Source organism: Castanea sativa, chromosome 11, assembly GCF_040712315.1.
Source record: "Castanea sativa cultivar Marrone di Chiusa Pesio chromosome 11, ASM4071231v1".
Lineage (NCBI taxonomy): Eukaryota > Viridiplantae > Streptophyta > Magnoliopsida > Fagales > Fagaceae > Castanea > Castanea sativa.
Window position 1 is genome coordinate 13,323,699 of NC_134023.1, and position 72,089 is coordinate 13,395,787.

The 72,089-nt window shown below is 34.0% G+C and overlaps 4 protein-coding genes across 5 annotated transcripts; all 4 read left to right on the forward strand.

The window, feature by feature from the left end:
• The first annotated feature begins 2,074 nt into the window (after window positions 1-2,074).
• LOC142617156 (uncharacterized) lies at window positions 2,075-13,402 on the forward strand. The gene is made up of 7 exons (XM_075789877.1): window positions 2,075-2,215; window positions 3,584-3,678; window positions 10,569-10,830; window positions 10,929-11,125; window positions 11,961-12,148; window positions 12,624-12,924; window positions 13,001-13,402. The coding sequence occupies exons 1-6, from the start codon at window positions 2,213-2,215 to the stop codon at window positions 12,908-12,910; spliced, it is 1,032 nt and encodes a 343-aa protein (XP_075645992.1). The 5' UTR covers window positions 2,075-2,212; the 3' UTR covers window positions 12,911-12,924; window positions 13,001-13,402.
• Window positions 13,403-22,987: 9,585 nt separating this feature from the next.
• Window positions 22,988-27,658, forward strand: LOC142618031 (elongation factor 2). Of its 2 annotated transcripts, none has more exons than XM_075791008.1 (4): window positions 22,988-23,128; window positions 24,207-24,264; window positions 24,354-24,441; window positions 24,917-27,658. In XM_075791008.1, exons 2-4 carry the CDS (start codon window positions 24,262-24,264, stop codon window positions 27,355-27,357), a joined length of 2,532 nt encoding a protein of 843 aa, XP_075647123.1. In that variant the 5' UTR covers window positions 22,988-23,128; window positions 24,207-24,261; the 3' UTR covers window positions 27,358-27,658. The 2 variants fall into 2 exon arrangements, with proteins under 2 accessions (XP_075647123.1, XP_075647124.1); XM_075791009.1 differs by having other exon boundaries at window positions 23,007-23,122; window positions 24,204-24,264.
• Window positions 27,659-40,072: 12,414 nt separating this feature from the next.
• LOC142616095 (uncharacterized) lies at window positions 40,073-40,483 on the forward strand. The gene has a single exon (XM_075788981.1). The coding sequence runs from the start codon at window positions 40,073-40,075 to the stop codon at window positions 40,481-40,483; it is 411 nt and encodes a 136-aa protein (XP_075645096.1).
• Window positions 40,484-67,507: 27,024 nt separating this feature from the next.
• LOC142614797 (elongation factor 2-like) lies at window positions 67,508-72,071 on the forward strand. Its single transcript, XM_075787431.1, has 4 exons — window positions 67,508-67,565; window positions 68,845-68,919; window positions 69,029-69,116; window positions 69,369-72,071. Exons 2-4 carry the CDS (start codon window positions 68,917-68,919, stop codon window positions 71,807-71,809), a joined length of 2,532 nt encoding a protein of 843 aa, XP_075643546.1. The 5' UTR covers window positions 67,508-67,565; window positions 68,845-68,916; the 3' UTR covers window positions 71,810-72,071.
• Window positions 72,072-72,089: the final 18 nt, after the last annotated feature.

Sequence of the window (72,089 nt, forward strand, 5' to 3'; positions counted from 1 at the left end):
TCTTGGGCCTTAGTTAAACGGATCGGTAGTAATTTCTTGGGCTCGAGCCCCCCATAGAAAGGATTTTGTGTTTAGCTCTGTGATTGGAGATGCTCTAAAATTGCATTTTAAGCATAGTTTTTATCTTCCAAGCTGAATCTTGCTACTAATATTCCTTTGAAGGATAGCATCCACATTGGTGGAACTATTTTTTTAGCTATTTGGTACCACAAAAAGCTACTTTATCACTTTTACCTTCCCACTTTACAAAACATCCAACATCAGTGGTTTTATTTTAGTTTTTAATACAATAAAATAATATAAATACTACAATAAAAATAATATTTCATCCAATAGCTAAAACACAACTACAACCACCATCAAAGCCATGAAACCACCACACAACCACAACCCCACCATTATAACCAATACCCATAAAAAACTAGCAAAGAAGAACCAAAAAAAAGAGAGTAGGAAAACCAGGAAAAAAAACAAGTAGAGCTATCAGCAAAACCCTAGAATAGAAAAACCAGAAAAAAAAACCCATAGATTAACAACAACCAGCAAAAATCCAACCTGGAACACAAATTGAGAGGTTGAAAACCCATGCCCGAAACACACGAAAGAGGCTGAAACCCATGCCCAATACACCAACCCAAACCAAAACCCATGCCCGAAACACAAACACAACCTAAAACCTAGCTCGAAATCCACGTAGAAACTCATACCAAAAAAACACAAACACAAACACTGAAAATGGGTCAGCAATAGAGACTTGGGGCTTGCATTGGCGACGAGTTGAGGAAGAATGACGATTGAGCTAGGCAGGGATAGAGGAAAAGAGAATCAAAGAGATTGGGGGAAACGAAGAGTCTGTAACGGGAAGGAAAAAAAAAACAAAAAGGGAAAGAGACATTATTTTAATGAGAGGTTTAATATAATATAATATATATATATATATATATATATATATATATATATATATATATATATATATATTAGCTTCTTGTTATAGTGCACAACTATAAATAGCTGTGCACTGTAGATAAGGAGCTAAAATTTTTTAATTTAGCTTCACTATTACAGTTTACTTTTTAGAATTGGTTATACTAAAAAGTCATATTACTATTTCTAAAATTGGTGGTGCTAAAAATAACAATATGGTTTTTTAGCACCACCAATAATAATTCTAATCTCTTTTGCTACACAACATCATGTTTCTATCACGTAATCTACAGCTTCACAATTTCCTTAAACACTGTTATCTCATAATCAACCTGTGATATTATAATATTGGTCAATCTTATAGGCTGACGTAATTAACATTTTCCATTTTTCTCCGGCCACATAATCTTCTTTAGATATTTGGATTGCTAAAGATTAGAATCTTCCTCATTGCTACCATTGAAAATAGAGATTTTAAATTTAAAAAAAAAAACATAATTTTGAATTCGTCAATGATGAAAATGGATTATTCCATCAACTTTTAAGAGTAATATATATAAATTCAATAAAAAAAAAAGAAGGAATTTATTTGATTACATTTCAATTGGTTCAATTTCATTCTTTTCCCCTCTTTCAAACAAGTGAGGATATGTGTTTTTCAAAAAAAAAAAAAAAAAAAAAAAGGTGAGGATATGTGAGTTATAGTTAACGCTCTGTTTGTTTCAGCAATGATATTTTTTAGAAAATGAGTTATTTTCTAAAAAGCATTTTCTATAAAACTATCTCATTTTCTAATGTTTGGTAGCAACTTTAAATGAGTTGAAAAACAACTTCATAACTTCTCTTATTTAGCTTGCTGTGAGATAGAGTTGTTTTCCAAAAAAATTTAATGGAAAACAATCTCAAAAAATAAGTCATACTTTTTATGTTGACCAAAGATAGTTTTCCTTTGACTCATCTTTTTTTATGCTACCAAACACTGAAAAACAAGGAAAACTATCTTTACACAAAGTTTCCCATTGAAACAAACGGAGCGTAAATGGGTTATGTACTCTCCCACTTCTCTCATCAGTTAGGTATCAAACCAAAGAAAAGAAGAGAGATTTAAAATTTAAAAAAAAAAAAAAAAAAAACTTTGGTAGTTGGTTATTTCTACTCTCCAACCGAGGCCTCAGGCCCAATTCATCTCTCTCTCTCTCTCTCTCTCTCTCTTTCTCTCTCCGCCATTTCTGTTTAATTCTTGTGAAATCTGAAGGCTCCATCGGCCAATTTTTCCCTTCCAAGCAAAATGGTAAAACACTCTTCTCTCTCTCTCTCTCTCACATTCGGTCTTTCACTTGTGTAAATCTTTGATCTTTTTGAAGCTGCATTTATGTTAGTCAACAATGAAAATCTTTATTTGACTTTTCCTTTAGAAAGTACAGGCAAATATAAAACTCTCTAAGCTTTGAGTTTCAAAGTGCATCATTGATGCTGTTCTTTACATCTTGTTGATGTTGACTAGCTTTCTTCATCTATTGGTCAGATTATTACTATTCTGGGTTTTTTTTTTTTTAGAACGGTTGATTGTTTCTTGGATGACCCAGTTTTGTGCTTCATGTTTAATTTTCATATGAATCTTTATTTGGTCTTGAAGTAAGGCCAGGACCATAGGATCTTATTAGTTATCAACTGGGAAAGGAGAACTGTATCTGTATATGTGTCATTGTTCTTGAATTCTTGTGATGATGATAAGTGAAAGTAAGCACAAAGATTCGATGTAGATACAATAAATATGTAAGTAGGAACTTGCAATTTAAGCTGCTATTGAAGTTCTTGTTCTACCTTATAAAGGTGTCTCTTTGTTCCGTCTATGAGCTTTGGTCATTTGATTTCTTTGAATAGATATGGGGCATATTGCTTGTCCTGTGGATAGCAATAAAACAGTTAATCTTTTACAAGGAAAATTAAATAAATTCAAGCATGTAATTCATTGGTCAAAAACAACCACATAGTTTGATTTAATTGGGGATCCTAAGATACAATGCCTAAAGACTTGTACCTTAGTTTTACCGTGTTTTATATGATGTTTAGTTACCTAAATTTGAGATTCAGCACCATTGAACAGTGATGATTTTGATTTAACTGTCGAAGTATTTAATCGTTATTTATGATGCCCTCTAAGGTAAGTGGTTATGAAAGTTTTAAGGGGAGCTGTTAAGACTGTAAAGGGTGATAATAACAGGAGGATGATGATTGGAAAAGATGATGTAGTATCTTCTTTAAAGAATATCTACTATACAGATTGAGGAACATTTAGGTTTTAATTGATGGATATGTTAATAGGGTAAATGTTTCTTCGAAGTTGGTGTTTTGAGGGCTGTGTACGGAATATGTTGGATCTGAAGTTGATGTTTCTTCGAACCTTATTTGAATGGATGGTTGCGCCCAGATTGTTTTTTTTTTTCCCCTAATCTTTTTTGATTTGGTTGATCATTGCAATTTTAGAATTTAATTGTGGATGAACCTATAGTGTACTCCCTGTTGTTTTCCAGCAGTAGAAGCTAAAGTGTTTGTTTTGATGAAATGAATGATACTATTATGTTCCAATATAAAATTCTGTATCATCTTTTGGTAGACCTAATTCTAACTTTTAGTTTTTGAGTCATTTTTTGATCAGATGATCACTCGCTATTGGATTGCTTTCATTGTGGTGCTTTCATGTCTTCTCGGAGTTTTAGATGCCAGCGCAGGTGATGCCGATCCACGTTATAGGTAATTTTGCTTCCATTTTCTCCTAAAACTTGTTTGAAGGTATAATGGTGCTCGCTGAGCTCCATTGTAAGAGTTCCCCCCTTACATGCAACTGTGCCCTTGTTTTTGTGCATTTTGTCCATGCCTATGTCCTTAACCGTGTTATTCTCTAGATTTTATCAAAATAACAGGCTTGATATTCTCACAAACTTGTTTAGGAAATTGCTAAAAACTCAAGTATTGGTTGGCTTGATTGCCAACGAAATAGAGCATGGGGAGACCAAGCATCTTTTATGGAATAAATTTACTCTTACATTTGACATTTTTTTAATAATTAGAGGAGAAAATAATTATTAATCTATATATTCCCTATGATAAAAGACATGTTTGAATCATTTCATGAAACCTTTATTTAGTGGTAGAAATGTTGCTTAACCCATGAGTTTTGAACTGTAGCTCTTTTATTTAGATTTATGTATGGACAAAATATATAACATTGGCTTCCAACATATAATTACATGTTTGCAATTGGGTTCAATTAAAAACCTATCTGATACCTTAAAGTCGCAGCTGGACCTTTCACCTAAAGCATGGTCTTCACTAATTATACTAGTAAGCGTGAAACAATTTCATGACTGCAAGATTGACCAAAAAGCTAGGTCCTGTGTAAGGTATTTTGTTTAATTATAAAAAAAGAAAAATTGTTAATGGATTTTCAATCAAACCATGTCTTTTGAGCATTTATTTTTTAAGGTTTTATTTGCTCACCAGATTGAATAATTTTGTCATACGAACCATGTGGTAAAACAACAGGTGACTGGCCTCTAGTAATGGAAGGATGCAAGAAAACTATCCCAGACACTTAAATATTCCATTTTTGCTTAATTACAAAGATTAGCTCTTCCTCTATTTCATGAAAGGTAGTGACATTAATCGAATTGTTAGCCACATTAAATGATTGACCTTATTGAGTGAAGAACAAAAAGATGCATTGGGATTTGATCAAAGTGTATCCACTTCTTTCTTTCTTTCTTTTTTTTTGGGGGGCCGGGTGGGAGGAGAGGATGTAATATGCATCCATGATTGCTAATCTTGGAACTGGTTTCAAGTTTCAATTATACTTCTTTCTCAAAAAAAAAAAAAAAAAAGTTTCAATTATACTTATTTGAAGAATATTTTTTCCATTGATAATTTACTTATTTGAAGAATCGTGCAAACCATTTACTAAGGCTAAACAAACTTTAAGTGGAGTGATGCGTTTACTTTTTAGTTTTAACTGTCTTATTATAGGCATCCACGATTACTAATCTTGCAACTGGTTTCAAGTTTCAATTATAATTATATTTGAAGAATCATGCAAACCATTTACTGAGGCTAAGCAAACTTTAAGTGGAGTGATGCATTTACTTTTTAGTTTTAAATGTCTTATTTGTCATTGCAAGACAGGTGGTGTGGGGGGGGGGGGGCAGGGGTTGGAGGTTGATTGGCTCAAACAATTTCAATGGTTACTTGTGCATGGTTGCATTTTAGTTTGTGCAGATACAGTTAGGAGAAGCTAGATTGTTCAGATGATGTGTCCTCTGCCTTTTGTGTTTCAATATCTATCAATTTTTAAGTGATTTTCTTTTATACATAGAATGCTCAAGGAATATACACTATCTCCGTAGTTTCTGATAATTTAAGAAAAATAATAATTAGAGGAATAGGAGAATGCATTTTGTCTGTACTGACTAGAAACATATAAATCTGATCCCCTGATTGCTTCCCCTGTTCACTCTCCGGCTATTGCCAATCCTTGATGAATAGTTTAGCTTTAGTGCTTGGTTAAAATCCTTGAAAATGTTGGCAAACTATTTCCTGTGCTTTCTTTGAAGAATTTTGTTGGTTTCTTGTTCAAAGCATTTGTAGTAGAAGGTGGGACAATTGATTTCTCTTTAATGTTGTGGACATTTTATTTTCTTTATTTGTTCCACTCTTTCTTGTTTTGTTTTCTAATCCTCATTTGAAGATGGACTTTGCTGTTCTCTTTGAGGACAAATGAAATCTTCTGAAGTGACTTGAATCATATAACTTACAAAAATTATGTGCTAGTAATAAGTTGTGTGGTTCTCTTGGAAGACTGCCAAGTTGCCAGTTAGGTACTTAGATTTCGTATGACAGTTTAGAACTGCTCATTGGACTGGATGAAGTGAATATGAAGAAAGAGTGAGTACTCTATTGATGTTTGAAAAAAGAAACAGATGCTGCTAGTAAAATTCTTTTTTGATAAGTCCCGAAAGATGGTTATTGGTTAATGATATCATCATTGGTGAGATGCTGCTAGTAAAATTCTGGAACCTGTTTTCTTGAAGAATAACCCTTCTTTGCCTTGTCTCCATTAGTCTACACCACCAACCTCAACCTCAACCTCAACCTCAACTATGAAGTTGACCCTTCAATGTGAGTTTGTCAAGCATTGAAATAACCGCATATTGGAATCCCCTTCCTGCAGCCATTGCAGCCTAGACTTCTATCACCAATTGATTTCCTCTAAACGTGCCACCCTTGCTAGTTTAGATTTTAAATTCTGCATGTTCATTCTGCTCTCCATTGATAGCATTTTACTCTTTTCCTTCCTATCCAGTGGTCTTAGTTCTTCCAAAAAAAAAAAAAATTTCCACATTTTCGAGGGCTTCTCCATTCCACACTAGAAGATCATCCTTAAAAGCCCATAAATTTTTAGTTAGCACAAAGGTGGGTAAGCTTTGAAACTTGTAACACTCCCACTATGTTCGAACTGAATCTAAAAGAATTTCCATCTTTCAGCCACATGTTCTTAAAGTGGAAGGGCCCCTTTCCCCTGAGAAGACCACTACAATCCTGTTAGAATTGTGGTTTATTCACTTAACCATATTTCTAACAAATTCAACAGCAAAGGGCTATGACCCAAGGTAGCTTTTGGTAACAATCTTTGAAAATCATCACTAAATGTTCTTTCCACTCAATTGAGATCAAGAATCTATCAGTACAAGGAACAGATGGTCTTTCCTGGTTATGGGACCAACTATGTATGCCTCCTTTTAAAGATAAATCCACTATATTCATCTCACCAATAAAACCTGAAAATTCCAGCATAGCAGTTGTACATCTATCAGCTCCATTCCTCTCACTAGGAAATTGTAAAATGTGAAAATCTCCAGCTAAGCAACAAGGGGCACCAACATTATATGCTACCTCTTTCAGCTTGAACCAAGATTGCCACCTCTCCCTATTATTGTTGGGACCATATTCTCTTTTTTTGTTTGTGTGTGTGTGTGTGTGTGTTTTTTAAGTATCGTTGGGACCATGAACTCCAGTAAACAACCAATCAAAGCCATCTTCTACATTATAAAAGAGACAAAAGATAGAATAAGGTCCCTGCCAGGAGCCTTGTTTCCCAAAACTCGTCTTTCCCATAACACAAGGATCCCTCCTGCAGTTCCATTGTCCCCCAGTTCCTCCCACTCTACAAAAGGGCCTCCCCAAATACTCCTCACCAAACCACCTGACACACTATCAAACACGGTTTCCTGCAAGCAAATGATATCACCCTTCCAATCTCGCAAACAGTTTCTCTCTTTTGAGGGTTATTCAACCCCTAACATTCTAACTGATGATCGTCATCTTCATTAATGAAACTGTATTAGCCCTGCTCATCTTTTGCTTTCTGATATCTTACTGGTTCCACTTCTAGCATCGTAGTATACTGATGATAATAGGATCCTAAGCTCCCTCAAGCCTTTTGTGGAAGAACCTGAGATTTTTCACCTTTCCTTTTTTTTTTTTTTGATAGGTCACGAAAAATTTTATTAAGAAAAAAGAGCCAGCCCAAGTACATTAGGGATGTACTATGGAGGCAAAAATCAAGAACCAAAATTACAATGATCAAGGAAACCAGGAAGGGAAAAACAAGAAGAATGTGATGGAGTCATACTTCATATGAGTAGGGTGTGAAAGAAAAAAGATTTAATCTCTAACAAGAACTGTTCGCGTCCCTCAAAGAATCTAGCATTTCTTTCACTCCAAATACACCACATCAAGTAATGAGGCACAAGTCTCCAAAAATCTATATTGCGATGTCGCCTGAATTTACCTTGCCTAGACTCAAACAGCTAAATTACCTTATGTGGCATAACCCAGTGAAGTCCAAACAAACATAACACCAAAGACCACAGCTCAAAAGCTACGAGGCAATGAAGCAGAAGATGATCCACCGACTTGCCACACCTCTTACACATGTAACACCAATCGAGAACAATAATATGCCTTTTACAAAGGTTATCAGTAGTAAGAATCTTATCTAAAGAAGCTAACCATGAAAAGAAAGCCACCCTTAGGGGAACCTTTGATTGCCACCACCAACCTCCAAGGAAAAGAGAGAGTATGAGGGTAGAAAAAAAAGATAAAAACCTCCAATCCCAAAACCTCCGCCCTTTGTTGGCTTTCAACAAACCTTATCAAGATCACAACCCCCTGCACTTTTGAAGAATAAACAGTGTCCATAAATCGATCAAAACACTCTTCCTCCCAATCTTGCGTGGACGACGAAAATGAAAATTCCAATAAATCCTCCGACTAGCCCAACACGTAACCTTTGCCACTGAAGAGTCCTTTGTCCTACTAAAACAACAAAGTTCTAGAAAAGTCTCTTTGAGAGTACAATCCCCACACCACACATGCTTCCAAAACTTCACTCTATTACCATCACCCACATCATACTGTAGGAGTTTAGAGAAGTTCAACCAGCCACTTCTAATAAACCTCCAAGAGGCTAACACCATACGCACTTGTCACCTTTTTTGCGCCCTAACCACCCCAAACATTCCCATATTTTGCCTCTATAACTCTCCATAGCGCATATGTCTCTAAACCATACCTTCACAACCACTTGCCCAACTAGGCAGAGTTAAAACTTCTCAATCGTCTTATACCTAACCCCCCCAACCTGTATTGGCTTACAAACCTTAGCCCATTTCACCAGATGTAATTTAGAACCACCACTAATACCACTCCAAAGAAAATCTCTTCGTAATTTCTCAATGTGATTGGCAACCTTTCCAGGTATAGGAAGAATGGAAATGAAATATGTAGGAAAGGAGGGGAGGGTACTTTTAATAAGAGTCAACTTACCCCTCTTAGATAAATAAAGTCTCTTCCATCCTGATAGTCTTCACTCCATCTTCTCTAATATAGGTTCCAAATTGACAACTCCTTAAATTTAACGCCCAAAGGAATTCCCAAATATTTCAAAGGAAGGGAAGAATGCTTACAACTCAACAACCCCACCAACACATCCAAATTATGTACCTCCCCAATTGTTACCAATTCTAATTTCCCCAAATTAATTCTTAAACCTGTCTGTAATTCCCTTTTGGCTCTCTATCAAAGCTATCCATCAATTGGCACCCCAAGATACTCACTGAACGATCAGTTTTTCTCAATACCCATTCTGAAACCTCTAATTTTCCAGGACCTCCCATGCCCTACAAGTAGCACCCCACATCAGTAATTGGGTCCAAACATGGTAACCATTCACACATGCAAGAATTAACTGCAGAAAATTCTGACTGAAGCATCATCCCTCATATATTACCACCAGATTTCTTCCTTGACTCTTAACATTTATCTAGAAAGCATTAATTGCAATCCTCAATGAGAAATATCATTTTTTTTTTCTTTTAATCACATGTGCACACAGTGGGTTTGGAATCCATAAGCTCACCCTGGCCATTTTTATTGGCTAGAAATATCAACTTCCATGTGATATTAAGAATGGTTTTTTAACAAAAAAAAAAAATCAAATTCTGATTGCGAGGTGCTAATACCATTTTAGGATTCTTGAGCAATGCAAACCGGAATGTGTTTACAGTGTGCTACAGTTTTATAGAAAAAACAATTTCATACATTTTTTTTATGACTGTCTGAGTTCGATACTTGTTAGTCAGCATTCAGACACAAGGTCAGATCAGTTTAGGGAAAATGGCTGTGCAGATTTAGCAAAGTTCTTTTCCTCCCCACGCTTGAGCATGGCATCAAACTGATAGATGGTGTTCCTCGCATATCATGAGCATCTGAGCTTTTCATTTACCAATTTTTTTTTCTAACATTAAGACTAATTATTGTTTCTGTCCTTTTTTCAATCTATGCTTTATAGAACTCTTTTGTTAGCTCTATCCTTGTTTTTAAAAACATAAAACTTTTTTTTTTAAGTCTGTTAGAATTATGTGGTTAAATGATTAAATTTACACTTATAAAAAAAATGATTAAATATATCATTTCCTAATAGCTTAAACTTTTGGGATAATTGGTAATTTAACATTATATCAGAGCATGAGATCGTGAAGACAATTGTTAAGTTTTTGGGATATGGTAAATTTAATCATTTAACAACATAATTCTAACAAAGTGCAATGTAAAAAAACCATTTGTTACCTGTTGTGCAGAAGCTTGCTAGATGGTAATTGATGTCCTAGTTATTTTTAGCAGATTTCCTTCTTATCTTGCATTATTGTTCCAATGGCCATGTGTTGTAAATAGCTTCTTTCAATAAATATTGAGAGCCAGTTCACATATTTCAAAACAGACTATTTACTAGCCTTTATTTCTGGATTATTTCAAATGTTTATTATTGTTAATACTTAATACTACTTCTGATCAGCAATATAAATGAGGTGCTGAAGCATTGAAGTGTTTCTATGGTTTTTTTTCTTCCACTCTTTAGATGTTTATAATTTTTCATTGCTCTACAGTTAAGTTGTACAACTGCCTTGAGTATGAGTTATTATAAAGATGACTGGCTCTTTACATTATGATTTTTATATTATAGACAAATTTTCTCTTTTCTACCTATACAACTGATATATAATTTTTTTTTTTTTTAATTTGATATTTAGAGCTTGTGTGAAAAAATGTGAAGAAACTGGATGTATTGGGCAAAAATGCTTTCCACAATGCAAGTTCTCTTCAGAAGGTGTCTCCATTGAGGGTCCATGGTACATGCAAGAACCCTTGTACTTGAGGTGGAAACGATGGGATTGCCAGAGTGATTGCCGGTACTATTGTATGCTTGACAGAGAGGAAGAACGAGAAGAATCTGGTAATGGCCCTGTCAAGTATCATGGTAAATGGCCATTCAAGCGTGTATATGGGATTCAGGTTTGCTTTCAGAGTACTTATTTAATTAAAATATCTTCTATGGGTTTGGTTTTAGACATTATTCTAGTTGTATGTTGACATGTTACACAATCAATTAGGAGCCTCTTTCTGTAGCTTTCTCCGCACTCAACCTTGCAATGCATTTTCATGGCTGGCTATCCTTTTTCATCCTTCTGTACTATAAGTTGCCTCTGAAACAAGATAAGAAGGCATACTATGAATACGCCAGTTTGTGGCATATCTATGGGCTTTTGTCACTGAACTCCTGGTTTTGGAGTGCTGTTTTCCATAGTCGGTAAGCACTTTCAGTCTTCATTTTCTTTTCTCTCTTCTTTTTGTTTATTTTTTATATATTCCTAAAATAAATACATTCCTGCATGTGTTTTGCTTGTCTGTTCAATCACACTGGGAAGGATTTTCTGGCTTAGCCACCCTAGAAGTAGGATGGTGAATTCTTAGCTACCTGGATAATCTGTCTAGATATTTTTACTTTATTGAGGCCCTTAGTAGTCAATGCAGAAATAAAACTTGGTTGAGTTGGGATGACCACTATAACTGTTATAACATCAAAGTGACATGTATTAAAGACATCACTGTCAGTCCTACATAAATCTGATGTGCCTACCTTGTCAAAGCTTCTAGAATAGGACTGTAGGAGTTCGCTCATTAAATTGCCATAAATTCATGATGGTAATGCAATAAAGATGGATGCAGTATATAATATTGTCAGGGTAATAACTTATATATGGGGTTTTTTATTTTTTGCGTAGAGATGTTTTTGCTTTTTTTTTTTTTGCTGGTCTCACGGCACTATTCATGGACTAGCCAACACTTGAAAAACGCGTGAACAGTGTTTTTCCTTTTAAAAAATATTTTGCTACAGTATTTTCAGCAAAATAAGCCGTATCCAAACAGACCCTTAATATTAAATGTTTGATCACTCATAAGAGAAGAGGAACGTATAAGAAACTTCTAATTCCCCCATTCACCTACCATAGACAAAATGGCAGCCAGGCTTTACATCAACAACATGCAGTGGTGTAGGTTTTCTGGTTTTTTGCTTTGCTTTCTCTCTTTTTCTTTTTCCATGTAATCACGGATTATTATTTAGGTTTTCTGTTTAACTGCAGGGATGTGGATTTGACAGAGAAACTGGACTACTCATCTGCAGTGGCATTACTTGGGTACTCCCTCATTCTGGCCATCCTAAGAAGTTTCAATGTGAGAAATGAAGCTGCCAGAGTCATGGTTACTGCTCCACTGCTTGCTTTTGTGACCACCCACATATTGTACCTCAACTTTTATACCCTAGACTATGGTATCATCACTATCTTTTACATGCCCATCTTCTGGGCATTAAAGTTAAATTTTAACAAATACTGTATTTTTGTATAATTTTATCTTCGTATAATTTTATCTTCCTGAAAGATATTTGTTTACCTTGAGATATCAATATAATTGCTCATCACTTGTAGTTTTCTTGACAACTGATTTGGCACATCCTTCTTAGCTGTTTAACTAGGCTTCAGTCTGATGGTGAGTTTATAGTGATGGTGACATATTCCTACCGGGGTTTAGCTACTTTGTCCCTCTACAAGGGCAAAGGGTGCTTCCAGTACCTCCTTTGTAGTAATCAAATTTATAGCACACATGGTGTGGGGAAAGAGGGAGAGAGTGAGCGTATGAATGAAGCGCACTTTAACATTCATTTTCTGTTTTTATTTTTTTTTCCCTGTGACATATGGTTTTGACTTTTTGTTGTGACCTTGACACTTTTATTCAACACTTGGCAGGGTGGAACATGAAAGTGTGTGTTGTCATGGTTGTGGCCCAGCTTCTCCTTTGGGCAGTTTGGGCTGGTGTCACCCACCATCCTTCTCGCTGGAAGCTGTGGGTGGTGGTTGTAGCTGGTGCCCTTGCAATGCTCCTAGAAATATATGATTTCCCTCCATATCAGGGGTTTCTGGATGCTCATGCTCTTTGGCATGCTACTACTATCCCCCTAACCTACATTTGGTGGAGTTTTATCCGAGATGATGCTGAGTTTCTATCCTCTAACCTGCTGAAGAAAACAAAATAGTTTGCTGCAGACATGTAAGTATGAACTCAAGGCTTTGACCGCAGTCTTGTCTATGTTGATTTTTTTTTTTTTTTTTTTTGGTTAGAACAGGAGGATGCTTAGCTTGAAATCCTACTGGGGTAAAAAATCATTCTTTTTGTTGGGATTGGACTGTGTAATGGAAACACAAAGTTGAGCAAGGTGGTGATTCAATTCTTTATTAGACACTGCTGCAACTCCTGGATAGTGTCTTCAGATGAAAGTATTGTATGAGATCTCAATAGTGCCAGATATCATCATCTTGATTGATCTCTAGCTAGACCCAATGATGGGGGATTAAATGTGTCCATGCTTGGTCAGGTGCTCAAAGAGTCCAAACACCTCAAATCTTTTAGTGTTTTGTGATGTGGGATTTTCCTTCTGCTGAATTCAAGTGAATAGCAGCATGTAAAACATTTTTGAGATGGTACGGAATTTTTCTTCTCTACTATATTCAAAGATGAAGATTCAATTGCCAGGAAATTGTATTAAGCTGAACTGCTCTTTCATGTGGAGTAAGACAACCCCATCACAGAAAAGACTGATTGTAAAGCAAATTACTTAATAGAGAACAAGTAATGGTGAATTAATTTCAAGAAAGGAAGAGAAGAATAAAATAAACTTTCAACATACAATCCATAAAAATTAATTTCAAGAAGGCAAAGCTTTGAAGGATGCGGTGATGTACAACTGTGGCCATTGGTGGACAGATAATTGCTACATGCACAACATTTTTACAATATTTTTACAATAAATTATAGGTAGTTAGTTGTTATTAGTTCAAATTTGAACCTAACACTAAAATTATTTTTTTGTCTCAACAATAACAATCAGTAACAACTTGTCATTTAAGATTTGTTGTAAAAATGTTGTGAAAGTGTTGTGAATATGTCGTTTCTCTTGGTGGATGTGGTAGACTCAGTTCTTCTAGCTGCAGCAAATAGCAATGCCTGTTTCGACCATTCTATGATATGTGATGCATTGAGTTTTTTTTTTTTTTGAACAGTAGATATACATCTCTTTAACCCCAGTTTTCTGAATATAACTATAATTTTACCAACTTTCAATGAAATAAGCTAATAATTTTAGTAAAAAGCTAATCTAAATACATAAATATGCCAAAATCTTAAATTATCATTCTAAAAAGTTGTTTCTTAAAAAAATCATTCTAAAAAGTTCAAAAACCATAGCATTTCAAGATTAAATCCCCAGAAATAAATAAATTAAATATGAAACTCACTGTTAAAGTTTTAAATCATACTAACATTTGACCACGTAACTAAACTATGATATATCCACGTAAATGACGTAATCCATGATCTATAGGTTTGATTGTTGGACAAGTTTCAAGAACCATTTTCCTACGGGTCAAGGAATTAAAAGTTATTAAAGTGAACTAGTGATATCGTATTTCTTAAGGCCTGTTTGGGATAACTGAACACACAAGAAACTGATTATTTTTTATAATACAATTTTGTTATTAAAAGTCATAGTCATGATTGCGGTTGAATCCTAATTAGAAGTTGTGGTTTACCAAGTAATTATCATTCTTTTAAGACTTTTGGTAAATTGTACAAGGGTCCGGTGTCCTTAGGACATTTATTAATTAACTATCTTAATAAAAAAAAAATCAATTTTTTTCCCATAAAAAGTTTTTTTTTTAAATAGTTCCTAAATTAATGCTCTAATTTAACTTCTCCCAGTATATAATTTTCCTATATTTTGTGGTGATTTCGAACTTAAATTTAGTAATTTGTCCACAAAACAACACTTATAGACTATGAGACAAAAGTCCTTTGCATTCCCTTGAAAGAAGGGATCATCTCCAATCTGGTTAAATAAAGTCTTGTAACTTACCAAATTTATGTGCAATTTCCCTGTTAGGTTTCATGACTATTTAAGAGTACTGTTCATTATACACAATGAAGAGGGCATGGAGAAAAGAGTGAGTAAAGTTTCTAATGTATTGACAGATTTGGAAAGCTGCCTATGATATCCAAAAATATTTGAAGAAAGGAACAGATGCTGCTAGGAAAGGTCTGTAACCTATTTTTTTTAAAAAGAATAAATCTGTTCCTTACCTTGTATTTTATGTTTTAAATCTATAACCCAATCCCAATGGTTTATTATTGTTGGACAAGTTTCAAAAGTAGAGGTCAATGAATTAAACTAATGAGGTTTTTTTTTTTTTTTTTTTTCTTCTATACAATAAAAGCGCGAATTCGCGCACAGTGTTTTGCACTGGGCAGCACTATAGCTGCAACAGTGCTTTGATTTAGTGAGTCTCTTTTTTTCTCCGTTTATTCAACATTTTTGTTTATTCAACTGGCATTGTAGCTACAATGCAACTACAATGCCTAAAGATTTTTTTTTTTTTTTTCCTTTTTCAGTAATCGATTTGCGTTTTTTTTTCTTTTAAATATTGATGTAAGCTGACATTTATATTGTTAAACTGACATAACAAATTTTATAATATTTTCACAATTATTAATGTATCAATTTCTTACAAGTCGAAATAAAATATGAGATTGGTTTTTTTTTTTTCCAGTAATCAGTTTGTGTTTTTTTTTTTCTTTTAAATATTGATGTAAGCTGACATTTATATTGTTATACTGACACAACAAATTTCACAATTATTAACGTCTCAATTTCTTACAAATCGAAATAAAATAATAAAATATGAGACTGTAGCCAACCACAACTGAAAATAAATGTTTAAAAAAAATATTACAACACTTATTGTATCACAATACACTGTAGCATTGTAGCTACAACAGTACTTTGGTTTAGTTTTCATAATTATTGACGTGTCAATTTCTTACAAGTCAAAATGAAATAATAAAATAAAATATGAGATTGGTTTTTTTTTTTTAAGTAATCGGTTTGTGTTTTTTTTCCTTTTAAATATTGATGTAAGCTAACATTTATATTGTTATACTGACACAAAAAATTTCACAATATTTTCACAATTATTGACGTGTCAATTTCTTACAAATCAAAATAAAATAATAAAATATGAGACTGTAGCCAACTAGAATTGAAAATAAATGTTTAAAAAAAAAGTTACAACACTTATTGTTATCACAATATACTGTAGCACTATAGCTACAACATTGTTTTGGTTTAGTTAGTCATTTTTTTTTCAGTAATCGGTTTGTGTTTTTTTTTTCTTTTAAATATTGATGTAAGCTGACATTTATATTATTATAATGACACAACAAATTTCACAATTATTGACGTCTCAATTTCTTACAAGTGAAAATAAAATAATAAAATATGAGATTGTAGCCAATCACAACTGAAAATAAATGTTTTAAAAAAATGTTACAACACTTATTGCTATCACAATGTTTTCACAATTGTTGAGATCTCAGTTTCTTATAGATCAAATAAAAAATGTTAAGTCCACAACATTTTAACATTAATTTCTAGCCTAGTTTTTTTTTTCCTAGTAATCGGTTTGTGTTTTTTTTTTTCTTTTAAATATTTATATAAACTGGCATATATATTGTTATATTGACACAAAAAATTTCACCATATTTTCATAATTATTGAGATATCAATTTCTTACAAGCCGAAATAAAATAAAATAAAATAAAATATGAGACTATGACCACAATTGAAAATAAATGTTTCGAGAAAATGTTACAACACTTATTGTTATCACAATATTTTCACAATTGTTGAGATCTCAGTTTCTTATATATTTAATAAAAAAATGCTAAATCCACAACATTTTAACATTAATTTCACAACAAATCATAGGTAAGCTATTATTGATGGATAGCACTAGAGCTACAGTGCTTTTGGTTTATTCAACTGGTATTGTAGTTACAGTGCCTAAAGTTTTTTTTTTTTTTCCAGTAATCGATTTGTGTTTTTTTTTCTTTGAAATATTTATGTGAGTTAACATATATATTGTTATACTAACATAACAAATTTCACAATATTTTCACAATTATTGACATTTTAATTTCTTACAAGTCAAAATAAAATAATAAAATATGAGACTATGACTAACCACAACTGAAAAATAAATGTTTTGAGAAAATGTTACAGCACTTATTATTATCACAATATTTTCACAATTGTTGAGATTTCAGTTTCTTATAGATCAAATAAAAAAAATGTTAAGTCCACAACATTTTAACATTAATTTCTACTGTGCCTAAAGTTTTTTTTTTCCCAGTAATCAGTTTGTGTTTTTTTATCTTTTAAATATTTATGTAAGCTAACATATATATTGTTATATCGACACAACAAATTTCACAATATTTTTACAAATATTGAAGTATCAATTTCTTACAAATCAAAATAAAATAATTAAATATGAGACTGTGACCAACCACAATTAAAAATAAATGTTTTGAGAATAACAATAATAATGTTATCAGTTTAAAACCAATAATAACTTGTCATTTAGAATTTGTTCTAAAAATGTTATGAATGTAGCATTTCTCTCAAATAAAAAAATATATATATCTATTCGAATCTTAAAAATGAAGATATTGTGATATTTTGTTGTATTCTCAGACTTTCACATACACTAGTGGTCATAAAACAAGTGTTACTTGCAACAATTTGATGGTACACACTTAGCTAATAGGTTTGTTAGAAATTTCTCGCATTGTACTTTGACCCATGGGGTGCACGAAATTGGACAAATAAACAGAAGGTACAAGCAAGTAATAAAAAGTACAATCTTAGCAATCTTGTAGATGAAGATAATGTTGACTCTTCCTTTTAAATTTTTTTTAAAAACAAGTTTTTTTGAGGAAAAAAATGATATTGACTCTTGGGATGCATGGAATTTGAAAGGAAAAAAGAAATAGAGGGTAAATAGGACTAGAAGTATAATAAAAAAACTGCCAGCTTCCCCTATCCTTTTAAACTAGTTCATTATAGGTTTCTTATATATCTTTTTTTTTTTTTTTAACCTAGTTTATAGGTTTCTTATAACCTTTTTTTTTTTAGCTTTTTTAAAAATAAAATTGTACTTTAAAAAAAAACTAAGGTTCTTTTATTATAAAAATGTTTTAAAAAAGTACAGTTGCAAACTACTAAAATAAACGTATTTGATTCATTTTTTTATTATTATATATATACAAGATAAAAATTTTACTTTAACATAATTTAAGTGTATATGTATGTGTGTGTGTGTGTGAATTTTTCGCTTAGAAACTTAAACTCTAGTCCTTGACCCCCTGCCCTACAAGCATTTAACTTGTAGAGTGACTATCGCACTAATGTGGCATTTGGTATGAGCTATGGGGTAATGTTTTAAGATTCCAAGAATGTTTAAAGATTCTCATGTTTTGTTGCAAATCATACAAGAGAATCAAATGTTAGGGAAATCTGGATTCTTTCTTTAATCTCCTTTTAGTAGAAATGTAGATTCCTTTTAAAACAGGTGGGTATCCAGATTTCCATGCTTAAAGGAAATTATATTTTTTATAAATTGATAATTTTAACAATTTTTATTATCATTTAAGCAATTGAGATAAAATATAAAACAAATCATCAATATCTATTCTAGCCAAAACAACATTATTTCTTCCCACCAAAACAACATAAATAGGATAGATAATTCTGTTGATATATTCATTTTTTCTTCTTTTAGACTATAGCTTTAATGAATTTATCATAATTTATAGTTTATATTTTTTTTTCATTATTTATTTAGAGGAAGATTATTATTATTATTTAAAAAAAAGACTTATATTAAATTTACAAAATCAAGGATAAAGTGGAAAAAAATAAATAATTCAGTTAAGATTCTTGTAAATAAACCAAACATCATAATCTTACATTGCTACGAATCATACTAAATTACCAATTAAACCAAACATAAAAGTAGTTAAATTCCTAGCCATCTGGATTGCAAGACATCACATTCTCGAGAATCTAGATGCCAGGAGTAATGTGGATTCCCCGTACTAAACAACTCCTAAGGATATACGGTGGTATATTTGATTCTTTTTCAATTATCTAGAATCTAGATCCATCAAAAGTAGACAATCAATAAATACCAAAACAAATTCTTTTCCATAAAGCCAATTTTATGTTAAGTTTTGCATTTAGTTCTAGAGATAATAAGGTATTCCAAAATTACGAAATAAAATGTTTCTTAAAAAAAGTCTCAATACCACAAAAGGAATGTTCCAATTCTTACACCTTGTTTGAGTTTGGAAAGGAGAGAGAGTGAAAATGAAAGATTTCTAAAGAATATTCTATATAACCCCATCCCCATGTTGGAAGATTTAGGTTTCATTTGGTTAAAAAGATGAAAAAGTAAGAAAATATAAAATATAGAAAATAGAAAAGTATGGGGAAAGAAAATATCTTATTTTCCATCACATGTTTGGTAAAATTTATGAAAATGTGTGATGATATAAAAATATATATATATATATATATATATATATAGAAAGAAAAATGTGAAAAAAGTAAATTAAAAAAACTATAAATTTTTTGAATTTATAGTTATGCCCTTATTTTAATCCTACTCTTTAAAATTTTATTATTTTCCAAAACACTATAAATTTTGGAATAATAATAATAATAATAATAATAATAATAATTATAATTATAATAATAATAATAACTTTGATACAATATCTATGGGGCAGGAAATTAGATTCTCTAATTAAATTTAAAAAACTTGGTTGTATTGAATTTTATTGTCCTTGGAAAATAAAACATAGTGTCTATTTCATTGGTTAATACAATCATGTAATTTAATTTTATTGAGAAATCTAATATACTTTACCTACAATATTTTACCTAAGTGTTGTACTACAATTAATAATAAATTATTATTATTGGGGAGATTATCCTCTTTCAAAAACAAACTTCCCCACCCATGCTCTTGAATCTTGATCCTCTTGTACCTCGCCAATTATTTTGTCATTCACTATTTAGTCTAAGGTTTTTTTTAAAAAAAAAATAATAATAATAATAACAATGATAATAGAGAGAATTAACGTTGTATTTAGTTTTTAACAATGGTTATTACGCACATTAACACATACACACCTTGCACATACATATACTTATTGAATTTATAATTATATCCCATATACATCACACATATTACAATAATATCCTTATAAAAGTTAGTAGGGTATTCACAATGTGGTTTTTGGCCATATTTAGCACCTCATCATGTGCTACAGTTTTTCCAAAATCTTCACCACACCACACTTTGATAGATCGATCACTATACAGTGTGGTGATGTTTTGTTGGTTTTCATATATATTAAATATATATTACAAATATATAATTAATACTTTTGATATATATTAAATATATAGTAAATATATTTAATATATGCTAAATATCTAATAAATATATATTTAATATAGATGAAATATTTATAAATTTTGTACTAAATATAAAATAAAACTATATATTAATAGATGGGGTACAGGGCGATTTTAATATATATATATATATATATATATATATATATTTATATTTAATCAGTCTAAAACGCATAGTCCATATATATTTATAGAGGTGCAATGGTGCAGTTTTCTTAGCACTGGACCGCAAATTGCACCACATCACAGTGCGGCTTGATTACTCCATCTACGGGCGGTTTTGATCAGTTTAGGTGTGGTCCGAGTTGTTTCATGAACACCTCTAGTTAGATGTACCATTTCTCCTCTTTCTTCTTCTTATTATTAAGTGCTTGGGAAAAACCCTATTCACTGGTGCCCTCATTAGGTTGGGATAACAACTATGACTCATTGGTTCCCTATTTGCTAGAGCGAACCTAGTGGATAGAATGCTACTTTGGTAATGTCTAGTTAGGGGAAGCCTGTTAGTTGGCCCCTCCCACCCTTTTGTTTAAGAAAAATATTAAATAATATTATATAAAATAAAATAAATATGTAAAAAATGTTATATTAAATAAAATCAATCTTATGGAAATAAATAAAAATCAAACAAAAGAATATATAGGGTCAAATCAAGTTATATTTGTGATAACTTTAAGCAATGTTATACTACTTAATGACTTTTTATTTTATTACTAATATTTTGAAAATCTCATCATTAGATTATATGTCATTTATGTTCTCAACATAAATGTCAAATCTCACGCCAATTAGAATGTTACTTTCTACTTTATATATTTACTAATTTTTTATGCATAATTTTAATATATACAAACTTCAAAATTAAACTTCTTATAGATTAGATAACTATTGATCTTTGGCCATCTAAAATTTTACAAGTATTGATAGTATAAGAAAAAGATGTAATATAGATGTGGATTTATTAAAAGTCACATTCAATAGAAAAATATTGTAAGTATAATGTAACATTACTTAAAATTATATTAGATTTACTTAAATCCAAATTTTATTAAAATGCAATAATATATAATAACTATCCTTGTAGTTAAAAAAGTTTGTTTAGTTAAGTAAACTATTTTCTTCTCAAAATGTTTTTAATAGTATAGCATAATATTAAATAATATAAGTTATAAATGACTCTTCTTCTTCTTTTTTATAGAAATTTATTAATTTCTTATTAATAACGAGACATGATTGTAATCTTGATATAAAATAACTCCTATTTTCCCCCTTGGGAGTTGGGGGAAGAAAATTTGAACATAAATTGTTCCTACTAAATAAGATGACGAAATACCACATTAATTACAAGTTCTTAATCCCTTTGATTACTTATAATACCCCATCAATGTTATGTTACATTTTGTTCATTTTTCTCACGATTATCCAAATGAGAAACATAGAAATGTAGTCCTCATTTCCTTTCTCTTGTCACTTTACCATTTCATTCATTAAAGAAATTATAGAATACTTTTAAAATTATGACAAATACATACTTTCTTTTTTCACATGAATAGTCGATTACTACCATGTACTATTAACACAATGATCACTCCACAAGTATAAAAGAGGGGCAAGGGTTGGGGTTTAAGTCTCTAGGAAAAAGTTTCACACATATATACATTTAGATTAGGTTAGAGTAGAATTTCTATTTTGTATTAAAAAAAAGAAGTCAATTGACTAGGTTCCACCATGAATTTAATTACGGGTCTAGTTAATGTATACCTTTAGAACATTTGTTAATAGACAATTTATAAAATAAAAAAAATTAATACTACTTTTATGGGAAATATAAAAATATGTCAAAAAAGGCAATTATTTTTTTCTTTTTCCATAAAAAAGTTTATAATAATATTTTATAAATCAATGCTCTTAGACTACATTTGGTTGCAATGAAAATAGGAAGGATAGAAAATTGGGAGAGAAAATAGGAAAGATTTTGGGAAAGAAAATAGTGGGGCCTGAAGCTCACCATTTTTTAGCCCTTCAAATTGGAGAGAAAATGTTGAGGAGAAATGTTAGATGGAAATTACCTATCTACCCCTTCCCCCACCCCCTAAACTAAAGGACATTTTTTTTCCTCCTTCATTGTTGAATGTTTGGCTGTTTTTTTATTATTATTCCATAAATACATTTTTCTTTTATAAAATATTTATAAAAAAGTAATGAAATAAGGGTACGAGAGTAAATTTATACAGACTTTATTTTTTATCCTTTCACTTTTCTACCATAAACCAAACACAAAATGAGAGAAATTAAAATTTCTTCTATTCCCTCTCGTTTCCACCCCAAACCAAATGGACCTTAAAAGAATCGGTTAACTTTTTCCTTTACTTAGTAAGATCTACTATTACGTGGAGTGAATACACATTTATTATACTCCAAAACAATTCTATTATTACCTTACCTTCATTTTCGAACTCAAATTGAGCGGTTAAATTGATGCAAAAAAATCATAAAACCATTAATATTTCTCTTTAGATTAACACGATTGAGAGGTGAGTTTCGAACCACAAACAGTTCCATAAACCATGCCATTATCTAACTCCAGAGCAGCCATAATGGGAGTATTTAACAAATAGATAACATGGGCTAGTAGTAAAAACCCACTAAAACTTGCTGCAGAGCCCAGCCCAAATGGAAAAACCCTAGCTAAAGTGAAGAGCATATACCCTAGCACTCCTAAATATATTCTCTTCCAAACACATCAGTTTATCAGCCTCACATTTGCAGACTACTGAGCTGAGGCTGCGCTCTCTCTTTCTCTCTCTGCGTTGCTTAACAGCAGTATCTCTTCCTTTCACTTTTGCTCCAAACCCCTATTTTTTTTTTTTTTTTCAGGTCAGTGTTTCATTTCTTGTACTAGATTTCTGACTCTGATAAGTAAATAGATCTCAGACTTTCCTTTTTTGGGTCTTGGTATCTAAATATAGCTTTTTTTTATTTCTGCTTATCTGATTGACTTTCTCAAAGATCTGGAACTGGGTGTTTGATATGTTGTAGTTTCTATGTAAAGATCAGTGTTTTTTATGCTTGATTTGACTGTTTTGCTCATATGGGTCAGCTGGAACTAGCTTGTATTTGTTAGCTGACATGTTTATAGATGGGTTTTCTTCGTTTTTTGATGTTGAATATGTTGTTTTTTAGCCTTTTTTGCATCTGGGTAGTATCAAGTTTATCATCTATAGCTGTGGATTCGATTTTTTTTTTTTTTTTGTGTGTGAATATTTGTTCCTTTATTATTATCATTAAGTGTTCGTTTATGGTTATCGAGTTTAATCATAATAGATGAGTTTAATGGTTTCGATTATTTTTGTTAATATGTGTTCTTTTATTATTATAACTTGTTCATTTATGGTATGTCTTTTTTTTATTATTTATACTAGGAACTATGGTTACTGATTTAATTATTACATGATCTATTTTTTTGGGATTGTTTCCATTTAATGAATTTTGGGGTTACGTATAATTATGATGTGAATCTAATATCAGATTATTGTGGATCTTAATTGGAAATTATTTTTAAAAAGGCTACAGTTTATAAAAAAAAATTTATTTATAGCATGGAGAGCGAGAATCAAGCAAATCTAATATTAGATTATTGTGAATCTTAATTGGAAATTATTAAAAAAGATTACAGCTCATTTACTTATAAAAAAAAATACTACAGCTTTTGTAAAAGAAAACAACTTTGCAAAACTTCTTTTTTGTTTTTATCATGGAAAGTGAGAGTTAAGTTGGCAAAACATTGTTTTGAGATCATGGAGACTTGCATAAATAATTTCTCTCTGATGCTTTTATTGTAGTAAAGTGTTTGTTTCTCTTTAGTTTTATATGGCTGCTGATGAACAGGAAGAGTACAGGTTTAGAGCATTCTATGCAGATTTTTAATTGAATATTTGACTGTTTTGGTGGGCAGGTGTTCTTTGATTCTTCAAGAAATTTTTGATTGTGTCATTTAGAGACTAGTCAAGATGGTTAGTGCCCTTTTGCTCGTCAGGCTACTAAATTTTCCTTTCGTTTGCTTTGTATGGTCTGAATTGAGAAATATTCTTGATACTTGCAGGTGAAGTTCACAGCCGATGAGCTCCGCAGAATTATGGACTACAAACATAACATCCGTAACATGTCTGTCATTGCCCATGTTGATCATGGTATGAGGTTTCATGCATATTTTGCTTCTTACTTTATAACCCGGATGCATAGTGCCCCATTCAGGGCATGCTGCATGTTGATCATGATATGAGGTTTCACACATATTTTGCCCATGTTGGTTCATGGGACTCTGTCAAGGGAGTGAATTGTTTTTCTTTTTTTCTGTCATTAAGAGCAGTAAAAGTTGATCATGATATGATGTATTGCATATTGTGCATATGTTAATGGCATTTTCATATTGTGCATATATGAATGGCATATGAATCTAATTACAGTATCCTTAAAGTTTTTCCCCCTGGTCTTTTTATGCATCTCATACCAGTTCCTGGTCCTGAATTCTCTTAGATGTTTGTGCATCCGCTCTTATTATGTCTTCGATGATGGTTCATGGTTGGCATAAATTGCTATATGTATCTAGGAGTCACTTTCTTTGGGTTGATATAAGTCCTGAGTTATTCTTTTCCAATGTTGCAGGGAAGTCAACACTTACCGATTCTCTTGTGGCTGCTGCTGGTATCATTGCTCAAGAAGTTGCTGGTGATGTCCGTATGACAGATACCCGTGCAGATGAGGCAGAACGTGGAATTACCATCAAATCCACAGGTATCTCCCTCTATTATGAGATGAGTACTGAGTCTCTAAAGAGCTACAAGGGAGAGCGTAATGGAAATGAGTACCTGATCAATCTCATTGATTCCCCCGGACACGTTGACTTCTCATCCGAGGTCACAGCTGCTCTTCGTATTACTGATGGTGCACTCGTGGTCGTTGATTGTGTTGAAGGTGTTTGTGTCCAAACAGAAACTGTGCTCCGACAAGCCTTGGGTGAAAGAATTAGGCCTGTCTTGACCGTTAACAAGATGGACAGGTGTTTCCTTGAGCTCCAGGTTGATGGAGAGGAGGCTTACCAAACATTCTCAAGGGTTATTGAGAATGCTAATGTCATTATGGCTACCTATGAAGATCCCCTCCTTGGTGATGTCCAGGTCTACCCCGAGAAAGGAACTGTTGCTTTCTCTGCTGGTTTGCACGGCTGGGCTTTTACTCTAACCAATTTTGCCAAGATGTATGCTTCCAAGTTTGGAGTTGATGAGTCCAAGATGATGGAGCGCCTCTGGGGCGAGAACTTCTTTGATCCTGCTACCAAGAAGTGGACAACTAAGAACACTGGCTCTGCTACCTGCAAGCGTGGTTTTGTTCAGTTCTGTTATGAACCCATCAAGCAGATTATCAACACTTGCATGAATGACCAGAAGGACAAACTGTGGCCCATGCTGACAAAGCTTGGTGTCACCATGAAATCTGAAGAGAAGGACTTAATGGGGAAGCCATTGATGAAGCGTGTCATGCAGACCTGGCTCCCAGCAAGTAGTGCTCTCTTGGAAATGATGATCTTTCACCTTCCATCCCCTTCCACAGCCCAAAAGTATCGTGTTGAAAACTTGTATGAGGGTCCCCTAGATGATACTTATGCTAATGCTATCCGGAACTGTGATCCTGATGGGCCTCTCATGCTCTATGTATCAAAAATGATTCCTGCCTCTGATAAGGGTAGGTTCTTTGCTTTTGGCCGTGTCTTTGCTGGCAGGGTCTCTACAGGTTTAAAGGTTAGAATTATGGGTCCAAACTACGTCCCTGGTGAAAAGAAGGACCTTTATGTTAAAAGTGTGCAGAGGACTGTTATCTGGATGGGGAAGAAGCAGGAAACTGTTGAGGATGTGCCTTGTGGTAACACAGTTGCCTTAGTTGGATTGGATCAATATATCACCAAGAATGCTACTTTGACAAATGAGAAGGAAACTGATGCACACCCAATCCGAGCCATGAAGTTTTCTGTGTCACCTGTTGTCCGCGTGGCTGTTCAATGCAAGGTTGCATCTGACCTTCCCAAGCTTGTTGAAGGTCTGAAACGTTTGGCCAAGTCAGATCCTATGGTTGTATGTTCTATTGAAGAGTCTGGAGAGCATATCATTGCTGGTGCAGGAGAACTCCACCTTGAAATCTGTTTGAAGGATTTGCAGGATGATTTCATGGGTGGAGCAGAAATTATTAAGTCTGACCCTGTTGTGTCCTTCCGTGAGACAGTCCTTGAGAAGTCTTCCCGTATTGTGATGAGCAAGTCACCCAACAAGCATAACCGTCTGTACATGGAAGCACGTCCCTTGGAAGAGGGGCTTGCAGAGGCCATTGATGACGGCCGTATTGGTCCAAGGGATGATCCTAAAGTTCGTTCCAAAATCTTGGCTGAGGAATTTGGCTGGGATAAGGATCTTGCAAAGAAAATCTGGTGTTTTGGCCCTGAGACCACTGGACCTAATATGGTGGTTGATATGTGTAAGGGAGTCCAGTACCTCAATGAAATTAAGGATTCTGTTGTTGCTGGGTTTCAGTGGGCTTCTAAGGAAGGTGCATTGGCTGAAGAAAACATGAGAGGTATCTGTTTTGAAGTCTGTGATGTTGTGCTTCATGCTGATGCCATCCACAGAGGTGGTGGTCAGGTAATTCCTACTGCCAGGAGGGTTATTTATGCTTCCCAGCTGACTGCCAAGCCCAGGCTTCTTGAGCCTGTGTACATGGTGGAAATTCAAGCTCCTGAGCAGGCACTTGGTGGTATCTACAGTGTTCTTAATCAGAAACGTGGACATGTGTTTGAGGAAATGCAGAGGCCTGGTACTCCACTCTACAACATCAAGGCATATTTACCCGTCATTGAGTCTTTTGGATTCTCAAGTACTTTGAGAGCTGCAACCTCAGGGCAGGCTTTCCCACAATGTGTCTTTGATCACTGGGACATGATGTCTTCTGATCCATTGGAATCTGGTTCACAGGCTTCGCAGCTTGTATTAGACATCCGCAAGAGGAAGGGTTTGAAGGAGCAGATGACACCGTTGTCTGAGTTTGAGGACAAGCTATAAACATTTAATCTTAGTTTTGTTGATCATGTTGGTTTACTTGAGCGAGACATCAACACACATCAGCAGACAGGTAAGATTGCATGGGGTCGTCCCCCTGCCTCGTTTTTGTTTTCTGTTTTTGAAATGTCGCTATGTTTTAGTAGTTTCTGGATCCCTATGGGAATAAACACTCAGTTTTATTATTATGTTTGGTTGTAATGTTCGATTCGAGGACAATATGTAACGTTTATTGTGTTAGATTGTTCTGTTTTAAACTATTCCATTTGACAGTGATTGAGGTTTTCTATTTCTGATTTAGAAATGGTGGTGTAAGTTATTTTTTTTATTAGGCGTGATAAATAGGTGTTTCTTGGATGCAAATTGACTTATATTTGGTTGAGTACTTCATATATTCATTCAACCTTGTCATTGATGGGGATCATTATTAGGCTGATAAATACTGTTCAAGTTTGTGATTGACTCCCTTTTTAAGTTTAACTATCCTCTGCACTGATGAATCTTTGATGTTGCTACCAACTATTTTTGAAGACTACAAATTAGTTTCTTGGATTTTCTTTTCTTTGTTAGTCTTTTTTGTGATTTCAAATAATTCTTGGTTATGTAATTTTTGCTTTTAGCTGCATGCTTTTGTTGGAACTTAATCTATAAATTCTGTGAGTTACAGTTGAAGAAGAGTAATGTGAATCTGATTGTTTTGATTTGAAATTGTCAGTGGTGAAAAAGCCATTGCTGGATTATTTATGGTTGATTAGGGTGAAAAAAAATGAACAGAAAAATATGTAAAACTGAAATGAGTATTTAGTGTCTCTGGGTATAAATTAATGCAAGAAGAGAGATTGCATTTTAATCACATCCAGCCAATTAGGTGTTACCGATTTATATTCTTTGGTTCTCCTTGGTACTCCAGTACTCTCAATTAGGTGGTGCTAGGTTAGCAATCTTTTGCATGATTTAAGGGCAAAAAATATTGTACACAGGCGTTGGTACATGGCACTTGTATTTTCTCATATTTTGTTGCCCGTGAATAATGCAATTGGGACAGGATTTGGAAAATGTTGAACAGTGTTGTGGTTATGGTATTAAGTAAACTGTTACTTCAAACATTGAATGGGCATGACCAAGTTCTTGGCCTCGTGACCTGGCCTTCAAAGAAAGTGCTAATGACTGATGATAATTTTATTTAGATACAGCAGTCTTACAAAGACACTAATCCTACAAAATAAAATTTCTATCCTAAACAAAGATATAATTCTAAGATAACTCTTGAGAGAGAATGATGACCATTAACATTTTTTATCAAAACAAGTAATGCATATAGCATTCCTGACCCCTTAAAGTCAAATTGAGAAGCTAGCCCACCATTTGATCATTGACATTTATCTCAAAAAAACGATTTATTTAGCATTCCTGATCCATAAAGTCAAATTAACAAGCTACCCACCACTGACTACTTCTTGGTGGGATTAACGGTGGCGGAAAGTAAAGCCTTCTGATTTTAGCAAAATTGTTTTCCACTATAAGTTGGCTGCACGCATGGGTTGTGTGATGTTGAATAATTTGATTTTGTGGACTTTCCGTGTTCTTATTACCTTCGGGAAGACAATGCTCATGATAGCTTCTCGTGATCATAGCCATGATAAGCAAACAAGTATTTTGCATTGCAGCTGCATCCAATATTCCAACGGGCGGGACCGTTATTTTTTTTTATTTTTTTTCTAATGCTTACACTTCAACACATAGGCAAGGCAAATTGTGGCTAAAGTTGTGAAAATTGTTGTGTGAGTAAACTTATTCTCAAGGGCTAGGAGGGCCATGAAGGGCCAAGTAAGCCTGGTACTACAACATTGCCACAACTTGGTCACGTGACAACTTGTGAGTGGTGAAATTATGGATCCACATGGATTTACTATTTTTTTTTTCCACATTGCTACAAGTTGTAGCCAAAGTTGTGAAAATTATTACAGTAGTAGACTTATTCTTAAGGGCTTGGAGGGGGTATGTTCTCCCAAAAAAAGAAAAAAAAAAAGAAAGAACTTTGGTATACATTAAAATGAATCTTTTATTTTTTTGAGACTGAAACTAGCTGTATCATTAATACTAAAAATGACTTACAACAGAGAGCAGAGGAAAGAAAGGAACAAGCTATCAATTACAGAATTTAACATTTAGCTCAATCTAATAGCAGAACCTGCTGTAGCATTGGTGGCTCCATCCCTTTCCATTGCTGAGATGTTCCAGAAACCTTGGCTAATTGTGCAAAGCTCGTGCGCTGCTCTGTTGTAGTTCCTTTTCAGGTGTCTAACCTTCCAGCTCCTAAACTGCCTAAGCAGCTCTAGTGTGCCTTGAGTGATCGCACCAATATCTCCATTGCAACTGTTTTCATTAATTGCTTCAACCACCCGGATTGAGTCTGACTCAACAACAATCTGCCCTGGCCAAAGAATTCCTTTCTCCACTGCCAAGGTCTCCGTAACTTCTGCATTATAAGCCCACTCAAAACCCCACATTCTGCAGCTATAACCATGCCTCTGCTATCCTGATAACCAGACCCACAGTAGACCAACCTCCCTCACCCGCAGTTGCACCATCTACATTAATTTTATAGATTTCCGGCGGAGGAGGCACCCACCCGACATCTGGGGGCTGTTGTTGAGCATAGTTAAAGGCAATAGCATTCTTAAAAGCTTTCTGGAGGCGCATAGCATAGTTACTTATTTGAGAAGATGGACTACCAATAGAATCATGAACCACCTGATTCCTATTAAACCAAATTGACCAAGCAGTGGCAAAAAAGAATTTCAAGATCCACACAAAGAATCTTAAGCAATAAAAACTAAAAACCCTTAATATGTATTTAAACTTACGGAATAGTTTAAAGCCTTACTCCACACAAAGAATAAGCAAAATTAACCATTTGATCATATTGGGAGAAACCATATAATACCCGGATGGATCTCAGCAATAAATATATCATTTTATTATTATTATTATTATTAACTATGTAATTCAAGACCACTGCATACTTTTGGTGCGATGGTCACTCCACAAGTATAAGTGTTTGTGGGGTGTGGAATAAGGGCCGGGGTTCAAGTCTCCAGGAAGGAGCTTCTCACACATATACACTTAGATTAGGTTAGAGTATAATTTTATCTTCTATAAAAAAAAAATTATGTAATTCAGGAGATGATAGACAAACCGTTGACTGTTTTAATGACCTAACTTATTGCTAACAAAATTATATTCATATCGCACAAATTTCCGTTGGCAACCTACCTAGGGAAACTCTTTTAACTTTTAACCTCTAAAAGTGCTCCCATATTGATGACTTGCCAATACCATGTGAGCCACTACGTTGTTGCATGGCTTCACGCTCAGTAAGCATGTCATAAGGCGCTCCTTTACGTTAATAATAATAATAATAATTAATGAATGCAAAGAAGCTAGAATGCTTTAGACTATGATAATGGCTTTAAGACCTGGAAAGAAAAAAAAGTAATGTCAAGGGTGACTGGTGTTACTTGACCAAGGACCATTCGACAGTTAAGTCAATTTTTTTTCTAAAACACATGAATGAGAAATTCTTAATTGCCAAAAAACTTACCTCGGGTGGATGGGACTTGCCCATTTTATAGAGAGTTAGAAGTGAGTCTACTTGTTTGGATCCACCACTATCGTGGGTGATGTGGGCTGCAGTGCCGGCTCAAGGCCTAGGCAACTTAGGCCTAGGCCTAAGGCCCCACAACCCAAAAAAAATTCCCTACTAAAAAAAGGCCCCATTTTCATTTGTAAATGCCCAAAATTTTATAAAAATATAATATTTTAAAAATAATTAGTACTTTTTTTTAAGTGATGTTAAAGATACTACAAATTTTACTATAGGTTTAAGTTTAAATTTAACTAACATGTCACCAATCACATAAAAAATTAATTCAAACACAAATAAATTAAGTTGTTGAATTTTATCAATTACAGTCATTATCACATTATATTGTGAACATTTTTAAAACCAATTGTTTATTTCTAACAAGGCTTCCAAAATAGGAGACCAATAGAAATTAAAACCAATTGAAACCCTAAAATGTTTCAAAAAAAATGCTGCAAATGTGATAGAACATCAATGATGACTAATCTCCTCTAATAGTTTGAGATCTTAATTTTTGTAAACTAATATCCTACAAAGCCACGCACCAAATAATATTTATCTATCTCTTTCTCTTAAAAAGAATATATAAATTAAAATTTAGGTTACAACTGTACTTAACTATGCATAGTTATATATCCAAGTTATAGTAAGTTTCTTTTTTAAAAATATAATATTTTTTCTAGTTCTTTTTGTTTAAATTTATGGTTCAACTATGATATTCAATTCTCTGTATGAAATTAACCTTAGTTTAATTATTATTATTCATCAATTTCTGTATTTACATCAAATTAGTCTTAATTTAATTTGTATTATATATATTTATTTAATTAATGTTTACATATAAAAAGGCCTCATATAAAATTTCCGCCTTAGGCCCCAAATTTTGTTGGGCCGGCCCTGGTGGGCTGTTAATGAAGAGAGTGGGAAACGTGGAGCGGAATCTGAGGGGTTCCCTCCATATTTTTGGAGTAGTACATTGTGGTGTGATTATGTGGAATTTTTGGAGGATTTCTTGTAGGTTTTACTAAGTTTAATTTGGTCGTCTATCCATCTTGTCGTCCATGGTGGATTTCGCTCCAACCAAAACATGGAATATTGTTTATGCATACTGTCATTCTTGGGCTTTTCTCCTGCTGAAATCCTTTGGACGCATTCAGGTCATGGACGACTATCATGGACAACTTGATCTTAATTGATTCCCATCAATAATAATAACTAGTTGCTAATCCGTACTATGCACAAGAACCTATTTATTTGTGACGTAGACTAAAATAATTTTATAAAAAATTTAAGAAACTACATCATTGCATGATTTGCTCTCGTATGACTTTAATTTGTGTTACAATTTGATGAAGAAGCCACTGCTTGAATGTGCAATGACTTATAAAAAATTTGTCACTGCAAAAAAAAATAACTCAAAAATTTAGATATAAAAACTTCTGAAAGACCAAAAAATATTAAAGAATAAGATGATTCACTGTATAGAAATTATTGAAACTAAATAATATATATATATATAAATAAAACTAAATAATAGAGAAATATAAAAAAGAAAGATGGGTTACATTCAAAAGAATAATTTCAATAATTTCAAGCTTTTTTATCTTATAAAAAATGGCTAAAGAGAGTTTGGTGGCTCATGTACGAAAATTACTTTTTAAAAAATACATGAAAAACCATAAAATAATTAAAAAAAAGGAGAATAAAATAATATAAGAAGAGCTCATAACTCTACTTGGTTTTAAAAAAAAAAATTGGGGTTTGCTTTGCTTTTATAGTGTTTATGATTAACCTTGTGAATTTGGAGATAAATTATTAATGTTTGAGTTTGAGTTTAACGCTCTGTTTGTTTCAGCATCAACGTTTTCTAGAAAATTGTTCATTTTTCAAAGAGCATTTTCTAGAAAACTATATCATTTTTCAGTGTTTGGTAACGACCTTGAAATGAGTATAAGAATGTTTTCTGGTGTTTGGTATGCAAATTTTTATTTTTTATATTTCTTGTGTAATTTAAAGCATGCGTATTATGTAAACCAACTAATGTAATCAATATAAAAAAAAAAAAAACCAAGAATGAATTTGGTTTTCATACTAAAATTTTGACAATAGATACAATCAAAATTAGTTGTCAAATTTTCATGATCTCTAACACTCATCTTGTTCATATATATGGACAGAAACGTCCACACACACACACACACACATATATATATATATATATATATATATCAATAATTTGTCTATATACATAAAATTGACAGGGGAATACATCTTTAATAAGTACAAATAACAATAACTTTTAATTGTCTATTCTTTTTGCTGGTACACTAATTGTTTGCTATGGTCAACCACAAGTCTTTAATGTTACTCAAAATTATGTATTCATATAATGTATTTATATAATATATCATCATTACATAGTATCTGCATAATGTATCTATCAACAAAAAAGATTATCCTACATAATATATCATCACTACATAGGCACTGTGTTTAAAATTTTCGTCTTTTACTTCATTCATTTATTCTTTCTTCTTTTTTATTTTTTATATTTTTATTTTTTTAGCACTTTTATGTGCAAAAAAAACTTCAACTTGGAATCCATCAAACCAAAAAATTTCTTAGAAAAGAAATAAAATCAAGTTTGAAATTCAAAGTAAAGAATTGAGATTTTGGTAGAGAGGAATGAAATAATTACCGCTGCAAATATGTTCTCTTTTGCAAGTTGGTAGAGAGGAATGAAATAATTATTGAGCAATAAGGGAAAAAAATCTACTCAGAGAACTGTGTTATAAAGGGGAAGAGAAATATAGAGAGAGAGTGAGGGAGAGAGATCTATGGAAGAGGAGAGACCAGAGTTAGTGACAGTGAGGGTGTGAGGAAAGAAAAAGAAAAGGAAAGAGAGAAAGAGTAAGAGAGCTTACTGTGAGAGAGAGATTATTTTCCAAATTTTTTTTTTGGAAAACAACCTATAAAAACAAGCATTTTTTTTATTAGAATTTTCTATTGACTAAAGATAGTTTTCCGTTGACCAGTTTTTTTTGTGCTACCAAACACTGGAAAATGTAGAAAACTATCTTTACAGAAAGTTTTCCAACAAAACAAACAGAGCGTAAGTTGGACTTGTTAGAGAGATAGAGTTTCACTCCTTGTTAAGTTTGGATTAAACAATTTTAAAAAAAATAAAATAAAATGATAATGATGAGTTTGAGTTTAAGTTGAACTTGTTAGAGAGATAAGTAAGACTTGTTGGGGGTTTGCTTTGCTTTTATAGTGTTCATGATTAACCTCGCAAATTTGGAGATAAATTATTAATGTTTGAGTTTGAGTTTGAGTTTAAGTTGGACTTGTTAGAGAGATAGAGCTTTACTCCTTGTTTTTTTATTGAAATAAAAAAATTGTTTAAAAATAATAATAATGATGAGTTTGAATTTAAATTGGATTTGTTAGCAGGGACGGAGCCAGACTATCAAGGGAGGGCGGCTAAAAAATCATAACTAAAATTATTTTTTAAAAAAAATCAAAATACTAATTTGTTAGTAAGATTTTTGCTAATATTTATTATTTACCTAATAATACTTTGTTGTTTCTTTAATATAATTATTGTGTGGGGTAAAAGCTATTGAATAAATGTTTGGGCTTTGGGCCTGATTAGTTAGTACCAGTCTGTTTTGATTAGAGCCTCTAGGCCCATAGGTCAATCCGCACTATAGTAATCCGAGGAGTTGTCCGAGGAGGAGTGTCTCCTCGAACAGGTCCAGCAATGATCCTGGGACTTGCTAAGTGGGTTAGAGGCAGAACTCTGGAAGAACTGGTGGGTAAGAGGGTGATCCAAGCACCCTTTAGAAGCAGAGACACGTGAGAAATATCTAAGGAAAAAGCTGCTACCACCACATTAAAGGTCCTGCATTTACCTCCCTGGCCGCATTAATGGGAAAATGACCTCTGAACAGTAGGATTCAGCCTCCCTACTATTATTTGAAGACTTCAAGAAGGTGGTGGATGGGACAAGTATCCAAGGGGAAGATTTGTATGACACGTGGATGAACCAGTGAAGAAGAAGTATATAAGGAAACGAGAGAGGAAAGAGAAGAGAAGGGACCGACACTTTCTGCTGAGAGAAAACAAGAACTAAGAATTGTAAACTTTGGCATAGAAGGAGAATATATATACAAATCGTCCTCGGCTTACGTCCGAGAAGGTCTCTTAGTCATATTCGTTTACCATTTGCACAGATAGTGGCACTCTAGCCTGTTAATTAAACTTCCAACATCCCGAACCTAGATTTCAAATCCATACTCTACAAATTTTATTGTATAAGGCTCATTGGGCCTGAGCCCAACACTTGTTTTTGGGTTCGGGTACAATTGTGCACTTACAATTATAAAGATGTCAAACTATTTATAAAAATAAAATAATAAAAAATTACAAAATAAAAGACAAAACATCGCAACCATGTTAACGGCTCAATAAAAAACAACGTTGCCACTGACTCACTCTACCACTGCCAATAGTTTTCTATAAAATAAACTACCAAAGAAAAATTTACACAGTTTTTTTTTCCCTTCTTTCGCTGCAACCCCCCAAAAACAGGCACAAACTTTAAACATTCAAACAAGACCATCACCACGCACACTAAGAGAACTCAAAATTATAATTCGACCCCAATCAAAAATTGAAAAACCCCAAAACATAACAAATATAAAAATAAAAACCAAACTTACTTTTAAAGGATCTTTCACCTCAAATTTAAGTTCCACATTGACTTCCTCTAGCAGATCTAGTGGCACGTGGTGACAATTTACTCAAACACTCTCACAGGTATTTGAGAGTGTGGCCTTTTATAGATTTTTTGTCTCTATTCAATTGAAACCCTCTCACAGGTATTTGAGTTTTTTTTTTTTGTTTTTTTTTCCCTGAAATTTTGTTGGGAATTATGGTGAGAGTAGTGAAAGTGTGATACTGACATACAAATATAGTTTTTATATATTTATTTATAAAAAAAAAATCAAGGCTTTGGGCTGATTTTATGTTGTTTGGGCTTATTTGTGTGGTTCCTTGGGCTCTTTCATAATTTTAAAGGGCATTTTGGGAACCAAATTTAATTTTCATGGGCCAGATTCAAATTTATGAATAATACAAGTGCTTTTTTTCTTCCAAAAATAGCTCCCCTACTTATTAGAGAGATAGAGATTCACTCCCTGTTAAATTTGGAGTAAACAAAAATAATTTTATTTAAATATCGCACTGATGTGGAAAATTGTGAGAGTTTCAGAGGCTTTGATTAATAATAATAATAATAATAATTGTGGGGAGTGAAAGAACCTAAGTGGGTATTTGGGCCTTGGGCTTTATCAATGGGCGCTAGTTCGTTCTTGACTAAAGGCTTTTAGGACTGTGAGTTGGCTCACAAGCCGAGGGCCCGAGGATTCATCCGAGGAAGAATCTCTCCTCGGACAGACCCGTGATTACTTGGAGATTCACTAGAAAGATCAATGCAGAGTTCTGGAAAAACTGTAGGTTAAAGAGGGGATCCAAATACCCTCTAGACATGGCGGTGTAAGAGAAATATCTCAGAAAAAGGCTGCTGCCTCCACATTAAAGACCCTGCACCTACCTCCCTGGCCGCATTAATGGGGAAGTGACTCCTGAACAATAGTATTCAGCCTTCTAGTTAGTATTTAAAGATTTCAAGAAGGTGGTGGAAAGGGATTTTGGGTGACACGTGGATAAAATGATGAGGAAAGGAAGTATTTAAGGGGAGAAGGGGGTAGAAGAGAGGGGAGGAGGCCTTTTTGAAAAGAACTTGAGAAGGACTAGGAGCTGTAACCTTTAAAAGGAAAAGGAGAAATAATATACAAAGGGTCCTCGGCCTACGTCTGAGGAGGTTCATTTTACCCTATTTGTCCATTGTTTATAAATACTGTAATATTCTGGCCCGTTCATCAAGTTTCGAGCACCATAGAACTAGATTGCGAACCCACACTCTACAAATTTAATTGTTTAAGACTCATTGGGCCTGAGCCCACGTATGTTTTTGGGTCCAGGTGCAATTGTGCACTTACAATAATAATAATTACTAGCCTCATTACATGTGTTTCGCATGTACGATGAAGCTCTTTTTTTGTGAGTTTAATGTCATAATTTTTCGATTTGAATTTGTTTATTATTAGTGAGGTTACACGTGAAGGAATTTTTAAGAATCTAAACTTTAGAACTTTGTCCCTCCCAAAAAATAAAAATTAGGATTTTGAAAATGAGTATGTTACCAGATTTAGTGTGTGCTAATTTTTAGGAAAAAAAAAAGTATCAAACGTGTGAAATATATTCAAATAGAGAGTGTTTAGGGAAAAAGTTTCTTTGGTAGTTTTTTGTTTTGATTTTTTTTAAATTACAAATTTAACCTATTTTTTAAGAATAAAGATTATCGAATTAAATTAGGAGCATTTTTGACATTTTTTGAAATTATAACTGACTTTCTAAATTATCTTAATATATAGAAAAAAGAGATAATAATAATAATAACAATAATAATTATTGTTGTTATTATTATTATTATTATTATTATTATTATTATTATTATTATTATTATTATTATTATTATTATTATTGTGGTGGTGGTAAAATGGTCAAAATATGTATTTGGGCCTTGGGCCTGATTTGGTGGTGCAAGCCTGTTTGAGCACAACCTTCGAGACCTACAAGTCAACTTGTGCTAGAAAGATTGGTGAGGTTGTCCGAGGAGAGGCATCTCCTCAGTCAGGTCAGGTAAAGGCCGTGTGACGTGTCGTGATGTATGGATAGAGAATTCTGGAAGGCCTGGTGGATAAAGATGTGTTTCACATAGTTGTTGAGAGGAAGAACGTATGAGAAATATTTAGGGAAAAGGCTGCTACCACCGCATTAAGGACCCTGAACCTACCTCCCTAGCCACATTAATGGGGAAATGACCTTTGAACAGTAATGTTCAGTCTTCCAGCTATTGTTTGAAGATACCAAGAAGGTGAAGGATGTGACAAGTATTTAATAGGGTAAGGGTAATTTGTGATACACGTGGAGGATGAAGAGAAGAAGAAGAATGATATAAAAGGGAAAGAAAGGGCATCGGAAAGGGGAGGACGGGAGAACAAAAAAGAAAAGAGAGAAAGAGAGTACTGTATACTTCACCTTCAATTTTAGTCTATTATTCAAAGAAAGAGTAGCAATATAAGACTTCCTCGGCTTACGTCCGAGGAGGATTTCTCACTATTTTCATCCTTTGATTGTGTGTGAAGCGGTAATCTAGCCTTCCATCTATAGTCTAATATCCATAAGACCTAGGTTTCAAGCCCACACTCTACAAATTTGATTGTATAAGGCCATTTGGGCCTGAGCCCATTAAGTGTTAGGGTCTGGGTACAAATTGTGCTCTTACAATTGGCGATGTCTGTGGAAAATCTTGTGTTGAAGGAATTGGAATACTATGGCAAGTTCAAATCCGCATTAGGCAGAGTCTCATGGGTCCCAGCGTGAGGATCATTTTAACGTCTTGAGCGTGAAAGGGATCGAGAGGGCAGTGTACATATGGTGCACACCGGTGTGAGTCATTCGCGGGATGGAAGTAGAATCCCTCATGAGGACGACGCAAAGGCCATGCAAAGAGAGATCGATCACCTTAAGAAGAAGTTTCGTCGTGCTAGACGGAGATGAACACCATCTCTTTTTGATCCTTCCTCTGAGGGCTCCTAAAGCAGCAGTTATAGGCCAAGGTCCAGAACTCCTCCGAGTGACGCTTTCTCTTACGAGAAAGACGATCTTCCTGGACGTAGGGATAAGAAGTCTTCCTCCAGGGGCTTGGGAAACGATGTTGTGAGCAGGGCGCTGCACCAGATCTCCAAGTCACCTTTCTCGCGAAGAATCGAAAAAGGAAAGCTTCCATGATGGTTCACTCAGCCCACGTTCACCATCTATAATGGTAGAACAGACCCAGTGGAGCACGTGAGCCATTTCAATTAAAGGATGGCGGTGCACTCCAAGAAAGAGACTTTGATGTGCAAAGTCTTCCCTTTTAGCTTGGGACCCGTGGCGATGAGATGGTTTAATGGCCTGAAGGCGGGATCCATTGACTCGTTCATGGAGCTCACTAGGGCATTTGGCTCTAGGTTCATCACCTGCAACAAAGTTCCTTGGCCCTTGGATTCATTATTGTCCATGGCCATGAGGGAGGGAAAGACCTTGAAAACTTATTCAGATAGATATTGGGAGATGTTTAATGAAATCGACGGAGATTTTGATGAAGTGGCAATTAACACTTTTAAAGTGGGACTTCCAACTGATCATGACCTAAGGAAATCCCTGACCAAAAAGCCTGTGCGAAGTGTACGTAGACTCATGGATCGTATTGACGAGTACAAAAGAGTAGAAGAAGATTAACAGCAAGCTAAGGGGAAGGCGAAGGTGAAGGTTATCTCTCAGGAGAGGGGGGATTTCAGGTCGGATAGATATAATAACAATAGGCCGAGAAGAGATTTCGTTGGGCAATCTGGTTCAGCCACTCCTCAGGTAGCCAATACCGTGTTCCGAGAACCGGTATATCAGTTGTTGGAGAAAATCCGGAAGGAACCGTATTTCCAATGGCCCAACAAGATGGCTGGAGATCCTACTAAGTGGAATCAGAATCTCGTTTGTCAATACCATCAGGACGTGGGTCATACCACTGAGAATTGTCGGACGCTATGGAATCACTTGGAGTAGTTGGTTAGTGAAGGAAAGTTGAAGCAATTCTTGTATTAGCCCAATGGGCAAGGAAGTCATTCAGGTTCTAATAATCCAAGGAACAATTTATCTCGGCCTCCCTTGGGAATGATTAATGTCATCCTCGCTGCCCCAGGCAGGACCGGTTCCTGTCCTACTAGGGTAATGTCCGTGTCACATATTCTCGCCGAGGAGTCGGGCTCTAGGCCGAAAAGAATTAAAGGGGCTACTCCACCTGTTTTGGGCTTTTCAGATGAGGATAAGGTTGGGACCATTCAGCCACATGACGATGCCCTTGTGGTTACTCTGAGGATAGGGAGTTATGATGTGAAGAGAGTGATGGTTGATCAGGGTAGTAGTGAGGATATTATGTACCCTGATTTGTTTAAGGGGCTTAATTTAAAGCTCGAAGATCTCACGGCTTATGATTCACCACTAATAAGTTTCAAAGGGAAGGCCGTCATATCGAAGGGAAAAATTCGCTTGCTTGTACAGTCACGTCCGGAAACAGTTGGCGTGGATTTCATTGTGATTGATGCTTATTCCCCATACACGACCATCGTTGCAAGACCTTGGCTGCATGCTCTGGGTGCTATTTCCTTGACTCTACATGTTAAAGTAAAATTCCCTTCGGGAAAACAGATTGAAGAAATCCTTGGGAGCCAATCAGTAGCAAGACAATACATATCGGCTGCAATATTGCATCAGACCGAACCGGAGTCCTCGGTCTCGGCTACAGAGGGCTTATAGCAATTAACATCTCTGGATGCGCCCAATGCGGTGACAGTAGAAGAGGCAACATGTGAAGAATTAAAGAAGTTTCTTGTAGGTAATGACCTTGAAAAGTTCTTTCAGGTTGGTACTCGGCTGCCACATCAGGAGAAGATGGAATTGGTTATGTTTTTGAAAAAAAATGTAGATGTATTTGCCTGGGATCCCTATGAGGCCCCTAGGGTTGATCCGAGTTTCATTTGCCATCATTTGAACATCAATCCTACTTTTGTCCCGAGAAGGCAATCACCTCGGCGTTCTTCTAGAGAACATGCTGAGGCTGTCAAGGAAGAGGTGCTCAAGCTTAAAAGGGCTGGGGCAATAAAAGAAGTTTTTTATCCGGAATGGTTGGCTCACACTATGGTGGTGAAGAAGAAGAACGGGAAATGGAGAGTATGCGTGGACTTCACAGATTTGAACAAGGCTTGTCCTAAGGATTCCTTTCCAATGCCTCGCATTGACCAGTTAGTGGATGCTATAGTTGGGCATCCTCGGAAGAGTTTTTTGGATGCCTTCCAAGGTTATCATCAAATACCTTTGGTACTGGATGACTAGGAGAAGACATCCTTCATTACTCCTACGGGAAACTATCACTATAAAGTGATGCCATTTGGTTTGAAAAATGCAGGAGCTACCTATCAAAGGATGATGACCAGGATGTTCGAGTAGTAGCTCGGAAAGACTATTGAGGTATATGTGGATGATATGGTGGTGAAAAGCAATGTGGTGCCTATTCACGTGAAAGATTTGGATGACACATTTCAAACGCTTAGGAAGTACAAATTACGCCTGAACGCCTCTAAGTGCTCTTTTGGTGTAGGCTCTGGTAGATTCCTAGGCTACATGGTGACTCATAGAGGAATAGAAGTAAATCTGGCAAAAGTTAAGGCAATCAACAGCTTACAACCTCCTCGGAACCCGAAGGAAGTTCAGAAGCTAACGAGAATGATTGCTGCTCTCAACAGGTTTATTTCTCGATTCGCTGATAGATGTAGACCTTTCTTCTAGTTGTTGAATAAGTGGAAGGGATTCAAATGGACTGGCGAGTGTGCTTTAGCTTTTCAACAACTTAAAGAGTATCTTTCTCGACCACCTATCATGTCTCGGCCAGAGGTTGACGAAGTTCTGTTTGCATATATAGCTGTGACCATTCATGATTTCAGTTTGGTCTTGATATGGGATGATGGCGGTATACAGAGGCCAGTTTACTATGTGAGTAAATTTCTGCATGAAGCTGAGGTGCGTTATTTACCGTTGGAGAAAGTGATTCTCACTATAGTGCATGCTACGCGTAAACTTCCTCACTATTTCCAATCCCACACAATTGTTGTTTTGACTCAGCTCCCTCTTAAGTCGATATTGCGAAGTGCTGATTACTCAGGGAGGATAGCAAAATGGGGAACTATCCTAGGGGCTTTTGATATTAAGTATAAGCCTCGTACCTCTGTGAAGGGCTAAGTCCTTGCTGATTTAGTGGCGGAATTCGCTGAACCTTCGTTAGGAGAAATTGCAAAGGAGTTGTACCTGGATGAAAAATCAATTGGCATGATCACATGCAAGGAGCTTCCAGTTTGGAAAGTGTATGTTGATGGAGTGGCGAACCAGAGAGGGTCAGGTGTCGGACTAGTTCTCATGTCTCCGGAAGGGCTTACATTTGAAAAGTCTCTGAGATTGGGCTTCTCAGCTACCAACAATGAGGTGAAGGATGAAGCTTTACTGGTCGAGATAGATATGGTTCAGAAAATGGAGGGAAAGTCAGTTCATATGTTCTCGGATTCTCAGTTAGTTGTAGGCCAAGTGCTGGGGACACTGGAGGCTAGAGATCCAAGAATGCAGGAATACTTGACTAGGGTTAAACACTTACAATCCAGATTTGACTCTTTTGTCCTGGCACATATATCTAGGAGTGGAAATACGCATGCTGATTCATTAGCCACGCTTGCAACATCCTCGGTCAGGGTTTACCTCAAGTCATTCTCGTTGAAGACCTGTTGAAACCTACTCGGACGACTGTAAACGCCATCCATATTCATCAAGTTAGGCTCGGACCTAGTTGGATGGACCCCATATTGTCTTTTCTTAAGGGCGATGTCATGCCCGAGGACAAATCTGAGGCAGATAAGGTTCGCAGAAAGGCGCCTCGATTTTGGTTGTCCGAGGATCAGAAGCTGTATAAACGTTCCTTTTCTAGGCCATACTTGCTGTGCGTACACCCTGAAGCAACAGAGTCACTGTTGGAGGAATTGCATGAAGGGATTTGTGGAAGTCATACAGGAGGAAGGTCTTTAACTCATAGAGCTCTGACCCAAGGGTATTGGTGACCTAACATGCAGAAGGAAGCATAGGATTATGCAAAAAGGTGCGACCAATGTCAGAGATTTGCTCCTAATATCTATCAGCCCGGTGGTGTACTCAATCCTTTATCTAGTCTTTGGCCATTCGCTCAATGGGGATTAGACATAGTAGGACCTTTTCCAAAGGCTGTGGGGAATAAAAGGTGGTTGCTCGTAAGGACAGATTACTTTACCAAGTGGGTTGAAGCTGAACCTTTATCAAACATTAGAGATGTGGATGCAAAAAAGTTTGTTTGGAAAAATATTGTCACTAGGTTTGGAATACCTCATACTCTTGTTTCAGACAATGGCCTGCAGTTCGATAGTAAAGCTTTCTAGAAGTATTGTTGTGACCTGGGTATCACGAATAGATACGCCACTCTAGCTTATCTACAAGGAAATGGGCAGGTCGAGGCAGTTAACAAAGTTTTAGTAAATGGGCTTAAGAGGAGACTGGATGATGCAAAGGGAAGATGGGTTGAGGAATTGCCACACGTTCTGTGGACATATCGAACTACTCCGCCAAGATCCACAAGAGAGACACCCTTTTCCATGACTTATGGGGCCGAGGCTGTGATCCCTTTGGAGACTGGGTTTCCAACGCTGAGGACAAGTTCCTTCGTCCCAAGTAGTAACGATGGTTTGCTAGAGAAAAGCCTGGATTTAGTTGAGGAACGGCGAGAGGCCGCCATGGTTCAGCTAGCTTATTATCAGCATAAGCTCAAACGTGGATATGATGCTCATGTGAAGCTAAGGCCACTAGCGCCTGGCGACTTAGTATTGAGGAAAGTCCTGGGTACTGCCAAGAACCTTGCGTGGGGAAAGCTAGGACCTACCTGGGAAGGACCGTACTGAATCACTTTTGTGGCGGGTATAGGGGCATATCGTCTAGCAGACTTAGACGAAAAAATTGTACCACGTCCAAGGAATGTAAATAACCTACGAAGGTACTACTATTAATGAAAGGCATCTCTGCCGTTTTTGTTCTATTATTCTTGTGTTGTGCTTTAATTCATTATTTCACTTCATTATTCTAAGTATCAAACAGAAACTTGGTCATGCATGGCTCCTCGAACCATATATCTCGTAGAAATTGATATATTATTAAATGTTAAATAGAACCATAGTTACACTGGGTCCTCGGATCCTCTACTTTGGGGAAATTAATATTTTCAGTTCGTTTTTACAAGTATCAAACAGAAACTTGGTCATGCATGGCTCCTTGGACCACATATCTAGTGAAAATTGATATATGATTAAGTGTTAAACAGAACTTTAGTTACGTCGGGTCCTCGGATCCTTTACTTGGGGGAAATTAACATTTCAGTTCGTTTTTACAAGTATCAAACAGAAACTTGGTCATGCATGGCTCCTCGGACCACATACCTAGCGGAAATTGATATATGATTAAGTGTTAAATAGAACCTTAGTCACGCCGGGTCCTCGAATCCTCTACTTTGGAAAAATTAACATTTCAGTTCGTTTTTACAAGTATCAAACAGAAACTTGGTCATGCATGGCTCCTCGGACCACATACCTAGTGGAAATTGATATGTTATTAAGTGTTAAACAGATTCTTAGTTACGCCGGGTCCTCGAATCCTCTACTTTGGGGAAATTAACATTTCAGTTCGTTTTTACAAGTATCAAAACGAATCTCAGTCATGACTCTTGGGCCATATACCATGGTAAGTTTTATAGTTTACTTTATGCCCAAACTAAAAATCAAATCGAATGTTAAACTGTATTTCTCTTGTTTAAGTTTAAAAATGTTCATACATACTTAACTAAAAATGTTCATACATACTTAACTGTATGCTGTTGTACTTTGGATATTACAGTTTCAATACATAACCTATTTGTTGATGATTAAAAGTGATAAAGTGAGCGTACTTTTATGTTGGATTATTGATGCCTGAGGCATCGTAAAGATTTCCCTGTACATTGGAATGCTAAGTCAATTACTCCATGCATGTGATTTACATTAAGGTAAAGGAAATTAGTATTTCACTAAAGGAAGTTGGCAATGAATTAAAGAATAATCTTTCAAATTTGTCATTAATTCTGTCAGTGGGTACATTGGAAATGAAATTATGAAATAAAAAGATCAAAATAAAAGTCTTAAACAAAAAAAGAAGAGAAAGAAAATTTATAAAGGAAATAGTCCTAGGTGGCCTATGCCTGGAGTTTTGGTGGAGGGTCCTGTTTAGACTTGTTGGTAGCTTCTTTTGTTTTGTCCCCCTCCTCTGTTTGCTTAGGCTTAGCTTCAGATGAGGTTTGGACTTGTTTTCCTTTGTCCTTTGCCATTGGTGGAGGAGCATTTAACTCGGCATCCTTGCTTAGGCGCTTCTCGACTTCATCACCTTGCTCCTTCTCTTTATCGGAACCAGCAAGTTCTTTAGGAGTTGGAATAAGTTCTTGAATGGTGGATGGCTGTGTTGAAGGCACTATCTTGGGGGTAGTTAAGACAGGAGGAAGTTCTTCAAACACTTGGATATCCTGGGGAATCCAAATGTTCTCAGGTTTCCTCAATTCAGAAGTTGTGGGGATTCCTGCCACGTTTAGGGCTTCTACCCAAACTTGTTGGTAGTACTCCCTACACAACTCTGCCAACTCCTCTGTTATTCGGGTTTCTGTCGCCTCGACCCCTTCATTGTAAGAAGCCTTCTTAACAGCCTCCATGGTCTCTTTAAGGGAACGGACCTCTTCCTTCGCTCGAGCAAGCTCTTCCTTTAATTCTGAATTTTCTTGTTGAGCTTTGGATAGGTCTTCGTCCTTTTGGCACAGCAGTTTACATTGCCCCTCCACTTGAGTCTTGGTTGTTTTGAGGCTGGCCTCGGCACCATTTCTTTCTCTCTTCTCATCTGACAACTTTTTGGTCAGATCCTTGTTGTTTGCTATGGCACAGCCTAAAGACTTCTCGGTCTTGACCCTAATTTGGAGCTCAGCCGCAGCCTGTTTCCGAGAATCCTCCACCCATTTCTCAACCATAAAAACTTCTTGGATGGCCTGCGTTTAAATATTAAACAAGCATGTTAAACAGCATAAAAGCACACATGAGAGACTTTCTATAGAAAAATGATGAAACCGTGAGATAAAGGTAGTCGGAGGATACATACCAGATCCAAGTCTCTTTTTAAGGATAGGAAAAGGTGGGGTTGGGTCATCTTCTCTAAGGCCTCCATATCCTTTGGTAAAAGAAGGGGCTGTTCCAGAGCTTTGACAAGGTGGTGGGCATGTCCTTGCTGGAACGCCCTGATGCTAGAGTGGCCGGGAATTGGAGCTCCATCTAGTTCCAATGCAGGAGACCAATTAACCTGTGTGCGATGCACCTCGGCCAAATCATGGCTTTCCCCTCTCTCTACAGAGTGGGCGCGTTCCACCCTTAGCAACTTTTTATTGTTGTTGTTGCTTTAGTTTCTTATGCTGTGCCATTTCTGTCTCCCTAGCCTCGTTTTTCCTTTTCTTTTTGGCATTAGGAGCAGGAATCTTAGGGTCAGCAGGGGGAGGAGGCGGTGGCAGCTTAGGAGGGGGTTGAGATCCAACTGTGTCCTTTTTGCTGGCTTGCGTACCCCTCCTGGTCATTAGTGATCTTAGGCTGGACATATCGTCGTCCTCGGAACTGGTATCAACCTGCGCGATCACTAAGCCTTTGACACCTGAACTCTTGGAAGGTTAGTTTTCTTCGTTCGAGATGGTGACAATGTGGCTCTCTAAGGGACGCTCTACTTTCTCAAGACGGAACTGGTCTATTTCTTTGTCGAGTGACTGTTGCGAGGATGTTGACTCTTTTCGGATGGCTGTTGCCTGAGAGTGTGCGGAAAGAGGGACTGCCGCGATTGGGCGTGTGTAAAGGATCATCGAAGGGGCGTCTGGTATCTTGTGGTCGGAGAGAAAGCCAGGTCTCGAAATATCAATCCTTCGACATCTCTGGTCACCCGCAGTGATTGCGTTGCCGATATCTTGGAAGTCGTCTGACAGAGGGTCGTATCCCAATATGAGATGGGTCGCTCTCACTTGCAGGTCTTTGCTCACGAACACCTCAGATCGTAGAACGCGATTGAGGTCCGCGACGCTGCAAAGGCTTAGACGGGGCCGCGTGTGTTGTTTGTCTGCAAAAAATGTCCGAGGAAGTGAATATGGTTAGAATAACAATAAGGACCAAGTGATGCGAGAATAGAAGACATTGTAATCAGAAACAATAAAGTTAAAACAAGTAAGTCACAGGTTAGGGAATTTGATTCCTATGGATTCACACCTGAGGTTCCCCATTTGATTGGGCAATGAGGACCGTCAAACCAATTTCCCGAAGCAATTAGGTAGTCGTCTTTCATACCTTTATTGGATTTGGGAAGACATGATATGAGCTTAACAACATTAGATCTAGATTTAAGGTAATATCCTATATTTTTAAGTTTGTGGCACTTGTACATGTAAACGACGTCGAGCCATGTGAGATTTAGACCCATTTGCTCATTTAGAGCATCAACGCAACCTAAGATTCTAAACACGTTGGGTGTACATTGGTCTGGGCATAGTCGGTGGTTACGAAGGTATTCACTGGTGACGTTTCTCATGGGAAGTGTCACCCCACCTTCTAAAAATGCGATGATGGGAATGACAACTTCACCTTCTTCCCTATCGTTAGCTATGGCTTCTGAGGGGAAATATCTTAAACCTACATTTTGAGGAATACGATATTTGGCCCGGAAACCCTTCATACTGGCAGTGGTATCTACTAGACACTTAAATCTACCCATTTGGTGAAGGTAAGAATGAGATTTTAGAGAGGGGAAGGATACAATTAATGGCCGAGAACAACAGCCGAGGAGAAATGAACTTAAGGGATTGAGAACTTACGGGAGATAGGTAGACGATTCTTCATGAGCTTCTTTAAAGGATAGGGAATGAGAACTTTTGAGAGTTGATTGAATTCTGAAGTGAGAGGATGAATTTTGGTTTCCTAGGTGTTTTGGCGTATGAGAGGCGGCATTAAAGGGAAGTTATCTTGCTCAAATTTTGAAAAAGAATCCGAGCCATTGGATATGCATCACACCATTGGACGTGGGGGACAAGGTGTTACCTGCAGCATTTAATGTGCGTGCGGCGGATTTCGAAGCGTCAGAGGCGGTTTAAAAGAAGCGAAGTGACCCTCTCACTCGTGGCAATTCGCAAAGCGTGTGGAGGCTATGGTGCTAGTTCAAAACTCCACTTCTCTCCTCGGATGGGGAGAAAAATGAAGTTTTGAGGGGCTATTGTGGGGATAAAATGGTCAAAATATGTATTTGGGCCTTGGGCCTGATTTGGTGGTGCAAGCCTGTCCAAACAGAACCTTCGAGGCCCACAAGTCAACTCGTGCTAGAAAGATTGGTGAGGTTATCCGAGGAGAGGCATCTCCTTGGTCAGGTCAGGTAAAGACCGTGTGACGTGTTGTGATGTATGGATAGAGAATTCTAGAAGGCCTGGTGGGTAAAGATGTATTTCACATAGTTGTAGAGATGAAGAATGTATGAGAAATATTTAGGGAAAAGGCTGCTACCACCGCATTAAAAACCCTGCACCTACCTCCCTGGCCGCATTAATGGGGAAATGACCTCTAAACAATAATGTTCAGCCTTCCAGCTATTGTTTGAAGATACCAAGAAGGTGATGGATGTGACAAGTATTTAATAGGGTAATTTGTGATACACATGGAGGATGAAGAGAAGAAGAAGAATGATATAAAAGGGAAAGAAAGGGCATCGGAAAGGGGAGGACGGGAGAACAAAAAAGAAAAGAGAGAAAGAGAGTACTGTATACTTCACCTTCAATTTTAGTCTATTATTCAAAGAAAGAGTAGCAATATAAGACTTCCTTGGCTTACGTCTGAGGAGGATTTCTCACTATTTTCATCATTTGATTGTGTGTGAAGCGGTAATCTAGCCATCCATTTGTAGTCCAATATCCATAAGACTTAGGTTTCAAGCCCACACTCTACAAATTTGATTGTATAAGGCCATTTGGGCCTAAGCCCATCAAGCGTTAGGGTCCGGGTACAAATTGTGCACTTACAATTATTATTATTATTACTATTATTATTATTATTATTATTATTGTAAGGACCAAAAATCATGCAGTAGCCCAACAGCTAAAAAGGGGTCCACTAATTCGAGGCCCAAAACAATGAATTTGTAGAGAGGGAACGAAACAACAAAGTATGAAGTAGTCCTGGTGATTTGCCTCCGGATCACAATATAAAGTCCTATATCTGCTGTTTACAAAGGATTAGTTGCATTCCTTTCTCTCAAATCCTCTTCCCCCTTTTTTCCAGCCCCCTTCTCTCACTAGCTCCTCTTCTATTTATACTCCTTGATTGTGTTATCTCCACCACTCATCTCTCACCTAACCCCATTCTTCTGTTGACACTTGTATCTTTGCTTGCAAAAGATCATGGAAAGAAGTTCCTCAACTGTGCCTAGTACTGTTCAGGTCATCTCCACATTAATGCAACAAATAAAGCTGGTGTTTCTCATTCAATGCGGCCAAAAAGTTTGGTGCAGAACATTCAATGCGACGTTCTCGGCTACCTACCCTCAAGCCCGATACTTTCACCTTATAATGTGTTACCACATTACTCCCTGGACTCTTCAGGCCACACCGCTTCCTCATCCTCGGGTCCTTGGATCCTTGACTTCCATCCCCTCCGTTCCCTGAATTTCCCTTCTAATCCTTGGGCCTTCGTACTGGGTCTTCGCGCCCTCACAATTATTATTATTATTATTATTTTTCTAATGTATAAGAAAATTTACTCAAGTTATTTTTTTATAATATAAGGAAAATATTTTATTTCAATAAGTTATTTATTATAATTATCCTTTAATTATAATACTATAATTAATATTTTTATTAAAAAATTTCAACCAAGATTTTTTTTTTTGTTAAAATAAATTAAAGATTACACATTGGAGTAAAATAATAGTTTTAAAAAACATAAATTGTATACAAATCAATTCACTTTTATATGACTCAAAGTATACAATGTAATATAAGAGAAATATAATAATAACAGTACTAAATAATTTTTGTTTCTTCTTTTGTTTATGGTTGACAAAGTATAACAAACCACAAACTTTTAACCATAAAAATCATAACATCTTTATTCTAATAGAAAAAGAACAAATAGTCCTGCATTTTTTTTTAATCCCTAACTCTTTAAATGTCATCTTCCAAACAAAGCAAAAAATCTCTAAAAGGTTTCCAATTAAAAAAGAAATCTCCAAATACAAAATGAAAATGATTTTGTTTTGAAAAAGGGATTTGCTTATAAATTTTTGAAAACATATGTTTGAAATAATCTTAAAGTTAATGAATTATGCTAAAAGCCTTATAACTCGATTGGCATCTTATGTTGTTTTCAACCGAAATGCCTATGATTCAAAAATCTCCCCTTATTTATTATAACTATTGAATTATTAAAAAAAAAATTAATGAATTATATATTATAAACATTATTTGTGCTTTAGATGAGTTTCGAACCATTTTCTTTTGTATTTGGAAACCTCTTGGTGTGGCAACCCAATAGAATTATTCAAATAATCTTTCATGACGTAAAAGAATTGTTGATAAATCATGCTGTGTGTGTGTGTGTGTGTGTGTATATATAGGGGCGGCGCCACCTTAAGACCAGGATGGTCCTAGAACCACCCTGACTTGAATTTTTTTAATATATATATATATATAAAATAATTTAATTTTTTTTATTTGTCTACCCTTTAAAAAAAATTTGGGAACACCCTCAATTTTTTTTATGCTAATAAAATTAAATTTTGCTCCATAATTTGTTTTACATTCAGTGGATGAATGATTTCTTGGTTGTGTACATTAAAAGAGATGCAACTTATAGCATTGGTAATGAGACTATTATGTAACGATTTCAAAATATGAAAACTCGTAGAAGACAATTGTAAACTTTATGTATTTGCATGTTTTTTTTATTGTTGTTGTTGTCAATATATGAATTTCTCCTATTATTAGATTGTATAATTTATGTTTCTAAAGGAACACTTTGAGAAAAATTCCCGGAGCCGCCACTGATAATATATATATATATATAAATAATAAAAAAGAAGAAAAAAACCTTGGATAATCTATATCTATATATTATTATTACTAGTCGCTAACTTTCGTGATACACGGAAAAACTATTGACTTTGAAAAAAATTCAACAATGAGTAAATAAACATTTTGCTAGTCAGTATTTAAAAAAAAAGAAAAAAAAATATTTAACTTTTATACTTTTCCATGATTTAGAAGTGTTGTCTAACATTGAACGTTATTGAGTTGCAAGTGCATAGTTATCGAAACCTACAAACTAATTTACAATTCTTAAATTAATAAAGCAAAACTTCCAATAGTTATATATACACATATGCTCAAAACTAATGTAAACTAATATAAATTGCAAATATATAAACAAAAACCATGGTATGAGGAAGACACACCAAGTTTCAAATTTGAGTAACAATATGACTTTCTCGTAGTAATAACAATATAGACAATTGAAAATATGGAACAATATTAAAATTATAATACTTAATTCTATTATCTTTTATGTTGAATCCAAACAAATAATTAATTGAAATTAATCCAAAAAAATAATTAATCAACCAAAAATCATAACTTTTAATAGGAAAACAAAAAATCACATGAACCTAAATAAAAAGCATTTAAGGTGAAGAATTAAGATCAATCTACTGATACGCAAATACCAAAAACTCCAAGACTTAAAATTTCAAAATTTATAGAATCCCCAGATTCTACTTCAAAACCAAACCAAATTCAACAAGTTTATATATAACATACCAAATAAAAATTTATCGTTTCTTAAGTTGGAAGACATAGGTTGCAGTTTTGATTTTTCTCCAAAAAAATAGAGATGCTTTATCTGCCATGTACAATATAAAAAAATAATTGTGGAAGTTACAGAGGTTTTGGTTAGATATATATAAGTAACAAATTTTTGCATTCAAAAGCTTGCAGATTAGTCTTGTGGGTCAGGTCCCATATATAATATATTCAGCTGGGTACCACTTTTTCTTGAGGCAAATATTGAATGAGAATGACCGACCATTACTTGTCGACGAGTATGAGGTTGTTGAGCATGGTGGAAAATTTGATTTATCATAGCAAGAACCAATAGGAGTGGCGAATAATTAATGGAATGTAAAAGTTTTACGTCTCTTGCGAGTTACGCAATCTTTGATTTGAATTTCGAACTTTGTTAAGTAAATACCCTACGGGGCTATCAGTGTATTTTGCTTTGGGATAATCTCATCTCATGCCGTTTTATTGGGTTAATTAGAATGTTTGACATTGATTGAAAATTTTCAAGCTCTTAAAACATATATCTAATAGAGTTTTAGATAAACTAAACTATTGTAACACTTGATAAGATAATTACACGTTGAAGAAAAATAATAAATATATAAGATATAAAACCTAAAATAAAAGGAAAAAGAAAATAGTGGTGACATGGAAAATTGTGGGAACTTCAAAGGCCTTGATTATATAATAATAATAATAATAATAATAATAATAATAATAATAATAATAATAGGTGAAGCTGAGAGAAATTCAAATTATAATTCCAAATTAGAGTTCCAATTTTGCGCCATGTGTCCTAAGTTATTTATTCTTAAAGAGTTTTATTTCTTAATTTTAGAATCAAATGTAGGACCACATCATAAATATTCATCCAAGTGAGTTATTAAGTACAAAAACCAAAGAGGCTAGAATAAATGAATCATAAAAAAAGAAAAAAAAAAACGCTTCACAATAATTTTATTAAAAAAAATGGAAAATTTACATTTTATACCTAATAATATTCTTACAAATTTTTTTAAACAATTAACAAAATACAAAAATAACTATCAATAGTATTTAAATTATATATATAGGAATTATATTATGGATCTTATTGTATATCTTTAAGTGTATCCATGTATATGCATGCAGTTACAAGCTAGTATATAATAATAGATGAAGTTAAGAGAAACTCAAATTAGAATTTCAAATTAGAGTTTCAATTTTGCGCCATGTGTCTTAAATTATTTATTCTTAAAGAGTTTTATTTCTTAATTTTAGAATCAAACGTGGGACCACATTATAAATATTCATCCAAGTGGGTTATTAAGTACAAAAACTAAAGAATCTAGAATAAATGAATTGTTAAAAAAAAAAAAAGTGTTTCACAATCATTTAAAAAAAAATGGAAAATTTACATTTTATACCTAATAATATCTATACAAAATTTTTTAAAGAGTTAACAAAATATAAAAATGACTATTAATAATATTTAAATTATATATATAGGAATTATATTATGCATCTTATTATATATTTTTAAATGTATCTATGCATATATATGGGGTTACAAGCTAGTAAAATTTAAAACACGTTAATGTATCTAAAAAGGGTATTTCATTAGAAAAGGAAAGGACATAGCTGATTTTTATAATTTTTTTTTATATAAGATAGAAATTCTACTCTAACCTAATCTAAGTGTATATGTGTGTGAAACTCCATTCAGAAGACTTAAATCCCGGAGAGGTGCTACGTCCACAATATTTTTACAACATTTTTACAACAAATCATAGATGGTTAGTTGTTATTGGTTCAAATTTGAACCTAACACTAAGATTACTTTTTTGCCCCAACAATAACAACCAGTAACATCCTGCCACTTAGGATTTGTTGTAAAAATGTTGTAAAAATGTTGTAGACATATCATTTCTCTAAATCCCAGCCCTTGCCTCCCACACTTCCTTCTTCCCTTAATACTTTCCTTTTAAGAGAATACTAGCATCTTCACCCTGGTTCAAAGGTTTTTTTATTTTTTTTTCCTTATTTTATTTTGGTTGCAAATTTTCAGAAATTGAGTCATTGTATTCCTATCGGCAAATTCTATTGTCATTACTGTTTATATCAAAAAACTTAATAGGTATCCTAGCTTGATGTAAAGAGAAATCATCAAGCATAAACTCAATTTATATTTTAATAATAAACTTCAAACATAATATACTGCGTTAAAGGGAGTAACATGTCAAATTTTTATTGACATTCCACAATTGAAGGGGTAACATAAGTATAAAAGTAAAACTAGAAACATAATTTAAACTTTTCGGTCAAGAAAGGAAACACCAAATGCTGAACTTTAACCCAAAATTAAAGGCCAAAATGGGGTTTTATCCCTTTCTCACAAATTTTTCAACAAAATGTCTTATGTTTGAAACTATATAGGGATATATCTCTATTTTGAAACTCGATTTTTGGACAATCAAGTTATAGCGAAATTGAACTTAGATTTTTTAAATTTTTTTTTATTTTAAAGTTTCAGTTTCTTATAACTCGATTGTCCAAAAATTGAGTTTTAAATTGAAACTCGATTTTTAGAAAATTGAGTTTTAAAATAGGGATATTTTTCTAAATAGGTTCAGGCATGACACATTTTACTGGAAAGTTTTGGCGAAATAGACAAATATCCATTTTGGCCCAAAATTCAATATATAAAGATAGTACGTCACAGTTCTATAAGTTATAACACCTGAAATTATGTAAAGCGTCTATGTATCAACTTTATCATAAATAATTGTTTATACAAAAGAAAAAGAATTGCTTTATGGTATTACGTTTACCATCACGTGATCACAACCAAAATAAATGAATAGGGAAAACCCAATAAAAGGCCATATGGGATTCCGATTTCGAAGCCAATGATTTCTGATAGAGAAATAATCTTCTTCAATTAAATCCTCCAATTCCTACTTATAGCCGCTATTCTGAATCCAATAGTTCATAGTAAACTCAAAATTGTTTTCTTGCATGCCAACAGGAATTTGGATAACTCCAAGTTCTAGTTACTAAAATTGACTAATTCCATGAGAAATTTTTTGTAAATAGATACCGTCCTAGCCTCATTACTTAACATAGTCTTTATAGGTTGTATGTGTACAAAAAATTAAGAGGAATTGAGTAAGATTGGACAAAGATGTGTGCTAATGGATTATGAAGAAGATGATAAGAAAGAGATTTAAAAAAAAAAATATAATTATAATTATAATCTTTTGAAGTAGTTATGAAAATTTTTTGGTTGTGATGCGTGTTAAAAACGTTTGGCATAATTTTGGGGGGAATTAGAGAGCAACAGAGGAATGAGACGATTTTAGTTTTATTTATTTATTTATTTTAATTTAAATAACTGCTAGCTGATTGCGGGGAAGAGTTGGCCAATTTTGGAGGGCAATTTTCAAAGGAAAAGTTGGAAAGTTTATAATGCAAATTCAAAAAGATACATCAAATTCTTAAGAAGTTCTTTGTAGGGCATGTTAGAGTATCTTCAGCATATTCTTCAAATTTTTGTACTGTTCGGTGACTTTTACCTTTTAACTACCTACTTTTTCAAATACATTTTTCAATAGATTCTTTATCCCATTATTTATCTCATTTAAATATTATTTCTTCATTCATTCTTTATTCTTTTTTTATCATCATTTATTCTTCCTTTATTCATTCCCAACAATTATATTTTTTAATGAAAAGTGTTATATTCATAACATTTTTCGCAATACTTTCACAAGAATCACATCAAAATTTTATGTAGGAAGTTGTTACTAGTTCTAATTTGAAGCCACCGCTGAAATTATTTTTTTACTCACCAATATTAACTAATAATAGAATATTACTTAAAATTTATTGTGAAAATATTGTGAAAAATTTAGTTGTATTTCTCAATTAAGATTTTTTTATTTTTTATATTATTTTTCATAAAAATAAATTCATTCTCATCCATACCTTTTCATTTCATTTTTTTTTCTTGTTTTTCTCCTCCACCCATGTGTCCAACCTTGTCTCTACCCCGCTTCTTTTATTTCCTTTTTCTTGCTCACATTTAAGAACATTCCGGACTCTCTCTTTCATTCTCTAGCTCTCTCTCTCTCTTTTTTTCCTTTCTATTTCTACTTGATTCTAGAACACTCTCTAGCATGATCTATTGACTTCTATTTCTACTTCTATTTTCTTTCCTCTTCAGCTCACTTCACACAGACACAGCCGACATGGCATTCGCTATCTTTTTTTTTGTTTTTTTTTTCTTGTTCTGATTCACTTTGTTGTTACAATGGAGCTTAGATAGGCTTTCATGCTCTTAATCTGTTGTTTTTGTTTTGAATTTAGATTTGTTGTTCTAATTAAATTTGTATTTTTTCCTGTTCTTGATCTGTTGTTTCTATTCTGATTTTAGATTGTGTTTGTGTTTTGATTGTGTTGCCATTTGAGAGAGACAAATGAACAAAAAAGAGAGGAGGAAAGAGAAAGAATATTTTTTTATTCAACCGGATATTTTTTAAGGTAAGGTAAAATAATGGTTTGGAGTTGCTACAGTGTTCTCTAGATTAAGAGAACTACTGTAGCAACTTATAAAAATTTTTGTGTTTAGAGAGGCTGTTGAAGGATGAATAGTGGCCTTTTTTCTCAAAAATATACAGATAGAACATCTGTTGGAGATGCTCTTAGACTGTAGTTTGTATTTTGTGCTTTTGTAGTATTCTTTGAATTTTAGTTTGTTAAATTCCAACTCAAAAAAAAAATTCTATGTTAAATTTACTTAGTTATCCTTTTATTTTTTTGATATATATTCATTTTTGGACAGGCTGTGATTGTGATGCACTTCCACGTGATACCATTTTTAGTCACGTGTCTATTTTTGGACATAATCATCTCCTTTTTTGGAAATAACAAAAAGTGGACATCATGGGTTCTATTTTTTTATTATATAGAGAAGAGATATAATAATTTTTAATACATTATATTATACGAATTCAAAATAATCCTATTTAATTCAAATTCAAATAAAATAAAAAAGATATATTAACTCTTCAAATGAAGTATAAGGCTTTGGATTCCAAAAGTAAATAAATAATTTTCAAATGAAGTAAGTTATTAGATATTGAACTGCGATGTTGCAATTCTTTCTCTCACATAGATGATGGATCATATTATAAATTTAATTAATACTCACTAATTGTTTATATTTTTGTTAATAGTACTCACTAATTATAAAGATAAGGTGTTTCATTATATACAAAAAAAAATAAAAATCATTATTATTATTATAAAGATAAGGTGTTTCATTATATACAACAACAAAAACTTTATCAAAATCAATCTTTGTATTTCCATGTTTCACTATTTAATTTTCATTTAATAGCACCATTGTCATAATTTTGAAACAAATAAAAAAAATTATATTATATTTTTAAAACAAATAATAAAAAAATATTTTATATAATACTAAAATGAGACAGTAAATACTTTTTTAATTATTAAGAAAGTAAATGACGAAATATATGAAGCATTGTGATTTATGACCTTCATTGAGTTGTTATATATATATTTTTTAATATCGCAACTAAAATATAATATATAGAAAAAAAAATACATGTTTGGCCCTTCAAATTTAAGATTGTTTTCATTTTGGTCCTTTTACATTTCAGAATTTTCATTTTAACTCTTCATGTTTTTTTTTTTTTTATATACAAGATAAGATTTCTACTCTAGCCTAATTTAAGTGTATATGTGTGTGAAGCTTCTTCCTGGAGACTTGAATCTCGACCATTGCCCCCCACACCCCACTTGTGAAATGACCAACTCTTCATGTTGGATTAAATCTTCTATGTGGCCTTTATGTTACAAAATTTTAATGTTCATGATTGATAATTAGAAACTAAAACAACCATAAAGGGGCAAAAAAAAAAGGAATAAAAAATGAAGAGTCGAAAATTAAAAATTTGAAATGTAAAGGGACAAAATGAACACACGTGCATGTGCTAACTGCTAACTAGTGGTAAGCCGTTCAATGCATGAATTAATTTGCAAAAATTGAAGAAGGAAAAAGAATTTTACAAAAATTAATGAAACTATCATAATAATTAAATAGTGAGTAATTTAGAACACTAGATTAACTATCTTAATACATACCTATATTGAATCACTTGATGTTTGCACAATATATTGTAAGAAAGTTTATTTATTAAAATAAAAAAAATTATGATACATGCTTAAAGGGAAGACAAAGTTTAGTTACAAAATTGGTTGTAGCCTTTGTGGGGAGTAAAAGGACCCAAATGGGCATATGGGCCTTTGGACTGTAGCATGGAGGGCCGACCTTCCCCATAATTGAATTCTACGAATTGGCCAATACGCCGAGGGTCCAAGGGTGCAGCTGAGGACGAGCTTCTCCTCGGACAAGCCCAAGAGAATTCAAAGCTTCATTATGAAGGTCAAAACACAACTCTAGAAAGACTAATGGTTAAAGGGGGAAACCCTGAACCTTCTCGATACACCAGTGTTAAGGAAAATATCTAGAGCAAAGGCTGCCACCTCCGCATTAAAGGCTCTGCACCTATCTCCCTGGCCGCATTAATGGGGAAGTGACTCCTGAACAGTAGGGCAGAAACTTCTAGCCAGTGTCCCAAAAGGCATCTAAAAAAGGGGTATTTAAGGGGGAGGAATGCAAAAGAATGGGGGATCTCTCTCTCTTTCTCTCTCTTGCTTACTCTCTCTCTCTAAAGAAAAAGAAAAGAAATTAAGGATTGTAACCTGTAAGAAAGAAAGAGAAATAATACAGAATTGGTCCTCGGCTTACATCCGAGGAGACCTATTTGCAATTAACAATTGTTATTCACAAGTGTTTGTAACTCTCAGGCTGTTGTCAAGTTCTCAGTACCTTTAACCTAGATTTCAAGCCCACACTCTACAAATTTTATTGTTTAAGGCTCATTGGGCCTGAGCCCATAATCTTCTTTGGGTCCAGGTGCAATTGTGCACTTACAGCCTTACTCAACAAAATAAATATTATTATATATTTTGAAAATCAAACTGTTGAATTGCATATTCTTTACACTCATAATATACCTATCAAATTTTGTATCAATCAAATATTTTTTACTATATGATTTATAAGTTTATATTTCATGCATAATTTTAAACTACAAAAATTTGCAATTTAAACAATTTATTGATAACATAGTTATTGATCTTTAATTTTTTAGAAATTTTGCAAAAATGGAGGACATAAGAAGAAAATGTAATCCAACGGTAGATTTGTCAAAATTCCCCTCCAATAAAAAGATATTGAGTAATGTTGTAGCCTTAGACTACAACTAATTTTGTAGCTAAATTTTGTCCTAAAAGGAATATTAAATATGATTTTATTTTAAAAAAATAGTGGTAATAGAATTATAGTTGGTGTATAATTTTAAATGTCTTAAAACGTATATAATAGTGTTTACTAATTTAGGCTATCATAACCATTAATAAGATAAATAGAACTTTAGTTAGAATATATATATATTTTTTGGGTAAATTGCAAATTATACCCATAAAATTCGGGAGTGTTTGGATTTTATATTTTGAAGTTTCAAAATTTGGAATTTACCCTTTGAAGTCTGGGGGCATTTGGATTTTACACCCTGACATTTCAAAGTTTGAATTTTACCCCCTAAATTAGGGGTGTTTGGATTTTACATCCTAAAATTCTGAAACTTTAGGGTGTAAAATCCAAACTTCCCAAAACTTTAGGGAGTAAAATCCAGACATCCCTAAAACGTAGGAGGTAAAATCCAAATTTTGAAATGTTAGGATCTGAAATCTTAACACTCCCAAACTTTAGGAGATAAAATTCAAATTCTGAAACTCTAGAATTTAAAATCTAAATATCCCAAAACTTTAAGGATATAACTTACAATTTACCATTTATTTTTAATTTGGGTAATAAATTTTGGACTTGACTCACTCTCACGAATCTAGGTTTGAAGGCCAAGTCAATCAAAGCTGAAGGTGACAAAAAGGGTCAAAGATCAATGTTAACAACAAATGTAAAATTTGGAGACTAAATTACAAAATAATAATAATAATAGCCGCATCACATGTGCTTTGCGCGTGCAATAAGGCTATTTTTCTTTTTGATACAAGATAGAATTCTACTCTAACCTAATCTAAGTATATATGTGTGTGAAGCTCCCTCCTGGAGACTTGAACCCCGGCCCTTGCCCCCCACACCCCACACCCCACAAGCACTTATACTTGTGGAGTGACCATCGCAACAAGGGTGTGCGGTGGTAATAAGGCTTTTTTTTTTTTTTAGTGATCCTATTTTGTAGAAAAAAAACTGTATTTTTATTTATTTATATATATTATTTTTATTTTAAAAATCTAATTTATAAGTGGATAAAGCAATTTGAAAATGAGAGTTACATTTTTACTGGATTGTCTTTTAGTTTTGTCTTTACTTAAACATAGGGGTGTAAGGGCATTTTTGAATTAAAAAAAAATAAGGAATCCAAACATAGAAAGCTCTTAAATAGTAGTATAGATTATATAGGAAGCATACATATTTGATAGTATATGATACATAGTGTAACACCCCAAACTCATACCAAGGATTTAGATGCAAGACTTGTCATATAGATACAAATTTTTTTTTTGAGAGAGTTCAACCTATAGCGTCCGCTCCTGATAATAGCTTTTTATTATCAGACCAAAACACCAATCAGCTTTTGGTGTAGGCGGGAATTGAACCCCAGATCTCTTATACAACCATCAGAGACTTTACCAGCTAAACTAACTGGAACCCACCATATAGATACAAAAATTAAAATAATAGAATAGCGTGTAATTAAATATCCTCAAATAAGAACCAAACCATTAAATCTTTACTATAAAATCCATCAAAGTAAAACTTTAACAATATAGTCTCTAAATACAAACTCAAATAGTTTCACAAATACTAAGCACACTATCCTAAGAAAACATCATAACATAATCAATTAACTAACATAGCTACAATCTTAGTCTTTAATCTATGGCTCCAATGATTATCCACCAAAAGAGATTCCACTACTTTAATCTGAAAGGGTGGGGGGGGGGGGGGGGAAGGGTGAACTAGAAGCTCAATAAGAGACTACGTAATATAAGGATGTCTATCAAAACAGAATAATAGTATAATCTTTACAAAACACTTACATATATTTTTAACACTAATATAATATATTCTGTAAAAATGCTAGGAAGAAAACATTAACTATAACATTGTAATTAGTAAATAAAATAGTAACCACTTTAGTTGGTCAAAATACACTAAATAGGTGGAAACAATATAATATAGTAATAAACAATTTTTTCCACTTATAAAGGCCAATAACAATAAAATAATAGCGATGCAACGTGAGCGTGTAGAAGTAGAATCTGTAACACACCATTACTACAATTTTTCCACAAAAACACTAGGCTAGTAGGCAAAATAATAGAGAAAACCTCTCTAACAAACTTTTATTAATCAACACATAATATTAATCAACCTCTCTATAGAGAGTATTTATAGGAATTGAATTTCTCCTACTCTTTTTAGGAAAAGAAATAATAAACCTACTTCTACTTGAGAAAGGAAAAACAATTTAATTAGGAAAAGAAAAACAATTAAAATCTCAATTTAACTAGGAAAAGGATTTTAATTGAACTTGCAAAAGCAAATAATTCCTAATTCCACTAGGAAAGAGAAAACAACATAAAATATTAAAATATTTTATTCTCCCTTAACCAATCTGTATCAAATATTTTGATGTGGAAAATATTAGTCAGATAAGACATAAATTGCTAAACACTCGGTGGGTGATTCTCATGGGAAACAATAACAATAACCTCAGAAAGACAACACTGGCTCCAAAAAGCAAACAATAACACTAGCTCCAAAGAGCAAACAATAATGCTGCATCACGCCACAATAATACTACTTCGGCCGAAGACCAACTCTTAACCCTTTGTTGGCAAAGGTTGCTGACTGTCTAGTTAACCATTTGAAAACATTCTTACTTTATTACAATATTGGCAATACCAATCATATATCATATAATGAATACTTTCTTAAAAATATAATTTTGAGCAATTCTTAACATATACGGTTTCAAAATAACACACAAGAAGGAATAAAACTCAATTATGTATAAAGCATTGACAATTGTATAAGTTTTTGAAACTTCACTTTTGCAAATATGTATATATATGAATATACATGTCTTAAGATATGTTATGTTCTAAAATCTACTTACCTCTGGTCATTAAACCAAACTTCACTTCAACTATCTGAAACGATGTCAACTAGAACCTAAATAAAGGATCTGATGACTTAATAAGGATAGATACACTAATCAGTCTTAGCATCCAAATGCTAGCAATTCACAGTGTGTCCTTACTGTAAAGTTGTCTACTCTCAAATCTATAAATCTTTTAATAACTTATAATAGTTAACCAGCCACCTCCAACCTTGCACAGGCCACAGAGACGATTTTACAGTATTGAATCATACCTAAATTATTTATATGAACCCTTCACACTATTCCCCATCATAGAATCATACATAGATTTTATTATTATTATTATTATTAATTCAATGCTTCACCATCAGATCCGAAGTAATCCATAAGCATCAATATTACCTACACATCATGATAGTCTATTTAAATTGGATATAGGGAATTCGATCTCCATTAGGGTATGGATATTATATAATCTTATAACTCACCATGCCATGTACATCAATTATGACTTTTTACTCTCTCTATATATAGATATTTATCATGCCACTTACTTAAGTCATAAAGCAGAAACTTCACAGTCCTGCATCATCAACTTCAACATATCGTGCACCATGAAATATCAACTCTACTATATGAAGAATGGAGATGAACAACATGGATCTATAACATATGATATCGCACACTGATAATGCCGAAAAAATCACCAGTAAGTTGCCATCGATCGAGTGAGTACCATGCAATTTTTTGTCTCAGGAATAGAGCAAAGGCTAAATAACTTTCCCACAGACGGCGCCAAGGTGCATATTTCGGCCCTACACTACTATAATTACCCCAAAAGCCTCATAAACCAAGGTACGCATAATTAACTCAACTCTGACACTCTAGGGTTGTGAAAAAGACTCTAACTTGACATTCGGAGGGTTTTTGGCTGGCCCCACACCGGTGCTCTCTGTTAGGTCATCTCTTCTCTTTTTGCAGGTGTTGTTTCGGTTTGGGAGTGCTTGCAACTTACTGGTGATTTTTTCGGCATCATCACACACAATCAATAATCAACTCTTTAAGAAGTGCCTTTGTCAAGTTTGGCACTTATAGTTCGTGGACACCAACCTTTGCACTTAGTAGATTAGACGTCGATCAATATGTGGGATAGCTTAATGAAACCTAGGTAAAATATATACATACCTACACCGCACTAACTAGGGTATGAACACAATTACTAACATAACCTTAGATGAGTTTCTCTAATGTCTATTTTGTCCCTTTAGTAAAACACCCCAATTTTTTTTAGAAAGATCAATCTCACTCCAATTAGTACTCCTTATACATAAGCAGCCAAGTTGTGACATATGTGGTTGGGTGAATTTTAAGGAGGATGAGAAAAAAAAGGAGAGTAAATAGGAGAGAAAACATTTTTAGTGGTTGTTTGGTTGGAGGGAGGGGAAGGAAATGAATTGGTCGGGCTCGAGTATTTTTCTCCCTGAGCTCACCAAAATGTTTTCTTTCCGAAATAGGGAGAAAACTGGATGGGGATGTATTTTTTCTTGATTGACAAAAATACTCATGTGCAAGTACATATGGGCTTCGTCCATTTTTCTTCTTCTTCTTCTGGACAGTAACGTTGTCTTTTTTTTTTTTTTAATAATAATTTCTAGGGCTTGGGCTTGATAGTTATTTATTATTATTTTTTTTAACTAGACGTGATTTTTATTTTTGGGATATGATTTTTATTTTTTTTAATAAATTTGGGTGATTGCTCTATTTTTTTTTTGTGTGGTTATTTGTCACTTTTTGTTTTAATTGGGCATTATTCTTTAACAAGAGTATATGAGTAAATTTATTCAAACTCATTTTTTTTTTCCATCTCTCCACTTTTCACTCTCAACCAAATAAAAATAAAATAAAATAAAATATTTTCTATTTTCCCACTATTTCATCCTCTTACCATTTTTTATTCTCTCATTTTTCCACCATTCCAATTAAAGGGACGCTAAAAGAAAAACGTGTGGATTCACTTAGGCTTGCAGGAACTTAAAACAAAGCATCCAATTGACCTTCAAATAAATAAAAGATTTAAACTGAATGAAACACACATGTATTTCGAATTTTAATTAATATTATTAATAGGAAACACACATGTATAAATATAAGATTTAAACTGAAAAAAACACATGTTCTTCAAATATTTTATTTTACTTATTTTTGATTTGTATATCATATTTTTACAATAATCTTTAAATTTTTAAACTGGACGAAATACACGTGTATTTCGTACTATATAGTATATACACTCTGTTCCTTAATCCGAACAACCATATTTTAATATTTTACATCTTACAATTTTTTTTTTTAATATTTTACAATTTCTCAAGGTAAAAAAGTTGTGATTTTTTCCAACATGGCCCACTGAAGTCGCAAAAAGGAGCCTAAGTCCGACAACCCAATTCAGCGGCCCAATTGTGGTGCAAAACCTTAGGCAGCCCTACCACAAAGTTTTGCCTAAGGTAAACCTTAGGACCCTCTTCCAAGAAGCTTGACCTTTTTGCCCTCCAAAATCACCAGCCTAACCCAACTTAGTCCAGCCCAAAAAATAAAATAAAAACCAAACTAAAAAACAAAAAGAAGGAAAAAAATTTAGAGAGAGGCCGAGGGAGTTAGTTGTGTATTTGTCTAGGATGATAGTTTGTTAATACAATATGAATACTTATTTTGAGATTTTTATTTTATTTTATTTTTAATTTTTGCTTATATTCCGCCCTCCTAACTTGAAATCATAGGTTTACTCTTGATATATATGATGTAATATAAGAGAAATATGATAACAACAATACTAAATAATTTTTATTTTATTTTTTTATTTTATGGATGATAATGTATTATATATCACAAAATTCTAACCGTAAAAATCATAGCGTCTTTATTCTAATAGAAAGATAATTAAAAATTCATGTATTTTTTTATCTTTAATTTTCTTAATACCATCCTTCCCCCCACCCCCCTTCCCTAAAAAATTGAAAAAGAAAACATCTCTCTAATACAAAATTTGTTTTGGAAAAGAGATTTGTTTATAAATTGTTGAAAACTTATGCTTGAAATAGTCCTAATGTTAATGAATTATGCTAAGAGCTTTGTAGTTCAATTGATACCTCATAGTATTTCTAACTGAGACATTGTAACCATCGAATTAAAAAAAAAAAAGAACTAATGAATTATATATTTTAAAAGTTATTAGTGCTTTAAATGAGTTTTGTACCAGTTTCTTTTTATATTTGGAAACCTCTTTGGTGGCAATCCAATAGAATTATTCCTGGAATATTTCATGTATAAGAATTGTTGATTAATCAGTAAATAAAGTTAATGAATTATATATGGTAAAAGTTAAAACTGCTTTGATTGAGTTTTGTACCTTTTTTTTTTATTGTTAAAAACCATACTATTATTAGGTCTGTCAAGAGGATTGTTGAAATGGTTCTCCTAACTAGTAAAATGTTCATTCTCAAAAAAAAAAAAAAAAAAACTATTAAAATGTTGCCACCTATACCAATGTGACATCAATCGGTGAATTATTTATTTTTATTTGTGGTGATTGAGAAGCTAACTCATACACTTGCATAGGTGACATTATTCATTGGTTGGGAGGACTCCTCTTAGTCATGACCTAATAGAATTATTCTAGAAAATAAAAACACCTTGGACAATAAAATTCATGACATGTTAATGTATTTTTATTACTCTAAAAACAGTATTTAATTAGAAAAGGAAAGGACTAAGCTGGTTTTTATAAATTAAATAGCTTTTACAGCTATTAAGACAGTGCCTACTATCAACAAGGATGACTTTGGTTAAACTTTTTGAAACTGTGCTTTTTGAAAGAATAGTGGTTTTAAATAGTGTGGTAATTGTATATATATTTTTTTATAAGTAAAGTGTTTAGTAAAAACTGTCAGAAAGTTTTTTTTTTTTTGTTTTTGGTGAAAAAGTTAAGTGTTTAGTGAATGATGATCAAAATTTTAATTTGAGGTATAAATTACCAAAAATGAAAATGCATATAAGGAATTCTTTTTACTTGTGTTCTTTATTTATTTATTTTTAAGAATTCATACATATGATTTTACCCTCTTAATAATAATAATAATAATAATAATAATAATAATAATAATAATAATAATAATAATAATAATTATTATTATTATTATTATTATTATTATTATTATTATTACTATTATTATTTTATTTTAATTTCATAGTAATAATAAATGATCCTCTTACTAAAAGATTTTGTAAAAAAGTAAGTAGATTTGCATTTTTCACAATGAATACAAAATTATTATCTTAAAAATTAAAACACAATAATTTTGGTAGAATGAATCTTTTAAAAATAAAATTTTATTAACACTTATTCTTTTAATTGAGTGGTTCTAGATCACAAACTATGTTACAATTTTTTATTGCAACTCTGATGTGGTAGGCTTGAGTGCTTCTCTACCACTTACACGTAGACCGACAATTTTTTTCTCTTCTACTCATATTTTGTCACACCTCAATTGTTACAAAAAAGTTATGAAATAATTTGTAATCCTATATATGTTTTTTCCTTTTAAATTTTGTAATTAAATTTCATCTTTTAACTTTTATGTGCCCACTTTTTTTTTCTATCAAATTTATAATATATATCCCAACGTTTTTTTTTTCTAAAAAAAAAAAATTCCAACGCGTTGGAATTTTTTGTATACCATAATTTTATTGTTAAAATTATCCTTTTTTATTTTTTTTTTCCACCTAGGTAAAATTTGATTAACACTTATTTTTTTAATTGAATGGTTCTAGACCACAAACTATTTTACAATTTTTTACTACAACTTTAATGTGGTAGAATTTGAGTGGTTGTCTACCACTTACACATTGACCGATAATTATTTTTCTTCTACTCATATTCTACCACCTTTTTTCTTTCTTTCAAATTTATAATATATATCCCAACGTTTTTTTTTCTAAAAAAAAAAAATTCCAACGATTTGGAATTTTTTGTATACCATAATTTTATTGTTAAAATTATCCTTTTTTTATTTTTTTTTCCACCTAGGTAAAATTTTATTAACACTTATTTTTTTTAATTGAATGGTTCTAGACCACAAACTATTTTACAATTTTTTACTACAACTTTAATGTGGTAGAATTTGAGTGGTTGTCTATCACTTACACAGACCGATAATTATTTTTCTTCTACTCATATTCTACCACCTTTTTTCTTTCTTTCAAATTTATAATATATATCCCAACGTTTTTTTTTTCCTTAAAAAAAAAATTCCAACGTAAGTTAATTTTTTGTATACCATAATTTTATTCTTAAAATTTTCCTTTTTATTTTTTTTATTCCGCCTAGGTAAATTAGGTTTTTTTTTTTTTTTTACATGGGGCCCACAAAAGTCAGAGAAAAGCGAAATGAGAGTCAAAAAGCCCATGTTATTGGCCCAGCAGTACGAAACCCTAGGCGGTCCTACTACCTCACCCAACATATATAAATAGCTCACTCTCAACGCTTTTTTTATTATTCTCTCTCACACAGACAAACTTCCGAGGAGGCAACAACAAACCCTTCTCTCAGGTTTTCATCTTCTTTCTCTTCTCCACTCTCTCTTCAAAATCTTTTTTCCTTTTCGTGTGTTCTGCCAAACAGAGCCAGAAGAAGTTTCTGTATGTATTTTTTTTATTGTTCTTCATGTGTTGTTTTATTTTATTTTATTAAAGATCTGAAACGAAACTGTCTTGGTAATGAATCTTAACAAATATACGCATGTTTGTCCTGTTTTTTAGCCTCAGATTTATAAAACCCACGTTTTGTTTTAGCGTTTTATAATGATTTATGTTGTTGTTTGGAATATTCTTCTCATATTATATATTATATAAATTTGTGTCTCTGTGTGTGAATCATATAAAAAAAGTGTTCTTTTGTTTGTGTTCTCATGTAGTGCTTTATAATAATATATTATATATGTCCGAAGTTACTCTTTTTATTTGATATATATATATATATATATGTATATAAAATATTGGGGTGTGTAATATTATTGAAATCAATATATAATTGTTGTTGTGAAAGGGTATAGGAAGCTTGGTTTTCTTAGATTGTTGATCTGTGATTCTATGATGGGTTGGCCTATTTTGATATTGCTATTTATTCTTTCGTAAATTTTGGTGCGTGTATAATATTATCGATATCGATATATTTGATGTGAGGGGCTGTGGGAAGCTTGTTTTTTTAGATTGTTGATTGGTGATTCTATGATGGGTTGGCCTATTTTGATGTTGTTATTTATTCTTTCGTAAATTATGGGGTGCGTATGATATTATTGAGCTCAATATAATTTTTGTGAGAATTATTTGGAAACTTGTTGCTTAGATTGTTGATTGGTGACTATGATTTGTAGTCCTACTGTGAACCTTATTGCTATTAATGTTTGTGTGTGTTTTTTTGTTATTATTTGTGCTTATTAATGTTGAATAGATTATAATATAATCCCAAGATGGGGCAAAATCAACTACGAAGTTGAGACGCCTTGCATTATTGTGTGTGTATATATATATATATCCCCATCTTATTGTGTCTTAATTTTTCAAAAAAATGTCATGTCCTATGTCATTGTTTGCTATGTAATTTGAAAACTTAAATTAAACATTAAATATGCCCATAAATGAATAACACACACACACACACACACATATATATATATATATATTACCACTCTTTTGTGTCTTAATTTTTCAAGAATTGCCACTTTGTGTTCTTATTAGAAAAAGAAAAAAAGAGTATAATTTGTGTTAACCATAAATTTGTTTATGTACTTGGTACTTAAATGTGACAAGGTTATTGTTTGGGTGGGCAGGTGTTAATTTGATTCTTGGAGTACGAACTCTCTGTGCAAATACATTTTGTGTCACATTAAAGGCTAGCCAAGATGGTACGTGATTTGTATCTTATTATATTTGGTTACTTCAGTACTTCCCTTGCCAATTTTATTCTCTTCGCTTTGTATCATCTGAATGGAGAAATATACTTGATGCTTGCAGGTGAAGTTCACTGCTGATGAGCTCCGCAGGATTATGGACCTGAAGGAGAACATTCGTAACATGTCTGTTATTGCACATGTTGATCATGGTATAGTTTCTATCGTACTTTGGGTTATTAGATCTAATTTAGTTAGAGATCACTTCAATTTCTAAATGTTGCATTGATGTGGATTTGATTTCTGCTTCTCTAACTAATCTATTTTCTCCTTGTAATGTTATGTAACATTGTAACTTTTAACTATTGCCATGCATTCTTTAGAATGGCTTATATGCTTTTATTATGTTATGTGGAGTGTTTTCTTCGCACAAGTTCTGATGATGTATTTAAAACAAAATTCAGGGAAGTCAACTCTTACCGATTCCCTTGTGGCGGCTGCTGGTATCATTGCTCAGGAAGTTGCTGGTGATGTCCGCATGACAGATACCCGAGCTGACGAGGCAGAGCGTGGAATCACCATCAAATCTACGGGTATCTCTCTCTATTACGAGATGAGTGATGAGTCTCTAAAGAGCTACAAGGGAGAGCGTAATGGAAATGAGTACCTGATCAATCTCATCGACTCCCCCGGGCACGTTGACTTCTCATCTGAGGTCACAGCTGCTCTTCGCATTACTGATGGTGCTCTTGTTGTGGTTGATTGTATTGAGGGTGTCTGTGTTCAAACAGAAACTGTGCTCCGACAAGCCCTGGGAGAGAGGATTAGACCTGTTTTGACAGTTAACAAGATGGATAGGTGCTTCCTGGAGCTCCAGGTTGATGGAGAGGAGGCTTACACCTCATTCCAGAAGGTTATTGAGAATGCAAATGTCATCATGGCCACATATGAAGATCCACTTCTTGGTGATGTTCAGGTATACCCTGAGAAAGGCACAGTTGCTTTCTCTGCTGGTTTGCATGGTTGGGCTTTTACTCTAACCAATTTTGCCAAGATGTATGCCTCCAAGTTTGGAGTTGATGAGTCCAAGATGATGGAACGACTCTGGGGCGAGAACTTCTTTGATCCTGCTACCAAGAAGTGGACAACTAAGAACACTGGCTCTCCTACCTGCAAGCGTGGTTTTGTTCAGTTCTGTTATGAACCTATCAAGCAGATAATCAACACTTGTATGAATGATCAGAAGGATAAGTTGTGGCCTATGCTGGCAAAGCTTGGTGTTACCATGAAGTCAGAAGAGAAGGAGTTGATGGGGAAGCCATTGATGAAGCGTGTCATGCAGAACTGGCTGCCAGCAAGTAGTGCCCTCTTGGAAATGATGATCTTTCACCTTCCATCCCCTTCCACAGCCCAAAAGTATCGTGTTGAAAACTTGTATGAGGGTCCCCTTGATGATGCTTATGCTAATGCTATCCGGAACTGTGATCCTGATGGGCCACTCATGCTCTATGTATCAAAAATGATTCCTGCCTCAGATAAGGGTAGGTTCTTTGCTTTTGGTCGTGTCTTCTCTGGCAAGGTCTCCACAGGTTTGAAGGTTAGAATTATGGGTCCAAACTTTGTCCCTGGGGAAAAGAAGGACCTTTATATTAAAAGTGTGCAGAGAACTGTTATCTGGATGGGGAAGAAGCAGGAAACTGTGGAGGATGTGCCTTGTGGTAACACAGTTGCTTTGGTTGGATTAGATCAATTTATCACCAAGAATGCTACGTTGACAAATGAGAAGGAGGTTGATGCACACCCAATCCGAGCCATGAAGTTTTCTGTGTCACCTGTTGTGCGTGTGGCTGTTCAATGCAAGGTCGCATCTGACCTTCCCAAGCTTGTTGAAGGTTTGAAACGTTTGGCCAAGTCAGATCCTATGGTTGTATGTTCTATTGAAGAGTCTGGAGAGCACATCATTGCAGGTGCAGGAGAACTCCACCTTGAGATCTGTTTGAAGGATTTGCAGGAAGATTTCATGGGTGGAGCGGAGATATCAAAGTCTGACCCTATTGTGTCCTTCCGTGAGACAGTCCTGGATAAGTCATCCCGTGTTGTGATGAGCAAGTCACCCAACAAGCACAACCGTTTGTACATGGAAGCACGGCCCATGGAAGAGGGGCTTGCAGAGGCCATTGATGAGGGCCGTATTGGTCCAAGGGATGATCCTAAAGTTCGTTCCAGAATCTTGGCTGAGGAATTTGGCTGGGATAAGGATCTTGCAAAGAAAATCTGGTGTTTTGGTCCTGAGACTACTGGACCTAATATGGTGGTTGATATGTGTAAGGGAGTCCAGTACCTCAATGAAATTAAGGATTCTGTTGTTGCTGGGTTTCAGTGGGCTTCTAAGGAAGGTGCATTGGCTGAAGAAAACATGAGAGGTATCTGTTTTGAAGTCTGTGATGTCGTGCTTCATGCTGATGCCATCCACAGAGGTGGTGGTCAGGTAATTCCTACTGCCAGGAGGGTTATTTATGCTTCCCAGCTGACTGCCAAGCCCAGGCTTCTTGAGCCTGTGTACATGGTGGAGATTCAAGCTCCTGAGCAGGCACTTGGTGGTATCTACAGTGTTCTTAACCGGAAACGTGGACATGTTTTTGAGGAAATGCAGAGGCCTGGCACACCTCTTTACAACATCAAGGCATACCTACCTGTTAAAGAGTCTTTTGGATTCTCTCAAGACTTGAGAGCTTCAACCTCAGGGCAGGCTTTCCCCCAGTGTGTGTTTGATCATTGGGACATTGTGTCCTCTGATCCACTGGAAGCTGGATCTACAGCTGCGCAGCTTGTAGCGGATATCCGCCAGAGGAAGGGCTTGAAGGAGCAGATGACCCCTCTTTCTGACTATGAGGACAAGTTATAAATAATTTGTCACATTGTTATCAACCAACTATAGTTGATTTTCAGACTGCTGCATTTATGTTCTCTGGTTTCTTTTCAATTTTGTTACCACCAATTGAGTTGGGAGAGATAACAGTTTTTATTTTTTTCATGTTATGTTTGGTTTACGACTTTAGATGCTTTTAAAACCAGGTGGTGCTTTGTCATTTTACATCTTTAAAGCATGTTAATTTATATAAATGATTCTATTTTTGATACTTATGTGGATTGTTTAATGTTTTGGATTTCTGAGAAAGTGATCA

What these genes read in the sequence shown, in the direction of transcription:
- LOC142616095 (XM_075788981.1), top strand. Translation starts at nt 40,073, where the DNA reads ATGGTTGATCAGGGTAGTAGTGAGGATATTATGTACCCTGATTTGTTT.
- LOC142614797 (XM_075787431.1), top strand. An exon ending in TATTGCACATGTTGATCATG is followed by an intron (nt 69,117 to 69,368) that starts GTATAGTTTCTA and finishes AACAAAATTCAG; the next exon opens with GGAAGTCAACTCTTACCGAT.
- LOC142618031 (XM_075791008.1), top strand. An exon ending in CATTGCCCATGTTGATCATG is followed by an intron (nt 24,442 to 24,916) that starts GTATGAGGTTTC and finishes CCAATGTTGCAG; the next exon opens with GGAAGTCAACACTTACCGAT.
- LOC142617156 (XM_075789877.1), top strand. An exon ending in GATGCCGATCCACGTTATAG is followed by an intron (nt 3,679 to 10,568) that starts GTAATTTTGCTT and finishes TTTGATATTTAG; the next exon opens with AGCTTGTGTGAAAAAATGTG. An exon ending in AGCGTGTATATGGGATTCAG is followed by an intron (nt 10,831 to 10,928) that starts GTTTGCTTTCAG and finishes ACAATCAATTAG; the next exon opens with GAGCCTCTTTCTGTAGCTTT.